This window comes from Tiliqua scincoides, chromosome 3 (assembly GCF_035046505.1).
Source record: "Tiliqua scincoides isolate rTilSci1 chromosome 3, rTilSci1.hap2, whole genome shotgun sequence".
In the NCBI taxonomy this organism is placed as follows: Eukaryota; Metazoa; Chordata; class Lepidosauria; order Squamata; family Scincidae; genus Tiliqua; species Tiliqua scincoides.
The window spans coordinates 85,471,033-85,543,121 of NC_089823.1; the positions used below are offsets into that span (position 1 = coordinate 85,471,033).

The 72,089-nt window shown below is 43.6% G+C and overlaps 2 protein-coding genes across 3 annotated transcripts in view; both read left to right on the top strand.

Moving 5' to 3' along the window:
* The first annotated feature begins 33,307 nt into the window (after window positions 1-33,307).
* Window positions 33,308-57,747, top strand: LOC136643998 (arylsulfatase H-like). 2 transcript variants are annotated; one of them, XM_066619454.1, is made up of 11 exons: window positions 33,308-33,702; window positions 41,492-41,562; window positions 43,424-43,573; window positions 43,868-43,989; window positions 44,263-44,385; window positions 46,417-46,840; window positions 49,511-49,647; window positions 51,051-51,185; window positions 53,916-54,078; window positions 55,575-55,696; window positions 57,253-57,747. In XM_066619454.1, the coding sequence occupies exons 2-11, from the start codon at window positions 41,528-41,530 to the stop codon at window positions 57,609-57,611; spliced, it is 1,770 nt and encodes a 589-aa protein (XP_066475551.1). In that variant the 5' UTR covers window positions 33,308-33,702; window positions 41,492-41,527; the 3' UTR covers window positions 57,612-57,747. The 2 variants fall into 2 exon arrangements, with proteins under 2 accessions (XP_066475551.1, XP_066475552.1); XM_066619455.1 differs by lacking the exon at window positions 51,051-51,185.
* An 11,798-nt stretch (window positions 57,748-69,545) lies between these two features.
* The window catches only part of LOC136645069 (arylsulfatase H-like), a 15,705-nt gene continuing 13,161 nt past the window's right edge, over window positions 69,546-72,089 (top strand). The window contains exons 1-2 of the mRNA XM_066621319.1: window positions 69,546-69,643; window positions 70,587-70,724. Coding sequence (XP_066477416.1) covers window positions 69,546-69,643; window positions 70,587-70,724 — 236 coding nt within the window. The remainder of the gene's footprint in view (window positions 69,644-70,586; window positions 70,725-72,089) is intronic.

Sequence of the window (72,089 nt, forward strand, 5' to 3'; positions counted from 1 at the left end):
TTGCATCTGGCCTTCTGACATAGCCCATTTCTAAAATCAGGAGGTTGCGCATACACATCATGGCTTGTAACCCGTAATGGATTTTTCCTCCAGAAACTTGTCCAATCCCCTTTTAAAGGTGTCCAGGCCAGATGCCATCACCACATCCTGTGGCAAGGACATAGCCCATTTCTAAAATCAGGAGGTTGCGCATACACATCATGGCTTGTAACCCGTAATGGATTTTTCCTCCAGAAACTTGTCCAATCCCCTTTTAAAGGTGTCCAGGCCAGATGCCATCACCACATCCTGTGGCAAGGAGTTCCACAGACCGACCACACGCTGAGTAAAGAAATATTTTCTCTTGTCTGTTCTAACTCTCCCAACACTCAATTTTAGTGGATGTCCCCTGGTCCTGGTGTTCAAAGGATGTTTCATTTAAGTTAGTCTTCTCTCTTTAGTCATCCACCCCCATAGGATACTTCTCTATTTTTATTCTGCACATTTTCTTTGCTGTGACCCAGTCGTGACCTTACTTCCATGATCATCTCTGCTCTGCTTATCTTCACTAAATTTCTGCCTAGCCATAGTAATTTTCTCCCTGGAGAAATTGACCATCTGGAGTCCTAGGGGGACCTCTTGATGGACCTTTTTTCCATTGCCCATTTACACTTGCCCAAGTGCTTCTCTGAAGGCATGACTCCTTTATGCATATTCTTCTCCAGCACATATTATAAACATCTGAAAAACTGTCATGATAATGCTCTGTTTTGACAGCAAATTCCATTTGACAATGGCCTGTGACACACACTGATGGGCATAAAATGCAAATGAAATCTTTACATGCTGTATTTTTTCATTTGCATGTCTTGTTGAAGTAGCCAATTTTGTTTGCAACATCATTTTCGATGGGATGGGATGACCAATGAAACCTGACAATTTCAAAACATTTTCCCTTCCTCTGGCTATGTACTACCAAGTTCCATACAGCTCTGAAAACTGCTACTGTGCAACAGAAGGATGTCTACTTCAGTTTTATTTGACAAGTAAACATCTCTGCATATTCCAAATCCTTCATTCCAAAGTTGAAATTCATCCTTGACATTAATTTGTGTAAACAGGTCACCCAAAGGCAAAAGTATTGTTTCTTGAAGAGTAGCACTTTGGCTTGAGAAGAAGAAAGAACTTTAGGGATTTTTTTCCAGGCATTAAGCCACTTTTGAGTTGATTCATGGCCTGGTGGTGCTTGTCAATAATGTAGCTTCTGGGCTTTGCATGTTGTGGCTGAACAGAGGAAGCTTGGCATCAATGGAGCAGAGACATGGACAGGAAAGTTGTTACCAACACTATTGAACACACACACACACACACACACACAATCATATGCAGGGACCCAGTGTATTGACCAATGGCAAGACTATGCAATTCAGGGTGAAAGATGACTGTGCAGGTGCACAAAAGTTTACTGAAAGTGCTCAATAACCAAAACAGGGGGTTTGACCTGGGACTGACTATACTAACACACCCTGTCTTACAGGGCAGATTCTATCACTAACATTGATACATAATGGAGATCCAAAGAAGCAGGAGAGAGAAAGAGGAGAGAGGAACTCCTTAGAAGAGTACCTGAGTTTTCTTTCAACTGCAAATTATCATCTGCAAAAGCTTTTTTCCCTCCAGCAGGACCAACTTCTGGGTTTGAAGCCCCGCTGGAAAAAAACAAAACTGCCAGGAAATATAAGCACCCCTTCCCAATAATTTATTCTACCTTGCAAGTTTCCTTCATAACCTCTGACCCCAACACAAGGGAATCACAGAGCTAGAACCTGGATGTCTCCTCCTTAATACAGTATCTAGTTTGGCCTTTAATGGCTTTGACTTGCTCAGACATTATGTCAGATGAGCTGGCTCCCTTGCTGCATGATTAGGGATGATTATGGACATGTTCCTGACATGCTTTTTTGGGTTGAAATCAGGAGGGAGTTGCCTAAACAAATGCAATTGAAATACTAGTTTTACAGCCCAATCCTACTCAAATCCCTCCCACCGATGCGGTCCAATGGAGAGTATGCTGTATCCATGGGAGGAGGGCAATTGGAAAGGTCTCCTCGAGGAAACATTTTCTCCCTTACCCCTAGAAAAGTCTCCACCACTGCCATGGGACTCCTTGGATCTACACCTGCTGAATCCAAGACATAAAGGAAACAGACACGAATAAGGTATTGCTGCACATGAGTGCCACTGATACCTCCCTCATACCACCATTCTCCCTGCCCCCCGTTTCACCCCTTCCCACCTCATTCTGCCCCAACCATAGTTGCACCCTTGTAAGTCTGGCAGCATGCCTCCAGCATTGCTGCCCAGTGTGGCAGCGCACCTAAAATGGTCGCCACTAGAAGTCATTTTATGACAGTGGAACTGTGTTCTGCTGTTGCCAAGCCTTCTGCACACTGGCCCAATCCATGGTAGAATTGGGTCATTAAACTAGTATGCAGACTGTGTGTAAAGGGGACAATTCAAAGATGGCATCCCTCTCCACTTGCTTAGAAGGAGTACTGGGGCGGGGACAGTTGTGCACATCCTTAAACATATGATGAGGGCACCAACTCAAAGCTGTCATCGAAGCCAGCCCTTATGAGCAAAATTAGTGCTCCCATTAGGCTACATAACCATGATAGCAGTTTTATATAGACAATCACAACAGCTAGCTTTAGCTATTGCAGGCCATAACATTTCCATATGTTCAAGCTGGACTTGGGACAAAAATGCTTTTCAAAATGCTAAGGTACCAATAGTCATGATTTTTCATCGAAAATAAGCTTCATTTCAACAACCAGGACTCAAATGTCTGGGAACTACATTACAGATATGACGGCATCATCTATAATTTCTGGATCCAATTTTAACAATGCCTCATTAATGGAATTTTAGAACCAGAGGATGGATGTGTCATTGAATCATCTGTTCTTAGGATGCTTTATAATTATCTTGATCCAAAGCACTGAATTAAAAATCTGCAATGACCTTGGTTAGTAAGACATTAAATCAAACTGCTCCTGGTAAGGCTGTACCTTTTCTGCAACACATAAAGGTAGAGAAGTTCTCTCTGAGTCTGATCTGGCATAACTAACCATATATTTTTCTCTCTCACTACTTCAGGTCACTCAGAGGCTAAAATTATCTCTTAACCCAACTGCTCAACACCCTCCTAAATCCTTTCTCCCTCACATTCTTTTCTTAGTATGGCAGAGATCCTAAGTGCATTTATTTGTGCCATTTAATTTTGTAGGATTTACTTCCAAGAACATGAGTTTAAGTTCACGGAAGAGGATTACAATCAGAGAGATTCCCCACTCCATACCCCAGCAACTATAATTCTGTATTTAGACCTCTGCAACATCTACCATAACTAATGATGAAATAAAATGCTCTACTATTGAGTTATTACCAACAATGCCTATCTTGGTCTCCTTCCTAGGACCCCTTCCTAATCCGAAGGGTTCCACTCATTTAACTTTTGTTGAATTTTAGAAGTGGATATTTTTATAGCATCTTCCCCTGGATCTACATCTCTGGGAATTCTTTATTTGCTATGCTAACCAAAGTCAACTTTCCTCTGAGCTGAACACCCATCTAGCCGGAAAGCTAGGATGTTGTTGAGACAGTCATAAATGTGCTGGAGCTTATTTTTGCAAGACTTCTGCATGTTTAAAATTCCCTTCCTGGGCAACTAGGATAACAATTAACACAGTCAAGAAGGGCTACTAAATCATTCTCCTCAGTCTAATCTGCTAGAGAGCTTCCAGTTTTGGTCACCAAGGATTCTGTTTTTCATTGTACTTCTTACAACACAAATAATAACACTTAACTTTAGTGAAAGGCTGTTGTTTTTTTTTAACCAGAGTTGCTACCTCTGTTATCCTCATCAGGTCTTTCAGTTAAACAGTGGATTGCTTGACTATAGTAATGGTGATAACACTTCAGTACATTGACTAAGAAGGAAACACCACTGAATTCAGTGGGATGTACTTTTGAATAAGAGAAGACTGCAGGACTCATTTCATATGGTCATTTTTACAGATCGACATCAATTTTTCCTTTGGGCAAAATTGTGGCATGTTTTCCTTCCCTACATGTGCACAAAGCTGTTCTGTGTTCATTTTGGGTCTGCAATTTACAAATATCACAGCAGATTAATAAAACCCAAACTAATATCAATAAATATAACTATCCTACAAAACAGCACCATTTTTATATGTGAACATCAAGATAAATCTTCTAAATTCAATGCCTCCCCAAAAAAACCAAGTAAACCTCAAAGAGGGGGGAATTTTGGGCCGTTTCATGACTGAAAATCCTCTGCCACTTGTAGCTGTCAATCTAACTTCCCAAGGTGGCAAAACACATTGATCATGCAGAAGCCTGTGAAGGGGATCATGTGGAAGTAGATGATTCTGTAAGTAGACAGATCCCATGCTATTTGGGGTTTTAAAGATCAGAATCAACTGAGCTGAGCTGAGCTCACAAAGGAACAACCAAGATTTTTTAGACTCAAAGAAATACAGTAGGCATCTCTGTACTGGTTTCAGATAATAACCAGGCTACTGGGTTGCAAACTCTTTTACTTTGTTTTTAGCAAGAGCATAACATGCAGGTGAAGCCTTTAATCCTTTTATCTCCTGGTCAGGAGATTGAACATTCCTGTATGTCAAGTTGCTGTTAAAAGCCCAGATGCCAACAGCTAGCAAACCTAACTGGTTGCTGAGTAATTAACAGATCAATTCTATCAAATACCACCGCCACTCCCCACCATTGTTGCCATGCCACCGAAGACCACATTGCATCTTGGGTGGGGGGGGGGAGTCCTGGATATCTCCTCTAGTTAAGGAAATATTTGTTTCCTCCACTGCCTGCATCGTTCTACTCTGACCTGCGCCAGCAACATAGCTGGCACAAGTTCAAACAGACCTGGTAAGGAGGATCAAGACCAAGAAGGGGGATAGGATATTAGTGGTGCCACAGCTGCCAGAATTACTCCCCAGACCTTGATCTGTGCTCCTCCCTGCCCCAATATCCTCTCCATTCTTTCCCCTCCCTGTCCCATTCAGCTCATCCGCACCTCCTTCTCACCTCCCACACTGACTTACCAGCACTGAGGGATGTGGACAGACTGCTGCTGTGTTGCCGCAGCAGCTGTTAATTGTTTTCGGTGACGGCCCAGCTGCATAAAATAGCATGTCACATTTTGCAACAGCAGTAAAGGACCTCATGCTGCCAGAACACAAAATGAGGCCCTCGTAGGATTGGGCTGTGTGCAGCAGCCAAAGTTGGGCTATGAGGCAGGCATCAACTTACAGGTGGCACTTGTCCCATTCAAAGCTCTATAGCAGGGGTGTCCAAATTTTTTTGCAGGAGGGCCACATCATCTCTCTGACACTAAGTCTGGGGCCCGTAAAAAAAGAATTAATGTACATATCAAAATTGGAATAAATTTACATAAATGAATATATTAGAGATGGAACTAATATGAAAGAATGAAAGTCTTGCAATAGCTCAAGGCCTAGCACAAAGCAAGGCCAGCCTTTGCTTTGCTGCCACTGCTGTATCACAGATGTGAAACAGCATGCAGTGGAGAAGCCCTTGTCCCACAGCTCACGTGAGAGGTTGAACTGTTGGCTGTCATGCTGACAGCAGTTCTGTCAGGCCAGCATGGGCTCCAGCAAGTCTCCGATGGGCCAGAGACTCATTGAAGACTGAGGGCACCCCGCAGGCCGGATTGGGAGTCCTCAAGGATTGCAAGTGGCCCCAGGGCCGGGGTTTGGGCACCCCTGCTCTACAGCATCAAAAACGTACACAGATACTGTGCCTCCTGCTCTACTGCTCCAGTGGGCTCCTTGTCGTACATCTATCTCATGTGCTGTAGCAAGTGGGACTCTAGTTTGGCCATCCAATGGGATGGCGGGGCAGGCAGCAAAGTGAGATCAGCTACAGTTTTCTTCGGTGCTGAACTTTCGAAGACACAGATACAATCTCCAGGTTAATCTGATACTGCCAAGGCCAATTTCCAAATCTTATTCAAAATTTCATGTTTGATTGCCTTTCATTTTGGACAGATATTTGCCTCGGTTTTCCCTAATACAGGGATGTCTATATTTAGGAAGTGTGAACAAAATCACCTTGTGCTGGTTAAATGAAGCATTGAATGAGTTCATAGTTGCCTGTATCATCTAAAAATAACCTTTGTGCAGAAACATCTCTAAAATATTTCAGAAAATGAGTTATCTTTGTAAAAACTGCAAGGCTTTAATATATGTCGAGATTTACTACTGAAATTATTGAAGTGTGAACTCCCATCACTTCAGTTCTGAACCAGCTTGGCTGTCAGTGTTCTTGGCAAGCATTAAGCAAAACCTCCTCTGTTTCCTCAGATACAGGAAGCTGGACTAGATGGGCCTATGGCCTGATCCAGTGGGGCTGTTCTTATGTTCTTATGTTCTTATGTTCCTGAAAGTTCTCTCCAAGATGTGATGTTGAGGTCTGCATGCTGGTGGTGTTCATTATCACACTGTGTACAGGGAACTATAGTTTAATTTGATGTTACATATATAACTGAAATTCTGGTAAACACAAAGATCACAAAGCCAAGGCTCAGATATTCCCCAGGTTTATTTATAGGTGATAGCCATAGGCAGAGGAAACAAGCCTCATCCTTCAGATAAGTCTAGCTCCATATTGGATTGATTACTCAAGCTCGAAAGGAAGCAAACTGAGAAAGTTGCTTAGGGGCATAAGTGCCAGTTTACCCTACTCTCAGATGCAGGTGAACGATAGATGGGAGAAGGGTGCATATGCATTGATGGATGGATATATAAAGGATGGACGGATGGAAGTCTGAGCCATGCCTCCCGGATAGGGGACTTGGGTTTATTTCATTTCATTAGATAAGGGGCTCTAGGAGACAACAGGCAGTAAAAGTGGAACATATTTCTGAGCATGCTTAGGATTGCACTCTAATATATATTTTACATTTATTTGGGATTTTTTTAGCCTTACTTTTCAATGTTTACACATTTGTATAAAAGTTAGGGATGATGAAATACAGTACTTCATTTAAAGATGTAACGGGCAGCCCAGTCCTAAACTGTGCTGGTGCAATGGGGCCGCATGGCCTCTTCAGTATCCAGCGCCACATTGAAGCAGACTGGAGGCCTCCTTGTGGTAAGCAAACATTTGTTCCCTTGTTCTGAGTAATGCCCCAGCTTGCCCTATGGAACTGCTCAGATCTGCACCTGCTAAATAGCAGGTGCAAGTCCGAGCAGCCCCGTGATAGGGTGTCCAGGCCCAGGACAGGGGTTAGGTTATGGTGGACTGATCCATGAATATCACCCCCTCCTGAACCCAATCCGCCCCATTCCACCTTTCCCCTGCCCAGACAAGCCTCCTCCCAGCCTCCATTTTACCTTTCCGCTACACCTCTGCCACCCGGCACTCCACGCGCATCTGACAGCATCCTGATCTACAGGGTGCAACATTGGCAGGGTGGCACAGGCCTCCCTGTGTGTGACTTACACAGTGCTACTTACTCACCAGTACCCAGTGCTACTTATTCGCTGGGTGTCACAAGGTGCCTAATGGCACATTTGCAACACCTTCCACCAGACCCCACCACAATAAGATCTTCACTCTCAATACATTTCGAAGCAGAAATGAACAGCAGAAAACACCACAATGAAAACAAATATAGAAACAGATTAAAGAAACATATCTTATATTCTGCTGCGTATGAACCAATAGAAGGAACCTGCACTAGTTCATAGGGGAAATTTTCATACTGTGCCTGGATGACATTAACCGTGATCACTTCTATTCAACAATTCTGTCTAGGAAGGGACATTTTCAGAATGGGGAAATGATGGCAGGAGATGCACAGCCGACATTTGCATTTCACTGTAGCCCAAAGGACTTCTGAGTAGTGTGTTTGGTTGAAGAAAATAGTCCACATGAGCAATGATGTGGGGGTTGGAGGGGGGTTTAGGACTTGGCCACCACTTCAGTTCCGATCTCAATTGCAGCCCATTCCATGCACTTTTTTAATAGAAAAAAAAGCTTCCATTGGCCTTCAATGCAAGTTTCCCCCCCATTAAAAATAGTGTATGAGGGGCAGAAAGGATTGGAACCACATCAGGGATTAAGTATTAAAGCTGCAGTTTGGGGCCATTTTGTTAGTTCCCTCTATATAATTTCTTTCAACAAAATATGGAGGTGTTATTTAAGTGTTTAGGGTCACATCAAATTTGACCCTTACTTTTTATAGCAAACAGATTTTTCATAAATGAACCATTAATAACCACAACAGCAGAGACAGACTGTGAAAAGTTAATTCATGGGTGTGCATTGTCAATGCTAGATATGTTGTTAAATGAAGCAAACAACTATATCCATAAAGGAACAAGGAAATGAGAAGAGCCAATGTAATCCCCACTAATACTGGTAATAAAATGTGCCTTTGAATGTAACCAAATGGCTGGAGCCACATTGCTTTTCCACTGGAACAAATTCCTAGTAAAATTTAAAACAGCCCACGTGTCTATATGTGCCTTTCCATCCTTTTCTTAATTTTCAACAATTGCTATTTCTATAATTGCCACTGGAAAAATGTAATGAAATTATCTGACACGCAAAATTACATTTAAACAAATGCAACTATTTTATTTATTCTATGGCCAAAGCTGCCATCCAATGCACACTATACACTGACTGTGACTTACTTCAGAGTAAAAATACTGTACATCAGGGATGTGCCAGAGCTACAGTGCTGAGACTCGGATCCCCCTTGACTAGAGTCGCCCATGACTCATAATGGCGATCAACACGACTTTTCCAGAGCTATTTTTTGACTCTGCATCTTTTTGAAAAGCAAGTCAAGCCCCTGAAGCAGCGGGGGGGGGGGGGGAGAAAGAAAGCACACACACAAAACAAAGTCGCAAGCACACATAGAAGCCAGTCTTGACTCAAGTCCATTTGAGTGTTTCCATTTTTAGAGTAAAACCCCTGAGTCGTAAGTCACTTCTGGGTTCAAAAATATGTGTAACCCGAGTCAGTATGATTGCAAAAAACACATATTTTCACAACTTGAGTTCAAGCTATCTGGGTTTTGGCCCCTTCCTGCTGTACATAGGGTCAAACTAAGTAAGTAATTGATTGATCCTGGGTTTCTTCTCCTTGTCCAATCCCATTGCTTCTCTCTCCTGAGTCTCTAGTTTCAAGCTGGTTTTTCATTCCAGATACCAGGGCAAGGGGGAGGCTGCCAGCAGTTATAAGGCAATATTCAGTTAATCAGTCAATATTCAGTCAATTCAGAGAGCCTGTCTTTGGGGTGCATAACAACAGTGAGCCTTGCGTAGGGCCAGCCTCTTGGGTGACCCCAAAAAAACAGAACCCATAAAAATTTTACAAAGTTTTAATTTTAAATTCCTACAAAGGTCCAGTAAATTTCAAGAAACTTTTCCTTGGTTGACCAAGACATATTGGGGAAGATTATTGTTCCAATATTTCATGCACAAAATCGACTTGTATACCCTGAAAGAAAAAAGAAGAAAAATTAAAATTAACAGTTTTATTCAAAGATTTGTGGGTTCTGTTTTTTGGGGGGTCACCCTGTACTTCCTTTCAGTTTCAGTTTCAATACAGGAAGCAGTTGCCATATTAGGAAGGAAAAGGCACCATTCTAAAAGTAGATTTCCCCTTTTCTTTCAAACAGGTCTTGTTTCTAGATTGAAAGACCAGAGGGCCTGCGCTGTGTACAGAGCAAGTTTCAGGCAGCCAGAGGCTTGCCTTTCCCCTTTTCCAACTTTTCCCCTTGCCCCAGGAGAGCCACTGCCATCCCAGGGAGAGCCACTGCACCACAGGAGATGGCACAAATCCAAGCAGCCCAGGACTATCCTGGGCTGCCTGGGAGCGGGGTTAGAATCCAGCATAACTGCTGAATCCTGGCCCCACCTCCTGCTCCTTGCCTGCCCGCCCCTGGGAACACTTGCAGCCCACTCTCCCCCCACTCCAAAACGCCTTCCTCCTGCCTCCTTCCTGCCCTCCCCATGCCCCCCTAGACCCTTGCACTGGCTGAGTTCAGCTGACGCAAACTCACTGTCCCTGGAGCTCATGTCAGTGCAGGGAGGCCAACGCACATCTGTGCGCTGGCCTTTCTTCCCCCAGAGTGGCACAAAAGTGCTTGGCAGCATTTTTGCCACACTTCTGGGCCAGCACAAGGAACTTGTGTTGGCCCAGGGCACAATCTGGATTGCAACCACAGTTGGTGTAAAAAGGTAGGCCTGGCCTAGCAGGCTTCTATCTTCAAATTTGTCAGCAGTGTCCCTCCCTCTTACCAAGGAGTTACGTTCAAATACGAGTCCCTTCCCTCCAGGGAGCACTAAATGCTAGTCATGTCAGCCCCTCAACCCTCTTTTATTCTCACAAAAACTATGTGGGAAGAAACCACATCCCACATTTATACATTTTTCTTTCTAAACCTGTTGTGCATATCACTACCTGCTTTGCTGAAATTAATACTACCGTGAAGATGTGCACGCAAGCACAATGCTATATGTTTTGTGCTGGCTGTTGATCACTTTGCTGGATGTTAATTCCTGACCAAAACAGTTTCACTGTTTCACCAAAACAATTTCACTGTTCAAAACAGTTTCACTGTTGCTGAACATAGACAAGACCGTCTGTTTTCTGCTCATCGCAGATCTGCTAAGTGTCGTCAAAAGACTTACCAAAACATCAATACTGTGATGGCCATAAGAGAGAGAACTTTCTTCTTTAGAATATTTATAGATGGCTTTGCAGTGGATGAGTTCTCAAAGAAGTGTGCGTTGCAAGCAATGAAAAGATGGTTTCCTGCCCCCCTCCCCCCAAAAGGCTCACAATCTAAAATGAAGGACAAGGGAGACACCAGCAACAGCCGCTAGTAAGGATGCTGTGCTAGGCACTGCAGAGGAATGTGGAAAAACAGAGAAGGGAAATACGACTGTTGTCACCTTTGTGTAAATGCAGTCATACAGGCTTTTGATTTATCAACAGCTCCAGCTTTGGGTTTCACTTCTCCCCTTCTGTTTCCAATTATTAAGGTTCTGAAGATTGGCAAGGAGTGTCAGCACTGCTTCAGCACAGCTAGGATTTTATCGGGTTTTCCATTATAAGGCCTATTTGCAGAAGCTTACATTGTCACTTAGTGGAAATAAAATCTTCTGGTGGAATGAAATTTGGAGTTCACATTCTTACATCCCAATCCTACAGGCCACTTAAGGCAGCAGAACTCCAGGTCCGCCACTGTAAGTGCTGTTGTGATGTCACAAAAGGCGCCTATTTCAAACAGCAGTGCTTCGGCTGCTGCTTTGTGCTTTGGGGGTGCTGGCACAAATGGCTGGAGGCTCTGCAGGTACAGCAATTGGGGGGGGGGAGAAATGGGAAAGAGATGGGGCAGGGAGGAGGGCAAATCAGGACCTGGAAGGAAGTGTCACTGATACCCTATACCCTTTCCCAGCCTTGATTCCCCAACTCTGAAATAGCTAGCACAGGTCCGAGTAGACCCAGCAGGCCGGCACGGGCTTATCCTAGAGCAAGGAAACAAACATTTCCTTATCCCTTGGAGTTCTCCAGGGCCCACAACTCCCCCACAGGATATAGCACATCAGCCCAGCTGCATCACCACAAGGGGAGTTACATAGAATTGGGCTGCCCAATAACACCACATTTCCACCACACATGACAGGAATCGCCTGTCCCTGTCTAGCATTTTCAACAGTTTGAATCACAAAACCTCAGAGAAGACTTTTTCACACACTCCCCATAAAACACATGCAACATACTTTTGAGGAACCTGCTCAGCCTGCTTCTTCTCGAGCCTGGCCTTTCTCAGACGTTCTGTTGGGCACCTTTTTCTCTAGTCTTGGAACTAGCTTTGCATCCTTTGATAGAAGGAATACATAGAAGTGCCTAATGCCATGGGGATCTCCACCGTATCTGCCCTCCTTTCTGTGCCACTTTCTGCTTCGTTCCATCCCATTTTAGTCAAAATCAAAGGATATGTTGCTCCCCAGATGCCATGTTGGTTTGGCAGGAGATCACGGAATGACTGATGCAGTGGCGTAGCTAAGGGGGTGCAGGGGGTAGCAGCTGCACCGGGCATCAAGCTTTAGGGGGGCAACAAGCTGAGCTTGACACTAGTGACCAAAATTGTGAAAATCTTGATATATACAATTAATACCATCATGTTATATATCACTGGAAAGGGAATTTAATGTAGAATGCAATGAAACAAACTCCATTGGAATATCTGTATTCTATCAAAAGTTACCAGAAAATGAAAACACAATTGCCTTATAGAACAAAAAGTGGATTTTCTTAACTCAGAACTGACCTATGAGACTGATTGTTGTTCAAGAGGTGCCCCTCTTATATTTAGCAGGAGAAGAATAACCATCCCTCTTCAACCAGCACAGTGTCTCGAACCTATCAGGGGCACACTTTTTATTTATTTACTTAATTAATTTGATTTTGTCAGGGGGGGGGGCTATAAAACTTCTTTGACCCCAGGTAGCAGATAGATTCCTTTTCACTTTTGAAAAAGCCCGGGCATGACGTCACTTACGGTTGTGACATCACTTCTGGGGCAACATTTTGAGCTTGGCACCAGGCTACATGATCATTAGCTATGCCACTGGACTGAAGTACAGCAAAATCTGCATATTATACTAACCATTGTTAGAGGAATTAAAAGAAACAAACTAAAGTGTTTTAGCTGTTTTCATATTTTCATGCTTTATTGTTTAATTAGAGTCATGACCTGATTGACTAGGATATTGGTTAGTGTTCTCAACTGTGTGCTGGTAATTATTTCTGAATTATATAGCTAAAACCAATTAAATAACTCCCTGCTCATCTCCAGTAAATAATTGCTTGCATTCATAAAATAAATTCACTCATTCATTCAGTAATATGTTTTTGTCATTCGGATTCATGCTTTGTTGCCTCATTCAAAGATGTCTGTTCAAGAAATGGGCACAGTAATTGAGAAGGCCTCAATCTGTTCCAATTTCCTCCATTATTCAAACGTCAACTGGAGGGCACTATTGAAAGGGATCACTGGATTGTCTATAGGGCAGTGTTTGTGGGTCGGGAGCCAGCCAATTTCAGGTGGCTCCCCATTCATTCCAATCTTTTATTTTTAATATATTAGACTTGATGCTACCATGGTATGCGACTGCTTGATGATGTCACTTTTGGCCATTACGTCACTCCCAGTTTAATGACATCACTTCCGGTGGGTCCTGACAGATTCTCATTCTAAAAAGTGGGTCCTGATGCTAAATGTGTGAGAAGCACTGCTATAGGTAAAATCACTGCACTACCTCTTTGTGAAAGAAAGTGACTACATTTTGTTCTGATGAATTCATGGCATGCTCATTAAATTATAATTCTTCCAAACTTTTAGTGTATTTGAGGTAATGGAATTTGGATTTCCCAGAAGTTTTACTGGGATATGATCCAACATATGTGGCCTCATTAATGGTGACTTTATACCAAGGTAACTCAAGAGAAAACAAATACATCTGGATTTCACATAGGGTTACCATAAGGCAGCAAGAGGAAATGCATTGAACTTCCCCAATGCCACCTTTTTTGTGTCTGCCAGAACCCTTAATAGCACAATACAACCTGAAGAACATAAGGTGGTGCTACACTCAAATATAGGCAGTAAATCACTTAGTATTATTCTCAATAAATTCCATCTGGTTATGATCTAATGAGAACCACATTGAAGGCACATTTTTTTCATGATTGTCATGTAGACACACTCAAGTAAGCAACACTTCCAAGTTTATTTACACTGTTTTGTGGCAGACAGCAATCCACATACCATTTATTTTGGCGTGGTCCTGGAATAGTCCTATCAACTTCAATCCAAATTCAGTGAGACTAATGAAGAGTGAGTGGGTGGTAGATCAACTAGTCTTAAAGAAATATGTCTGCAGCATGGATCCCACATGAAACCTCTGTAAGAGCACAAAGCACATTCTGTTGAAGTCGATGGGATACTTCCTGATCAGAACTGTGGCTTTGGATGGCATCTTAGATGGTGCTGGTGAAGCTGACCCCTGTTGAGGTTTATGAACAGGAGTTACATATGCTATATTACTAGGGTGACTTATGATTAGCAATGCCACTCACAGCACAAACCTATGCAGGCCTACTCGGAAGTAATTTCTTCTGTGTTCAGTGGAACTTATCCAGGTAAGCATGTATAGGATTGCAGGTTCATGGCCTGATCCTGTGAGGCCTTAAAGTGGTGGATCTCATAATTCACCACAGCAAAGCCTGGGTTGCTGGTGCGAATGTCACACTGTCGTAGTGCACACTGGGACTACTACAAACAGCCGGAGGCTCCATGCACACAACAACAGCTTGCAGAAGCTGGAGCAAGTATGTCAATGGGGGACAGGATGATTGTGGGCACTCTGGGGAGTGAATCAGGCTGGGCCAGGGAAGGTTCAGGAATGGGAGCGAATGATCTTCCCATTCTGGACCTGCCCCCAGGAGTCTTGGATTTAAGCCAGCTAAAAAGCTGGTGTAGGTTCATGGAGACCCATTGGAGGCCAGGTAGCCTATAGGGAGGAAAGTAAAAAATATTGTTACTTACCTCTCCTGGGTCATCTGGTCACCCCTCAGCATAGCATGAAGCACACACTCTGTTGGTGGTGCTGTGTGCTATTCCCTGGCAGAGGACAATATTGGCCTGTTATGACAGTTGGGCTGGAATGGCAAAGTTGAAGTTTACGGCACCGCAAGCCCATTAGAAGCTAAACCTTAGCTCACACTAACATTTGGGTCTGAACATTTGACTTTAGCTCATAATGGGCTCAACTTAATGCCAGACCTCCCTGGATGTTTCTCAGCGCCAGAATTTCTTTATTCCAAACTTGTGGTGTGAAAGAATCATGTCATGTCAGGCTTCTAGCAGTGGAGGCAGGGCTGATGCCTGAGTCCGCATGCCAAATGCTGCTTGCCCTTATCTGATAATGTGTCAGCCTCTGCTTCTCCTACTCTCCAACGTTCTAGCTCAGCACTGTCCTCTCTGCCACTTTTCCTTTCTGTTCCCCTCTTCCTTTTCCGATCCAGGGTGTGGAAAGCGCAGTGGAAGCAAGCGGAAGGACAGAGATGGACGCTCCCCACCAGTCTGCTCTCTGAAATGACAACTTCAGTTGGCCTCCTGGAAGGACCAGCTTTGGGTGCAGATCCCAATCTTAAGATCTCAGTTCCCACTGGCAAGTCTGAAAACTATAGCTTTCAGTTCTTCCTGGCTCATGGACCAGATCTACACCTCAGCATGCTTGGAAGGTAGATCACCCATTTCCTACGGTCATATGGTTCCTACTTTTCTTCAGTTCTAGTGGCAGTTGTAGCAGCCAGTGCACCATCAGGGGATAGGTGGAGAGTGTTATAGACACCCAATCCAGGATCTCATCCCAGCAACCTGGTGCCAGCATTGCATACATGGGTGGCTTCAAAGCAGGAATAAAACCACAGTACTCTCTGGTAGGTATGTTAACAATTTCAACATACAGTCGCTTTTAAAGGTATTGATTTACCTTTAAATTTACCTTTACAGCACACAATTTGCATGGCTAACTATGCTCAAATATATAATCTTGTTCTGAAGGAACAATCAGTTCTGTAGGAATCACTTTGCTTTAGTCAGAATCCAGTATGATGTACTGTGTTTTGAAAACCTCTGGATGAATGTCATTGATGCTAATGGAATGGATTGAGGAATGCAGGAGAAGTGGGGAAAATGATATCTTTCAGTGGGCCAGGGACTAGGTCTGAGGAAACCAACAGTCCCATTTTCTCACAGCTTTCTGCATTTTTAGGCAGAAAAGTAATCTAAGTTTTTCAAATACAAAACCACATGCTACCTATGAGATCTCAAATATATGCATTTAATTCTCCCCCTCATCCTGCCACTCTTTCCTAGTGATTTTAAGTATGCACTGGAATTTGAAACTATTCCGTATTATCATTTTGTTTAGTGCTGTTACACTGAACTATTTTTTGTGTGGGGGGGGGAGGAATGTTGTTGTAAGGGCTGGAACAATTTGACTGTGGTTTTCCTACAACCCTGGAGCAATTTGTCATGTCACTAGCTGCAAAGCCAAATTGTGTGTTGTGAAACGCTAGTAATATCTGACAGGCCTGATCTCAATGCGAATAATCATTTCTGAAGTGTTCATGGTAATACCATCATTAATTAATAATAGTAGTAATAACAACTGGGTAGGTGGTACTTGTTAGCCTGGGAAGGCAGCTCATCTAAGAGAAGGAAAACTCTGATCTCAAACCTCCACTGCCTTGTGGCCATATCCAGTTATGGAAAAGGCTTCAGCAGTCAACCTCGAGGAAAAATCCAGCGCTGGAGTCCCTGAGGCGGTTCGCGGCTGTACATGGTCACATTCTGGCAATTCCTGCAATGCAGCTGGAACCAACCGTATTGGCTTCTGCCTTTCCATTGGACCATTTCAGTGACGTAGAGAAGCGGGATTTGCTGCATAAATAACAGTCTATCCTCCATATCTACTTTACCCAGGCCTCAAGCACTGAAGAAGACACACTAGATGCCACACTTGACAGTGTTCCAGAACCACCATTCAGAGCAGTTCTGTTCCAGACCCACCATAGTCTTCCGAGACTGAAAGATGCCAACTGCTAGCAATAATAATTCCAAAGAATGTATCATTTTCTTCTACTTATTTCCATGTGTTGATGGTTTCAGGTTACATCAGTCTAATTTAAAACTGTTTACTCAATTACTTTACAGTGTGGTCTATTCCTTCCCCTCATTGGAGATATCAGTCTTTCAAATTAGCTCAGTTTTGAAATAAGGGTATATTTAAATCTTCCTTTTAACAGAATATACATTAATTACAGCTGAGCTTAATGACACCTTTGTATCTTTCTTAAGATCCATGAAAGCTATTTGTATACTGAACACACCCAAGAGACATCATAATATTGAGGCTTTGGGAGCTGAAAAGGAGACATGGATAATGCACCACAGGTTGTGGCTTGGTTTGAATACAAATCACCATTGTTATGAACTGCGATTGCTTGACTGGTGCCTGGCATCAAGACATATAGTGCCTGTGATTGCATGTTCAGGGCATAGGACCAATAAAATAAAATAATTTAGGAAAATCACCACAGGAAACACATGAGCTAGCATGACTGAGAGTAATGATAAAGTTTTCTTACAGCCATGATGAAGCAGTTATGAAAAAAGGCCCTGATCATATAGTCACATACGTCACATTTTAAGCTGTTTGTGCCCAATGTTGCATATACACAACAGGGATCAAATGTGTACACCTGTGGGCTGGGCAGAAATGGGTTAAGGCTGCAATCTTATACACACTTAGCTGGGAGTACGTCCCACTGAAATCAACAGTACTTAAAGAAGAGAGTAGACTTCTGAGTAGACGTGTATAAGATTGTACTTTGAGTGTTAGCAAACACCATGAACACAACTATCACATTTCCTTCACTGAAGTGGTATTTGTGTTAGAATCACTGGCATTGCTAGGGGGGTGCAGGCCGCACCAAGTGATGTGCTGGGGGTGTGACGCACCCTGGGGGGAGGACATGCTAACTTCGCGGCATTTGCAGCTACCCCCATCGTGCCATACTCTGTTGGATCCGGAATGTCCAGTGGAGTGCAGGGCAAAAAACAGAATTGCAATAGCTCCTTTCCTTCCAAGGTTATGGCCAAAAAACCAGAAAGAAAAATGCATTGAGCCTTATGGAAAGTGAAAGTGAGCTGTATCACGCGTTTACTCGAGAGCAGGCATACTTGCCATAGTCTGTTGGAAAGGGCAGGCTGAGAGGAATCCAACAACACCAGAATGGTCCCGATCCAATGAATGCAACCCCCCAAAACACGAGAAGGAGGTCCCTCCCTCCCAGCTGCGAGTCTATTGAAATGAAGCCACGTGGCTGCATTTACTCACAAGTAAGCGAACTTGCCTTAGTCCCTCAGAAAGGGCAGGCAGAAAGGACTCCAACAATGTCAGAATGGTCCTCATCCAATGAATGCAGCCCCAAAAAACACCCGAGAAGCAGGTCCCTGCCTCCCAGCTGCCCTATTGAGCCCTAGGTCACATTTACCCGCGAGCAGGCAGAAGAGCCTTGGCTAGTGGTCAGGCCAGGCAAAGGGGAATGTGAGGACACTAGAAGGGTCCTGATCCAATGGAGCTACAGGCAGGCAGACTACACAGGAAGTCCCATTGACCACTATGGGACTTACTTCAGAGTAGACATGCATAGGCTTGGGCTCACAGGCTGCAATTCTACCCACACTTTCCCGAGAGTAAGTCCCATTGACTACAATAGGACTTACTTCAGAATAGATTCACTTTGTGGAACAGGACTGGCTCCCCCTTATTTAATGATTTCATTTATTTTAATTTAATTATTTATAATTATTTATTTTAATTTGCTTGATGATGTCACTTCTGGCCATGACATCACTTCCAATGGGTCCTGGACAGATTGCCATTCTAAAAAGTGGGTCCCAGTGCTAAAAGTTTGAGAACTGCTGCAATAAGGTGTTAGTAAGTTGACACGGTGTGTGTGCCTCTACAAGTTTTCAAAATCACTAAGATCAGAGTGTGGAGGAATAATACCATCATGTTATATATCAATCAGTGTGTCAGTGAGTTGGCATTGGGGGCAGACAGTGAGCAGAACTGAGCAGGGAAGGGGAGGAATGAGGAAGTTTCTGGGCAGGGAGGGAGGTGGAACAGAGGGTCAGTTTAACTAAACTGCAGGGTGGCTGGCCACTGATGCAGTCCAAGGGGGGTGCTGCTGTGGCAGCTTGGCCAGGCAAGCCAGTGAACAAGCCTCTCATTCTACTAAACCACAGAGAGCATGGGTGCAGATGTAGTCCTCAGAAGAAGCTAGATGGCAATTGGACCAGGCAGCACAACAAAAAGGGTTGGATATCAGCAGGCCAATCAAAGGAGGCTTGCTCTTATTTCTTTTCCTGCAGAATGAATCACTTGTGTCATAAAATCAGGGAAGGCAGCTGCAAATTGGAGACTTTCTAGAAGAATAGCCTCAGGGAATAGTCCAGCAATCCACCATACCCCCACTGTCACTAGATAGCATAGCACATGATGACATCAACAGAAATGTACTATGCTATGGCATTATATCATAAAACCACATCTAAACTGTCTCTGTTCAGCAATCTTTGGCCTGCACTGGGTCCAGTTGGTTCGTGTTCTTACCAGCAAGTGCCCAAAATATGATTATGGCCAAGAGTGTGAGGCGGCTGGGCCTGGAGGCAGGGGCTGATCTAGTGTTTGTGTTTGGCGGGGGGGGGCAAGGGCAGGTCAGAGCCCAGGCTGGTAGATCTAGGCTCCCAGGTGAGCTTTGACTTCTGTGGCCAAGGTGTGCTGAACAGGTAGACCTGGGCTCCTGCCTGGACTTGGAGCCCAGATTGACCTGCCAGGTAGACTTGGGTTCCCATTCCAACTCTGCCCTCTGGAGCCGCCTCTTCCAGGTGGATAGACCTGGGCTCCCAGCTGTGCTTGGGCTGTGCACGCATGACCCATCCAGTGGGGGTTCCCCAGGCACCCAACTTCATTCCCCATCCCAGCAGGCACCCGTCCCTGCTGGTGGAACAGTTTGGGGGGACCACACAGCCATGGCCCTCTTGGATCTACCTCCGCCTGTAGGAGGCCAAAGATCACCAAATGGAGACTCAGGCAGCGTGGTGTTGCCTCTTCTGAGGGTGACATCTGGAGTGGCCTGCACCACTGCACCTCCGTAGGAATGTTACTGCTGTTATCTATATGGTGGGATTTATGCTTTATATACTGTATATACTGTACATTATACAATTATGAATTAGTACATAAGATATTTGTGCATGTGATAATTAATTCTAATAATAATAATAATAATAATAATAATAATAATAATAATAATAATAATAATAACTTTATTTCTACCCCGCCTTTCTCCCCAAAGGGACTCAAGGCGGCTTACAACATATTCAAAACAATTTAAAAAACAAATAAAAACATATTAACACATACTAAAAACAGCAGTCAGAGTAAAAATAGGTAAAAAGAGCATAGAGCAGCAGCAAGTCATAAAAGAATCAGGCCTGTAAAAAAATATTAAAAGATGTTAAAAAGATGTTAAAAGGCCACGAACTCAGAAGGCCTGTTTAAACAGAAGGGTCTTCAGGCCTTGCCGAAAGGTCTCAAGAGAGGGAGCCATTCTTAAGTCAAGGGGAAGGGAGTTCCATAGCGTTGGTGCCACTACTGAGAAGGCCCTATTTCTTGCAGCCGCCCCACGTACCTCCCTAGGCGGCGGCACTTGTAAAAAGGCCTTCTCTGATGACCTGAGAGGGCGAGCCGGATTGTACGGGAGCAGGCGATCTCTAAGATACCCTGGTCCAGAGCAGTATAGGGCTTTAAAGGTCAATACCAGCACCTTGAATTGGGCCCGGAAACGAATGGGCAGCCAGTGCAGCCGCTGGAGAAGCGGACTGACAGGGTCGAACCGCCTACCTCCAGTAACCACACGGGCCGCCGCATTCTGCACTAGTTGCAGTTTCCGAACCGTCTTCAAGGGCAGCCCCACATAGAGTGCGTTACAGTAATCTAATCTCGATGTCACCGAGGCATGGATCACCGTGGCCAGGTCTGCACGATCCAAGTACGGCCGCAGCTGGCGCACCAGCCGAAGCTGAGCAAAGGCCCCCCTTGCCACAGCCGCCACCTGGGAATCCAGGAGCAGCTGCGAGTCCAGGTGGACCCCCAAGCTGCGGACCTGCTCCTTCAGAGGGAGTGCAACCCCATTCAGCGCAAGCCGATAGTCCAGCACCTGCATCAAGGATTTCCTAACCAGGAGAGCCTCTGTCTTATCCGGATTTAATTTCAGCTTGTTAGCCCCCATCCAGATCCTCACTGCCTCCAGACAGCACTCCAGGTCCTCAACCTATTAAGAGTTTGAGATTTTATTCAAATTGCAAACTATGGTTCATATTGTGGTATCTCAAAGTTGTTTGTTTAATGCCTTGTGTCTTTGTATTGCTCCCAACAACCTAAAGCAAATATATCCAGATTCCACATAACAAATAAGTAATGCAACTGGGCATTTATTGCGTCTAAAATTTGATCCATCTAGAAATGCCCTCTCAGTATTCAGAAGTCTCAGAATTCTTTTGTACATTTCAACACTTACATACTTTCCAGAATTAACAGAGAATGAATTATCAAGTGACTAGTATATTTTGATCCCACAACCTTTCATATGGGGTGACTTACTGCTGGACAGCTCAATTTCATCCCACCTTCTGCAGGAAGTGAATGAAGCCATTTGGCACATAAATTAGCTGAGCTGGGAATTTAGTATCCCTTAATGAACATTTCCATTTAATGTTACCAGAAAAATACACCAAGGAATCTAACAGCTTCATCATCCTTGGGGTTGCAAAGTATGGTATGTGCATTAGCTAAGGTCACTGATTAATTCAGTCTCCAACTAAATAAAACTAGTTGCAGGAATCAGAACCAACGATAGTTGTGTGCTAATACAGTGGTGCCTCGCAAGACAAAATTAATTCGTTCTGTGAGTCGTTTCGTTGTGCGAAATTTTCGTGTACTTGCAAAACCTTTTTTGAGCTCCTTAGTCATTAACCTTACAATGAAAACTCACTACTTTTTCTCAGTTAATACAGCCAGACATTTGAGTCAACACCTCCACTGAAACTAGCAGCCTTATCCTAGCCGGTTGCCCGTGCCATGATACAGTGGTGCCAAAACAGCTGCCACTGTATCCCACGTGGGCAGGGAGGCAGCTGGAGATCACCTCGAGGTAAGGGAACATTAGTTTCCTCACCCTGTGTTGCACTCCAGAAGCTGCTATGGGTCTGCCCAAATCACAGCTATATTGCTGGAGCAGAACCAAGTAGCCCCATGTAGGCCATGCAGGCCCAGGAACAGGCATTAGAATGCAGTGGAGGTCTCCTCCTCCATCCTGCCCAGCCTCCTGTGCCTGAACCGCCGTCCCCCCTGCCCTTCCTGTTCCATTATGCCCTCTCCCCTGCTTCTATTCTGGCTGGCATTGGAAATACCCTGGTCGGTGAGCAGAGCTCCAGCACTGATGCAGGCCTGCCAGTGCATGTGGCCACAACATGCTTTATGGCACCGCATGTGCGACTGTCCTACCAACAGGAGCGGGCATCAGATTGGGCTGTTAATTTATTACTGTTTGGTGTAAATAGACCCCAATGCTGATATAGAATTTGTATCTATAAAGTATGTGAATACACAAAAAAAACTCAATAAAGAGAGCGGTATGGGATAAAAACAACTGGAAAGAGTTCAGCTAGGGAGTCAAAAAGAAGGTTTGGCATCCATTTTGCCAATCTTATCCAACTTTCCAGCGTCGGTGCAACCACAATGCAGCCCTGAGATAATAGAACAAACTTTTCCTTACCTTGAGGAGGCCTCCATGATTGCCTCCCCACCACAGGAAGTATTACATGCCCCATTGGCACTGCTGCACCAGCATTGCAAAGTTGAATAGGACTGGATTCTAAATTGCACACCCTAACTCCCATTTTCCCCGTGATTGGTACAGACTCCCATTTAAAGATATGTTTCTGCAGTCTTTATGTGTAGCTGGCCTTTAGAACACTAATTTCCACTTTATGCTGAGGAACTACATGGGCCCTCATATAGGATATGAAATTATCTAGCTTTTGTAGAGAGTTGGGAAGCGATCACTGGAAAATCTGTTGCCTATAAGTGCTGGTGATGGAATTTGTGACTTCTCAGGTCCCCTGCTTTGCTACATTTTCCTAACTGCTCCATAAAGAATAGCTGTGGGCCCTGATATATTGATTTTGAATCCTACTTTGGAAAAATTGTCTTTGAAGCCTGGGAGCTACAATTAAACTGATTTTTAAAAAAATACATTGACCAAATGCCTTTCCAGTTATATACAGGAGTGGAGATATTTAATTCTCCCCCTCCCCCGCTCCATTCTTCTAGAGTTTTTAACTTTAAGGAGTATTTAATTTAGGCTGGCCATCTTTCTTTCCTACTCATATTACAAACAGACACCCTTTTCAGTTCAGACTTTATTTTTCCCCTCTAGGAATTTATTTCCACTGAAAATCATGGCTTTCTTAACAGCATATGGATGAAAGCAATTGTGACATTGGAGCTTAATATTTATGTCGCTATCTAAGATTGAAACCTTCTCTCATTGAAGTTAACAGAAGCAGCATGTGCTCAACCCAGGCCTTTGATTAAGCTGCCTCATAAAAACAGTTTGAAGCATGATGATTTAAGCATTCAAGTCCTGGAATGTTATGATGCATAAACAGGGAATTAGTGGAGAATATATAGCTATCAGGCTGCCAGAGGATTCGGTAATTATTACTGAGGCACACCGAGCCCTAAACTGTCATGATAATTATCCCGCTCAATTCCCACCTTTGTCATTAATTTTCTTCAGAAATCAACAACTTGGATGAGAATCTGCATGAAAAATAAAGGTGACACAGATGTATATGAACTGCCTCCTACAACATCAATCAAACATTATAGTGAGCTTTTTGGGTCCGACTGCATAATTTATTTATTTATTTACAAAAAAATTTTATTCCCAAGCAAGTATTGAGTGTTGGGCGGGTTAGGACAGACAAAAGAAAATATTTCTTTACTCAGCGTGTGGTCGGTCTGTGGAACTCCTTGCCACAGGATGTGGTGCTGGCATCTAGCCTAGACGCCTTTAAAAGGGGATTGGACAGGTTTCTGGAGGAAAAATCCATTACGGGCTACAAGCCATGATTTGTATGTGCAACCTCCTGATTTTAGAAATGGGCTATGTCCGAATGCCAGATGCAAGGGAGGGCACCAGGATGAGGTCTCTTGTTATCTTGTGTGCTCCCTGGGGCATTTGGTGGGCCGCTGTGAGATACAGGAAGCTGGACTAGATGGGCCTATGGCCTGATCCAGTGGGGCTGTTCTTATGTTCTTAAGTATAGTTTAGGATTGCAACACAGATTCTCTCCCTTTTGCTCTCTCTCACTCTCTCACACACACATACCACTACCATTCAGTAAGAGAAACTGTGACTGGTGACTTCCATCAGAAACAGGAAATACCTTGCTAATAACATTAGCTCACCTTTTTTGTCGCAGTTCACCTTTTTTGTCTCTCCAGAGGCATGTCTGCAATTACCTGTCACTCTGGAAAGTGAAGTAAATTATTAATGTAGAACGTCTATGCCGACAGCAAAGCAGGGCTAGGGCAGTAACAGCACATTCCTGTGTGGTGCTAACACAACTCACAGCATCTCACGAAAGCCTTAACTAATGCAGTGAAGTCCCTGTTTCTGTAGTATAGTTGGAATGCACGGGGATCATTTTACACGCAAAGGACTTTACTAAGTGCAAGAACTGGGGTTTGATTCCACTACTCACTGATTTAGTTTTAGTGAAAGAGCTTTTTCTTATTGTCTTCACAATAATTAATTACAGAATACCAATAACCATGACTTTGATATGTATGGAACAAATCAACAGTGGAGAAGCACTGGAGTTGAAAGGGAGGAAATAGCCTGTACCAGAATGTGTGATCACATTTTCCATTTTTGTGCTCTGCAGGATAATAAACATTTATGTCGTGTTTTCTCCATGTGCAGAATGCTTCAGATGTATTGGCCTGATGTTGTCCTGACAACAAACCTTTACTGTTCTCATATTCCAATTAAGGCTGAGGGAGTGGCTTGCCTAGGGCCACTGAGTGAACTCCTGGTAGAGGCAAGATTCAAACTGGGACAGTCCTGAGCCACAGGTTATGGGTCAACTCTTGGACCAATCTCAGTAGCTATCACCTTAATAGCAGTTTGCTCTGCAGCAAGGTGATGCTGCCAAATGCCCAGGTCAAAAATTTTCCACTGCCTCCCTATTACATGCCTACAGCATTGGTTCCCCCAGTGTATACACTCTTTTTTTTTTCCTACTGACACCGCTAAAAAAACAAGTTGATTGCAGGTTTCTAAAGCACTACATCACCCTCCAAAAGCTGTGGGTTGATAGAACAACAAGATCGATAAGATCCTGCTACCTTCTGGTCTGACTCCAGTCTGTTCCCAGAATGAAAGGCTACTGTTGCCATCTCTGCATAGGACACAGCTGAGAGATGTGGAGGTAGGTGAGAATGGATTTAAAGTTGCCAGCAACAGAGGAGACAGATTTTCACACAGTGAGTCAGGATTTCCCTGTGCAGCTAAGGAAGTTGTCTGGGCACGATACTGCCACCGAGAGAGAAATTTTGCAGTTGTCAGCCGTACCCTAGAAGTGGGTCGTGAAGATGATGAATTTGTTTTGTTTTTGAAATAATATGAAGGAAGCTATAGACTGCAGGGCTTGTTGACAAACTGGAAGGTTAAAAAAAAGAGTGATGATCTTGGCTGTATGATTGATAAGTGAAACAGAGGAAATGGAGCTTCTTGAGACAGATTACAAGGTCGACTCCATATAAAAAGCTGTGCCTCTTTTTGCTATATCTGGATGCAAGGACGTCCAGCTGTTCAAAGTAGAACACGACGAGTCTGATACATACTCTCTATGGTGCCACTTCAAGCCCAGATTCTATTAAGTAGTTCTGGACACCAAGTCAATGAATTGAGGGCTGTACTATGTGAATCTGCAAAACTGAAGCTTGCTCTTCTTTTAATCTTCACCTTTTTGCTTGCTACAGTATGGTATCTCTCCACCCTCTAGTGGTGAATATCTATCTTAGTGGAAAACGTGCATTATTAGACAAGCCATATTTCTCAATCTTCCTTCTCGTCTATGAAGAAAATTAATAATAATCAAGCTGATCGGTAATGTCTGTCTTTGTGGAAATCAGGTAATTGGGCCCTGTTTGGATATCTGGAATTTTCTCATGGATGAAAAGGAAGATTGGAAAGCATAGTTCTATAAGGATATGCTTCCAATATGAGACATATAAAGTATTAACCACTAGGGGGTGGAGAAATACCATAATACGGTACTGTGACAAGCAGCAAGGTAAAAATTCCAATGAGAGCAAGTTTTAGTTTGCCATGCACACCCACCTAGGACAGCATTCCGTTATCTTCATTGATTTTGCTTGTGGTATCCCTTAACAGATTCAATAGAGCGCGGGCAGGCACTTGATCTGAAGGCAGGATGGGGACAGTAAGCCCCAGAGCCAGTTGTTCGGGAGGACGCTGGAATGGACTTCTTTTAAAGACAAACAGAAGAGTTGCAAGCCAAGAAGGATGTAGTGGGAAACTGTGTCTTATCCCCCGGGCCCGTTTCCCCCCTCCGTCCACCCTCTTCCCTGCCTCCACAGTGCCCTCCTGCCATCCTCTCTCACCCCCTGCGCCACCCCATGCAACAGTTACTGTGCCAGTTGGTGCGGGGATTGGAGCCGGCACTGGCAGGCCAGCGCACATTGTTCTGCCAACAGTGCTGGCTCTTGAATTGGTAGAAATGTGCCTTATGACATGATTGCAACACGTTAGAGCCAGTGCAGGAAGCCTGCTCTGGTGCAGTTCCATGTTAGGATTGGGCTGAAAGTGAGATTAACTTCTTTTTCCCCCAGGATATGTGACGGGGCGGGGGGGGGGGGAATCATGTATACAAGATTTTTTGAAGCTTGACCAGAATGCTTTGAAAACATGGCCTATATGCTAAAGTTGTAGTGTATTTACTGTCCATTTTGGGCAGAGAGATTCTGGGAAAACAGTTTGTTTTCAATGGGAAAACACTGGCATCCATTGACGTTGGCATATGAAGCTGGAGGTATTGGTGATTGGTATCAGAGTCCACATTGTCCTTCTTCTAGTCTGGGGACATAACTAGGAATGGAAAGAAAAATAAAGAAAAAGGGTGGTGAAGATACATTCATAACAACACCCTTCAGCAGTCATCTTGAATGGATGAAAATAAGTAGTCAGTTTCCAACTTCTGTTTATTCTTTTTGAGGAGGTACCTCTTCTATGTTGCCTAAACTACACCAGTAGAAGCCAAAGAGAAGAATGGGGGAAACCAAATCTGCAGGCAGGGCTGGCTTTTAGGAAATTGGGGAGATTTCGCCCAATTGGGCCCCGTGCATGGTGGGGGCCCTGCATTATCCTTCCGTCCACCAATGCTTCCAATAGGACAGAAAATGGGTCACTGCAGAAGCAGTTCCTGCCCACTGCTGCTTCCAGTTTGCCTGAAATGGGTGCCATGCAGGCGGTAGCATACACGCCTTGCTGTTTTCCCTGCCCTCACAGCTCTCGGTGCCATCCTCTCCCCATATCACTCTGGAGCAGATTGCTGTAGAGAAGAACAGCAACAGGCGAGAGTTGAGGAGTGCTATGGGCTGAGCAGGTGCTCCTTCCTCCCTTCAGCTGACCACCCAGGCCAGTCAGGGCCTCTGGGAGGAATTTTATCTGGGAGTGCAAAGCTTCTTTTGGGCCCCTTTGCAAAGGGGAAGGGGTGAAACGGAGTGGGGGAGGGTGGTGATGGGCAAGCAGAATAGGGGCAAGGAGGGGCGAAGCAGGGTGAGGGGATGGTAGAGATCACTGGAAAAGTCTTTGGAGCCCAGGTCTACCCACCCATGTGGCATCAGTAGTGTCCCCAGCATCCCCAGTCATGGTAGTGTCCCCAGTCTGAGTAGAAAGGAAAATGTCAGATCCCAGGAAATTTCTGGGCCCCCTCCTTTGGCTCCTGGGCCCTCCTTTTGACCCTGGGCCTGGGTACATATTACCCCCTTTACCCCCTCTCCTAGGCCCTGTCTGCAGTAAAGGTACAGGAGTCCTATTCTGTACTAAAGGTACAAGAGTCCTATCCACTTGCACAGAAGTAACAGAATTTTTTCTTGGTCTGGTTCCATTCAAGCTAAAAAAAATTAGAAGAGAGAGCCTTTCAAAATTAGTAGGGGGCCCCGCAATTGTTTCTAATTGGGCCCTGCAGCTCCGAAGGCTGGGGAAGTGTTGGACTATGGGACATATACTGGACATACAGTACTAGATTTTAATAAGGATACAAATGTCAACATATCCCATTGTATGGCATGATACAGTGAGGGAAAATTCTAGAAGCAGTCCTATATATTATTTTTTCCTTCAAATACTATTTTTAAAAAGGGGGGATTGCCTGCATTAGATTGCCAAAAGGAGCAGTCACTTGTCTCACATTTCTGGCTGTGAAATTGCATATTCCATCCCCCAAGCTCCCTTCTCAAAATAGGAACAAGCTGTGAAAGGGAGGCAGTCACACTCAAGTAACATTCACAGAAACACTCAGCAATGAAGTCTTAGACAAATGAGCACCATCTTGACATCTTCGCTCAGCCAGAACAATGGAGCCAATTGTCTGTCAAGATTCAGAGTAGCTGTGCTCAAGTATTCATTTCAACAACACATTCCAATGAGAACTCGTAGATTCTTTCCCTCCTCTGACATCCTTTACTGGTGCAAACACATAGCTACATGTACCTGACAGCAGCGCAAAACAGAACATAAGAAATCACTTCGGGAACTCGTTACTGATGTGACTGGGATGAGAATGCAGCATAGGAGTCTCACTGATCACAATAAGAGACTAAACACCATGTCATCCCTTCAGAAAGTAACTTAAATTTCTGCATCAGTTCTCCACTGATCTTGTCAGGTATCATCCTTGCCTAGTTTCGACATGAGTTTTTCTCCTCCTTTTGCATTGCCAGCAACAGATAAGATGCAGAGGGCCTGAAATGCTTGAGATGCAATTATTTCCTTTTCTGTATTGAGGGAAACATCCAGAGAACCACTAGAGGGTGCAAGTATCTCTTGAAAAAAATGAAATGATGCAGAACCAAGTTTACCAGGTCTTTTTAAGCAAAGCAGTATCTGAACTCTTACAAAATTTAAATCATGGTTGGCAGACCCCCTATCTTTAAGATGTGCGATTTTGTGGAATGCATTGCCAAAACTTGGGGTGAAATGTATGTTTAAGTGTTGACTGTCATGGGAATTGCAGCCAGCGGTAGGTGGCAGTTTGCAGAGAGCCTGTGCTGACTTTGTCTGTGTCAGCACATAAGTGAGGTAGTCAGAGGCATAATGCCCTGTCCCGGAACCCAGGACAGTTGTGATGTAAATTCCGGGTTCTACCTGGAGGATGGAGCACTCACTGCGACAGTTTCACACACCCCATTCCTTCTCCTGTGGAGGCTCCCAATTCAAGGAGAAGGAATGGGGGGGCGGGTGCAAAGCCACCAGCACCATCTCCGTAACTAGGGTGGAACTTGAGGGGCAGTCATGTGGCCCCCCTTTGGTGTAGCGCCCGGGGCAGGTGCCCATCAGGCTCCACCCTAGTTATGCCTCTAGAGGTAGTTATGTATATAATCATGAGTTGTTGTCAGACTGAATCAGTATTTGAGCATGCAGTAACCCATATTTATAACCTACAGTAGCTCACAGATTATATTCCTTATCATTTCAAAAGCCGATGATAGCACCATCACATCAATAGGACTGATGAAGAACAGACACAGACTAACTGTGCATTATGGCTGAAAAGACTGCAGGCGGGTTCTGAGTTAGATGAGGTACAGGTTAATCATAATAATGTATTTCATATGATCGGTCAAGTCTTCCTGTGATCAACCTTATCACGGCTGCCTTGCCCCTGAACCAAGAATGCTTGCTTTGGAGGAAACGGGTTCGAGAAAGAGGTGGAAAGCAAGTTTGCAGGGCCAGTTGCCAGCTGCCGATATATGGATGACAGCAATCTCTACCTATCTTTTCCATAGGGCAGCCCAATCCTAACCAGGTTGCCCATCCCATGGTACAGTGGCACCAAAATGGCCACTGCTATATCCTGTGGGGCCATGGAGGCAGCCAGAGACCTCCTCGGGGTTAAAGAACATTGGCTCCCTTACCCCATGTAGGGCCCTAGCAGCCCCTATGAGTCTACTTGGATCTGAGCCAGCTCAATCGCTGGCACAGAATTGAATAAATCCATGTCGGGCTTTGAGTTACAGGAGGCAGGATAGGATCCGGCAGCAGCCTCTGCGGCCATCCCCACAGTGGCATTACTAGGGTTTTTGTTACCCAGTGTGGGAAGCCAGCTTGTCATCCCTAAGATGGACCTCTTCCCAGCCAGTGGGTGGGGCAACGGCCCAGGCAGTGGGTGTGGTGGTGTACCATTACTGTGCCCCACTGGCTTATTAGCTATAATTTTTGATAGACTAGAGGTATTTCAACAAGGTGTGTTTCATTGCATTCTGCATGAAATTACACATTGATTGATATACAACGATGGTATTATTCAAAAATGCCAAGATTTAAAAAATTTTGGTGAGTAGTGCTGTAATAACCCCCCCATGTGCATCACCTGGTGCAACCTGCACTCCCTGCACCATCTAGTGACACCTCTGCATACCCACCCCCCTCCAGGGTCTGAACCACTCTCCCGCCCATATTCCCCCTGTCCAGTTTTGCCCCTCCCTGCCTTCCCCCCAACCTCCTATGGCACTGGAACACCTCCCTGCCCCTTGGCAGGGAACTTACCACTGTTAGCTCCCAGCCGTCATCCAACTAGCCCAGAGGCCCAGTGCACATTTTAGTGTTTGAGACCAGTTCTGGATGTCCAGCTTTTTCTGGAGCTAGCCAAGCAAGCTGGGTCTTGAGTCACACTATAACATGCATTAGAAATAATAAGGTTTATTGATTTAGAGAAGAGGACGTGATTATAAGCAAAAGGCAGAAACTCCTAAATGTACAGGCTTTCAAATTATGAACATACAACTTTCAATGGGCTTGATGAGGGTTTTGAAGGCGGCACAGCCATGAGGACCTCAGCAAAACAAACAATGGAAGCCGCTTGGAGACAACTAAAACAGCTCAAAAACCAAAATAGTGAACACTTTCTATGGCAATGAGCAAACACAACAGCTTAGTTACATTGGATGGCACTGAAAATCTGGGGATTCCTGGTGGCAGAAGGGAGGGAGAAGATGAAGGAAGCAGTCAGCGTGGTCAAGGCCGAGTGGGCACAGGGAGAGCTAAGATTTGAGAGGTGCACAGCACCATTAATACATTGATTAATTAATATCAGGAAAAGTGGGGCCTGAATGGAGCCTACTCCAACAACGGAATAACAAAACACAGCCATGTTTTACCACTAGCAAGTAAGAAAGGAGGGAGGGAGACTTAAAGCTGAGTTTGATCAAGGCCCATGACAGCTGCCATCTACCCTCTCAAGAAAGCAAAGAGAAAATCTTATAGTCTAAAACTCATAATTGAATTATGATTAATGTGATGAAAAATTAAGGCCAACGGAGCATTCTTATGACAGCATCCATCTGTGTGGACAGCTAAGAATCATACTTTTGCCCACAGGCAAGTCTTTGGAATTAGTGAACTAGAAATAAAGAAGAGAACATTATCAACCCTGTCATGTCTGGGAAATATAGACTGGAGAAGAAATATGAAGGCTTGATGAAAACAGCAGAACATGGAGAATCAGTGACATCCACAACTACAGCCAGCCCCTGCAAGCTTTTCATTAAAAATGACCACAAAATATAAAATACTCTATGGTAGGTATACTGTAAATACATTTTTAACATATTTCACATGTTCATTACCAATAACACTGAAGTGAACTTAAGTATTCAACAATAATTACATATCCCTAGAGCCTAACCTGTATGCCGATGCATATAAATGTAAATGCATTTGGTGAAAGAATGGATTTATATATACAGGTGATACATTGGTGAAATAAAGCTTACAAACAACATCCCTTCAATAAGCCAGACAGCAGCAGACAGACTCCAGTCTGGCAGGTTCTGGAGTCCACTTTTCAGTTCCTTGCCCCCTGGTGAAATCCAAAGGGCATTGATCTTCATTTGGAGACTATATACCAACATGCAAAGCAAATTCTAGAAGCCTTGAGAGCAGAGTCACTGAGAGGCATTTTATCAGGCGGTACAAAGTTTCTTTTGGACCCCTTTCTTTCTCCCTGCAAATGTGAATTTGGTTCCCGGAACTCCTGCACTCCCCCTCTCAGAGACCCTGCTTGAGAGTTTGCATCTCATATAAAAACCTGCTTCTGCAGCTTCTATTCATTTTTGTTACACAGCTTTACCATCTGGACCTAGCGTTGCCATTATCAAAATGATACAGAATGGGGCGGGTTAAGGATGAGCTGAATGAGGTGATGACAGAATAGGGAGGAGGGTGGATCAGGACCAGGAAGGGGGTGGTTTCAGTGGCAGTGGTGCACACTAAAACTGAATATCCTTCTCAGCCACAATCCACCTTCCCAGGTCCATGCGGGAAGGATGTTAAAGAGTTAGCAGTTAAAGAGATTTAAGGAATCATCCAGTATATTCTCCCCTATTGCTGCTGAATAAAATACAGGCAAAGATCTAAAGAGGAAAAGCAAAATAGTCTTTTCATGGAAACCAAAGAACTAGGGCCAATTCACTGGTTCATCACTGCTCATTGTTCTCACTGTTGGAGCACAGTTCACTACTTCACTGCCTGCACTTATACAATTATCATCGACTTCCGGTTTTGTAATATGGGGAGCATAAGCAATGCATGCCTACTCAGAAGTAACTTACATTATACTCAGTGAGGCCTACTCCCCCAAAAAATGGGTGTAAGGATTGCAACCTGGGTCACCTGGTGGTATATAATTCCATGCACTGGTGAACAGATTCTTATACAGAGGAGTACAAAATAATGTTCCCAGGATCCTCACTTTGGTTAGGAGTTTGAGATCATGCCAGAGCTCCCTCCCATTTTCTTTCCACTTTATTCTTTAACTATGATGTAGCATTGTCTCTGAATTCATGCTAACAAGCAAAGCCCCCCTCCCATAACCATGGTTTGAAGCCGGTTTGGCTAGTAGGAATCTTGTTAGCATCATTGGTGCCAGGGCAGACAGAATGCTTAACCATGAAAGGAAATAAAGCCAGTGTATCCATAGGCAGCACTTCTCTCACACACAAACACAAAAATCCTTTTTGAAATTTGTCTATCAATGAAGTAAGCTCTCCTTTCTTTAACTCCAGCAGAAATGCTGTTTAGTTTCCTTTAAGAAAAAAGAGAGCATTAGTAAGAATCATCTGCACATGGGCAAGTGGTTCTTTTAGTAAGACTCAGGAACCTTTTCTACAGCCCTTTCCCGGAAACCAGGGAGTAGCCATTCAATCACTGAGCCAGGCCTCTAATGAAAGACCTACTGTTCTCTGATCAGTCCCACATGTGCAGCTAAATGTTAACACTGTGCTGATATCAAAGAGAGGTACCGTATGGGGGAAGGGGGAGTCTGTAGTATGTATCCAGCACTGACAGCAAGTGGCAGAGAGCTGCCTGTGAGGTTGCCAGCTTAATTGTTATGCTGTAGAGTTAGACTTTCTTCCAAAGGAAACTGCTCGGCAGTGCGCGTGAGCAGATGGGACAGATATGATGACTTCCCCTCCAGCAGAAATGGATGAGAGATGTACTCTGACAAGCTAGGAACATTTTCAAGTCTACTCCGAACTCAAGCTCCTCCTTCCTACAACAGTTGTAGCCTCTCCAAGCTGCAGTAAAACCCTTACAGGTTACAGTAAGCTACAGGTACTGTAGAATCATTTGCTTTCTGATCAAATATAGTAACCTTACTGGGGGAAGTCGGTAGTGTATTGGCTAGCCTTTAAAAGTGCATGGGTACACTGAGTTCAACATAACTGAGCATGCTTTATGAAAACATCTCTTGGAGATCTGTACAGGAAGAGATTGTACAGATAGGGTTTTAACATGCAGACTTTTAATATTGTACAAAAATATGAGAAGAGTAATGACTTGAGCACATGGAACTCGATATTTGAAAGCTTCCAAGAAAAACATGCTATCAAAATGTTGCGTAGTCTCTGACTGCAGTTATGCAGTCAGACAAATTGCAAATATGTTCTGGGGAGTGTGCCGTCCATTCATCTGGAGAAAGCAAATGTGGAAGTCTGTATTGTTACTGAAAGCAATGTGGATTTTAAAATATCCATACACTTTGCCTGCAACTACATATGTTCGTATGCTCGGTATATGATCACAAGTGTGGCAACCTGAAAAAGAAATGAGATGTCTCAGGAATGTGGTGGTCCATTGGAGCCTTGTGGCCCACTGTAGGAGAGGGGAAGAAATAACTTTTACAGCCAGAAACTTCAGGAGAAATGCTGCCACTAGGAGGAAGAATTAGTAACCCCAAATCTAGGGAAAGCTATCTGCCGTAAGCCTAAAAGGCCACAGTTCCCTTAGCATAGAAGTTGGATGCTATAGAGCAGGGGTACACTTGCTTAATGTAAGAGCCACATACTATAAACTTCAGATGTTTGAGAGCTGCAATAGTTAAGAAGCATTTAAATTCTTAAATATATTTACTCACCATGAACATGGTGAACTCTCAGTTTATACCTGGTAAATAATTATAAAGTTTGAAAATTTCTTATTTACCTTTTTTAAATTAATTGTGATGCAAAAAGCAGTTAAGCCAGAATATTTCCGAGAGCCACACATGTATATTTGGCCGCATGCGTCTGGCAAGCCACAGTTTGACCATCCCTGCTACAGAGCATTCCAGGATGCCAACTGCCCAAGCTAATCCCACTTCCTCTGCATTTACATTTGCCCTCAACAGTAGAAGCTCTGATCCGCAGTAAGCTGTGGCAGGAACAAACCCTATGCTCTAAATAGCGTGTAAGAAAGAGTTTATTTTTCAGAAATTACAAACAAAAAGGGAAAAGGGTATTGGTACAAATGTATAAAAACGAATGGTTGGCAACCTTCAGTCTCGAAAGACTATGGTATAAGCCTACAGCATCCGGTATTCCCAAGCAATCTCCCATCCAAGTACTAACCAGACCTGACCCTGCTTAGCTTCCGAGATCAGACAAGATTGAGCATGTGCAGGGTAACAGTAAAAACAGACACTTGCAAAATTGTAAAAACAGTCCTGTAGTTAAAGGGAATAGTGCATCAGGATTTTAATATCTTCAATAAATAAACTCTAATGAGACTCAAGCTGCAATCATATTTGCACTTACCTGGGAGTAAATCCCATGGAATCAGTAGGACTTAGACATGCATAGGCTTCTGCTCTCAGCCATTGATGTAGGTTTTGCATGCTAAGACTGTAACAGGGTCACATATAATCCAGTCTCTGTGACTTTAATATCAACTTCTAGTTGAAAGTGGCAGTGATGTTGATATCGACAAAAGAGCCATAGGAATCTGTACACATAACTGAATGGTTTGGGACAGATTTTAAGGCTGCAGTATCAGAACAAATGGTTGAAAAACCTGTTTAGTTTCCTGAGATGAGGATGCTTGGCTTCTGTTGTTGGTCCTGAAGTTAGGAAAAAGGCAAGAAAAAGCATGAACATGTGGCAAAAGTATTTTTAGACCAATGTCATGAATGAGTCACAAAGTGGAAATGTAAATGAAAAACTGACTGGTTTCAAAACATCATCAACTTTAATTAATGAAAACTCATCAACTGAACTCTCAGAAGCTAAGCAGTGTCAGGCCTGGTTAGTACTTGGATGGGAGACCGCCTGGGAATACCGGGTGCTGTAGGCTTATACCATAGTCTTTCGAGACTGAAGGTTGCCAACCATCAACTGAACTTTATATTTTTTTCTGTCTTGATACTACTCAGGAAGTCAATGAATTATCCTGGGTGGGCGGATGTTCCTTTTTGTTTGTTTTTATGACTTCCTTGGTAATAAATGGAGGATGTTTTCTTAAATCTCTGTGCTTGGGTTTCTTCTGTATGCCTGCCAGAAAAACTGGAAAGCCACTTAAGTCTTCCAACTGCAGCCACAGAGTAGACACACTGCAGTCACAGACTATAATATGATAGTCTGAATGTGGCAATCCCAAAGTCTCTCTGACTTCATCAAGATTTGTTCGCTCAAGAATTTGTTCTGCTATACAACTCTATAGGAAGAAACCTCTTTCCACCATCAGTGTATATATAGTAGTAACTTGTTGTCTTTAGTCATTAACATCTTGTGCACTTTAAGATTCAGGGTCATGCAATTCCCTGCTTCTTTCTGCAGAATGAATGAAGGCATTGTTGCCTGCTTTTATCTGCTCTGAGTGCCTTGTGGATACAGATAGTTATCAATTTAATTAATCAATTGTTTGTGGGCTTCTGACTGGTCTGAATTCCAGATTGCCTTTCAACCTCATCACCCTTTGGTTGACCCAGGACAGAGCATGATACATACTGAGATTCATTCTTTTTGACACTATCCCAGCCTGTCATTCTTGGATAAGAGGCAACTTTTTGGTCAAAGGTTAAATATATTGCTATAATCTCTCACAGCTGCATGGACTGAAAATGCAGTATTAAGCTTTTCTTGTCACTTTACAGACTTCGTCCTCTCAATCTCTCGTTGTGACCAAATAATTCTCATAAAGTGAGAGATTTATGTCCAGAGTAGAACTGGGTAGTAGGATGCAGGGTGAATTCCTGCATAACCCTTGGATCACTTGTGACCCTTGTATCACAAATGGAGAACCAATTGTGATCTTGACATGGTACCTTATCAATTTGCTCTGAGCAAAGGGTTCTGAAAACTCTGGTTTTTGGAGGAAGGGAATGCTGTTCAATGATAGATCACATCTTTTTCATGCCTAAGATTAAGTTAAAGTCCCTAAGTCCCCAGTTAAAGAAATCTTGGCTAGTAAGACTGAGAAAGCCTCTGACCGAGACTTTAGAGAGCTGCTATCAGCTGGCACACTAGCAGAAAGTATCTTCAAATGTTCATTTATGACTTATACAGTCTTAAGTAATCACAGTTCACATCAATTATAAGCATAACACCAGTAGTTTGAGATCATGATAAAACTAAGAAGAAAAAATTATCCAGAGCAGACAGGGATAGGCACTGAATTAAAACAAGTCCTGTACACCAGTGCAACTGTGCATAATGTGCAAGACAAAGAGGAAGAATTGATAGGTAGCAGGCGGACATTGCAGGGTTGGCAGCACATACTTTATTATTGAGAAATTTGTCACTCAAGACTATTCCTCAGAATAAGTTCTTCTTAACATGTGGGAAACTGTGTGAAAAGCTTCCCCCCCCCACCCCCCGCCTGCTTAGATCATTGTGTGGATGGTCTCAGTGCTAGTGACATCTTTGAAGCAGCATTCTCCATGAGGACCACCATGTAAGAACATTTGGTGGCCACAAGGATAAAGCAAACTAGAATAATGGTCCCTATTGAAAAAACCACTGCCATCCGTGGAGTTAGGTGAATGAACAATGAACAAATAGAACACAATAGGTCTGTGACCCAGCTTTTTATATATTTTATACAATTACCATAGGGGAGCACAGAGGCTATTGTTGAGTGAACTCATCAAGGACCTTTCTTTTGTGTCCTTATGGCCCTTGATTGCTCCTCCCTGGATTGAAATGGGTGCCTCCACTTTTCTGCACCCCACCAACGCATCAAACTCTTGAGCTACTCTGGAGGCAAGGGCCTCAATTAACATACAATTGGTAAGATTTTGGCCATGGCATTAGTGAAGGAAACAAAACTGGATTTTCCAAAGGGGGGGGGAGGCAAAGCATCTCTTAAGCTAGAGTGGGAGTTTGTGATTACTCTGATGAACTGAAATTGTGGCCTTCCTTGAGGCCTGTGGGATCTGAGGCCTCTGCCATCAGCCCAGCTCAAGTGCCACAGGATGGACCTAGGTCATGCTCTCCTGGAATGCACTCAGTACTATGTACACATGCTGACAAATGTGCCATGCATCAATAAAAAGAACTCAGCAGGCAACATACATATGTTTAGGCCTGCAGCCTTAGTCCCATCGCCATAAGCACACTTTGTATTCTATTCACTGTGCCCTAGATATGTTTCTATAACGGAGGCATTCCTGGAAAGGGGGCAAAGTTCTTGAGGCACTGGGACTCCCGTATAAAGTGGCCTCCCCCTCAGCTTCTGTGCCATTCTGGAAGGAGAGAACAAAGCGGAGGAGATGCTTCCGCTTTGCTTTCACAGCCATGTCTGCTTCAAAAGCCGAAGGAGAGGGGCCACTTTACATGTGCCTGAAGAAACCTACTGCTTCCTCCCCCTGGAACATCTTGATGCTTAACCCATTTCTGCCCAGCCCACAGGTGTACACATTTGTTCCCTGTTGTGTATATGCAATGTTGGGCAGAAATGGCTTAAACGTATTACAATCCAGTCCTATAGAGGTCCTACAGCAGCAGATCTTGTGATAAGTTCACTCATGATAACTTCATAAGTCCTTATGGCTTTTTTAATGCCATAAGTGTGCTTCAGGGCCACTGGGGCAAACAGCCAGAGGGCTCACACATGCACCAATGGCTCCTAGATGCCGTGCCTATGCAAGTAGTTTGATGGCTGGCTGGGTTGTGGGCAATTCAGGGGAGGAATAGGGCAGGGAGCAAGAGGGAGTGAAGCTTGGTGGCAGCAACACATGCAGGGATGCTATCCCCCTTTGCTGGCCTGGACCTGCCCACTGAGGCTTCTCATGCTAGGTATAGTTGGTATAGGCCTGAGAGGACCCACTGATAGCCAGGTGACCTATGAAGACATAAATAAAAAGTATTTTTACTTACCACTCCCAGGCCATCTAGTCACACCCCAACAATAGCATGTACTGTGCTCAATTGACTGATAGGGGATAGGACTGGGCTGTAAATTTATTTATATCTATCAACTTTCAGATCAATAAAGTATTACTTGAATTTTTTCCCCTATTTGGATATTTGGATATTTCCCTATCCCTATTTGGTGTAAGACAGCCAAATATATTAGTAACAGTTATCTTCAACAGCATATCAAACTCTGGAGGAAATGATAAAAGCTTTCCCTCCCACAGAAACAGCTATGATAGTTACGTGGACTAAATTCAGTGCTCGAAGACAGAAGCAGCAGAAGAGGCTTCAGGTGTACATGCCATTGTACAACTCCAATCTTAGGTACCCATACTTTAGAAGCAAGTTTCCACTGAAACTATAGGGACCAAATTGTAGGTAAACATGTATAGGACTGAGTTGTATGTAGGGTTGCCAGTCCTCCAGGATCAGCCTGGAATCTCCAGGAATCTGGATCAATCTCCTGAAATTACGCCTGGAGATTTCAGAGAATTACGTGACATAAATCATGGCAAGTTCTTTGACTCCTCCCACCCTACCCTTCTTGCAGTCTGAGATTAGCAGGTTGCCCTTTGAGAGACGGGTAGAAATTTTTTGTTGCTAGCCCGATTGGCCTTTGGCTGACAGTTTTTTTGCCTACCTGTATGGCATTTTATTGGCCTGAGCTTTAGGTTAGATTTTAGTTAGACACTTTAGTTAGGAATTGGTGGGCTAGGCAGGCAGAAATTTATTTCTGTGTCCATTCTGAGCTGGCAAAGCTTGTAGGTGAGTCAGTAGAGGCAAGCTGTAGAGGCAATCTGATTTCCAGATGCAGGGGAGGGCACCGGTTTGCAGGTTGTGTCTGTTGTCTTGTGTGCTCCCTCAGGCATTTGGTGGGCCACTGTGAGATGCAGGAAGCTGAACTAGATGGGCGCTTTTGGCCTGATCCAGCGGGGCTCTTCTTATGTTCTTATGCTCAGTACTGCTCAGACAATACTTGTTCAGGTTGGTGAGGCTCTCTGGCAAGCCTACAGGTTGGAACATGCAAAGGCCCTTGAGGCTTGGCCTAACAGGTGTGCACTTTCCAGCTACCTCACCCTGCAGGGTTTGGAGGTGAGAGTGCTAAACCAGTTTTGACAGGATTGGCCTTGAGCCAGATGGTTCGCCCAGTTATTCCTGGGGGAGATAACAGCTAGGCAGAAATGGACCTGCCCTGCTATGCATCCTGGGGCAAAGGTCCACAATGTCGCCCTCCTCCCCGCTTACCAGCGCCATGGAGCCTCCAGCAACATTGAAACAGACTGGGAAAGTGTTCTGAGGCTTCTCTGCGGTCTTAAATCTTACTTTCGGGAAACCACATGGTCTGGAGCACTCAGGGCATTTGTCCCCCTGTCCTCTCTCCAGTTCCTGCAGCTAGGACTGTTTCCCCCCATTTAGAAGTCCGTTCACTTTGGGGGTTGTAGTTGGCTACCCTGCTGCAGTTATCATGTTGAATTAATAAAGTGACCCAGTTTTGAAGCCCAAGCCTTTGTCTCATGTCTCTGTTTAACAAGTGCCCTGATAAAGGATCATGTGGGAAAGAAAAAAAAAAATCTCCAAGAGTAGCTCCAGACAGGATTAGCAACCTTAATTGCAAGGATACTGAAGTTTAAAAACCAACAGCTTCAGAAAGGAAAGGTTTTGCAATGCAAAACTGAAATAGAGCAACAGAATACCTGCTGTGGAAAGTCCCCCAAAAATGTGGTAACAAAAATGTCCTCTTATAGATCTAAGGAGTTGAGTAACTATTTGCATATCTACAAGTCTCCACAATGTTGATGGACTTGCTGGCAAGAATCTTGCCTGGTACAGAATAACTTTTACAGGGCAATAATAGATTAAGTGATGATTGTACTGTCATGTAAGTATCTCTAAACTTGAAAAGAAATGTAGTCTCTGAACAGGGAGTGAGACAGCTGAATATTTTAAGTGGGAAGTCCATATACGCAGTGGTGAAAGAACAAGACTTTCTTCATTTCTGTTCTGCTCATTTCTTCTTTTCCAACAAAGGAGGTAGCATGAAAAGAGCATACTGATGCAGCGGACAGCCAGGCTTGCAGACAGATGTTGTGGGGGGTAAGCTTGTATGCAACTTGCAATACAGGTCCAGCCTATATATACACAGATTTTTTATACACAGATTTGACTCAACACGAATGGCCACTGCAAATGAGAAGAAATGTGCTGATCCCTGAAGGGGAAAATGCACCCCTTTAAAATCAGTTTAAAAAACTGAACAGTCCTTTAACAATAGTCTCCTTAATATGAGAGAGAGAGAGAGAGAGAGAGAGAGAGAGAGAGAGGGCAGCTGGCTGACAATCCATCAGTCCTTCTCTCCCCAGGCGACCCTTCCCTTCCCCCTGAGCATGTGAAAAAAGGTGATCACTTTGCATTGGTGAAGGGAGGGACTGAGTGAGGCGCTTGGAGGAGGACTGATTGATGGATTGTCTTCTTAATGACTCTTATCTTACATCACAAAGGTCAGCAAGGCTGTTTTTAAAGCAAAGAAACTTTGTTTTTTAAACTGATTTGCTATAGTGCTTTTTTTTGTCATCCACGTGAGTGCTTAGACTGGAACCCACACGAATAATGAGCCTCAACCTGTATGTTGTTTTCTTTCAAATATTAATGTGGAAAGCTTGAATGTCTGTAGCATGTCATTGTTCACAATTATCCAGATTTTCCTGAGCCTTACCTCTTCTTTTTTGTTCCAGATTCTCCCTTGGTGTCCTTCTGTATCTTGGCAGTCGATGAAAGAGGTCATGGTGCGCCCCACACATTACTGGTAAAGTGTTCACTTGAACAAGTCACCGGTTCTTATTTTTTTATAAGGGTTCCAAATTATGTTTCTGGAAGCATATGACTTTCAGCAGCTAATATAATGGGAAAATATGAAGAGTCTACTTCTGCGTGGTTGCCTTTTCAGGCATATCTTGAAAGAGGCTTAACTTTGGTACAGATAATAATTTGGATTTCAACGAGCACAGAAACCAATGAAAAAAGTTCCACTAATGCACACTGAGTTTCACAGTCTTGGAATAGCAACAAATACTGCAGCTACAGAAAAGCAGTTTATGACCTGTCAATAGTGATATTTAGGGCAGTATAAAAATAAAGTGGAGGTTTTTGTGGAAACTCTTGAAAGGATGTGTTGCTGCACAGGCCGCTATTTTCCTTCCAATTTTCCTTTAAAATGTATCTCGCACCAAGTGCTCTATAAACTGTTTGGAACTTCCATAGAAGAGCTGCAGGGAGAGAACTTTCCAGGAAGTCAAGCATAGATCTAAATGGTATATAGATAACCTGAGCAGCTGCACTGACTTTGATATAGTCATCTTGGTCAGCTGTCCTGTGTGTGCATTTTTAGGAAGAGAGGCAGGAGATAAATTTGAGTGTAAAATAAAACATGCTTCTGTGTAATTGGTGTCGGATCACAAACAAATACAAGCATAGTGTATTTGCACTATGTACAAGCACGATCCTTTTATCCCAGCCATATGAGGCTAAAGGCACAGTCCTAACCAACTTTCCAGCACTGGAATTGCTGTGCCAGTGGCGCATGTGCTGCATCCTGCAGGTGGGGGCAGTCACGGAGGCCTCCTCTAGCTATGGCAATGTTTGTTCCCTTACCCATAAGTTGCATTGTCCTTATGTCAGTGCTGGAAAGTGGGTTAGGATTGCGCCCTAAGTTCTGCACTCCATTGTATTCAGTTCAGTTTCACATTCACGGGAGCCGTAAAATCTTTTTTAAAAAATGCTTCTACCTCAGTAGATTGCTCATCAGGATCCTTTCCCTCCCAGCTGCCAACCAGGATTGCTCCCAGATTGCAGAAGGATCCTGGGAGCAACCCCATTGGCTGCTGCGCAACTTGCATATCATTAAGAAAACTGAGTCACAATGCAACAAGATTTTCTAATTAGTCTTCTAGGGCGCTGCACTTTATGGCCATCACAAAATGTGGAATGCAGTAGAGTGCAGCCTGGCTGCTGCTGTAAATAGTGACCAGTGGTGGCAATAGTGGCCAGGCAAAAGCAGCCTCCTTGGAAGCCCTGACATCATTGTTAGCACAAGGGGCAGGTGGTGGGCGGAACAGGGCAGGGACTAAGATGGGGATTGGAGCGTGTCAAGGGAGGGAAGGGGGCAGTAATCAGTAGCAGCAGCTCTGCTGATATCCTATTCCCCTTCCTGGCCTTGATTCACCTACCTGGGTCCAACTGGACTTGCACTAGCAAAATCACTGCCACAGGTCCAAGTAGAACCATCAGGGCAGTGGGGGCTTAACCCAGAGAAGACCTCCGGGACTGCCTCTTCACCCCACGCACCCCTGCAAGATGCAGTGCATGCTGTGGTGGTGCAGCTACATCTGCAGAGGGAGGATTTCAATAGAATTGGGTTGTTGTCTCTCCCTGTTTAAAGCCGTCTGAACCACTACTACGTTTTTGTGGTTTCATGGTCTTTAATAACCCTGCAAGGGTAACGTTTCTGTAAAGTATGAATATGATGAATTATAGCAAACTCAATATGTACAACATCTGCCGTTCAAACAGCCAATTTTTCTTCATTACATTTTCAATCTTTTTGTTTTATAACTGAATGAAGGTATTGCTGTCACCTTTATAAGTTACATTGTTTTTTGTCCTTCTAGGAGTTCTGCAGGCATGCTTCTAGCTTTGTACGTCTTGCTGCAGCCACCTGAACTGCAAGGTTTGGTGAGCTCCAAGCCCAACGTTGTCATCTTCTTAGCTGATGACCTTGGAATTGGCGATTTAGGCTGTTATGGAAACAACACAGTCAGGTAAGAATTAGGAGCATGACAATAAGACATTTCTCACTTCTCTTCTAGGCCTTTTATTGGCAAACATGTTTATCCTTCCATTCTTCATGTGCATGAAATAGCCCAGAATGTTTGTAGGGTAAGTCTATAAGCGTGAGCACAGTGAAGTAAAAAAAACAAAAACCATTCTTGCACACGTTTGGGCTCTATAAATACAACATAGTTTTATGCTACAAACCAAGACATTTTGACAAGTGTGTCACTGTCTAGTTTCAGCCACTCCACTGAAACATGTTGTGCTGATGTTCTCTTTAGGACTCCTAATATAGATCGGCTTGCAAAGGAAGGAGTTAAACTCACTCAGCACATTGCTGCAGCTCCAGTTTGCACGCCAAGCCGAGCAGCTTTCTTAACCGGAAGATACCCAATCCGCTCAGGTATTTTATAATGACAAGTCTTAAGCAGAAACCCATCCTCCTTGTGTAAATCTGCTCCTAACGGAATAGTGGTGTATTGAATATCCTTTCGTAGGGTGAAGTTTGAACAAGATAAAGAAGGGAAGAAATTTTTTTCAATTCCATGAATCTTATTGAGACAACTGAGAATATTACAGAGTTGTTACTTACCAGTCTTGCACTGGTGATAGAGAGAATTTTCAGCTGTTAGCTATACTATTTGTTCTCAGCGTATACATACACTTTGTATCTCAGGGATGGATGAATCAAATAGTTATCGTGTGCTTCAATGGCTGGCTGGTTCAGGTGGCCTCCCTCCTAATGAAACTACGTTTGTCAAGATACTGAAGGAGCAAGGCTATACCACTGGATTAATAGGTAGGTGGGCTTCTAGGTAGGATTTGGATGAATGGTGATGATATGCTTCTTCCTCATATTTGGAGTGTGGACAATAGGTAATTCAAGAATATATTTAAGCTGCAGCAGAACTGAATATAACATCCAGGTTATATTCTGCTTGGTAAGAAGCACACTTCTGATGAGGATTGTCAAATACAGCCAAGCACTGTCTGTTTGACAAACAAGATGTTTCAGTGGTAGGAGCACTTTCATCCATCAAGCTGCTTTTTCATGTCTGGAATGTGGACCAATAGGCTTTGAAGAGAGATACTTGGTCTCTCCTGTTTATCTTCAATGACCTCTATATGTCACACAGCCCAATCCCATTGAAATTCCCCTGTGCCAATGTAGCGGGGCCAGTATGGCTGGTTGTGTATCCCATGGGGGAATTTTGCAGTCTGCAGGTCTCCTCAAGGTAAGGGGACATCCATCTCCTTGTCCTGGGAAAAGCTTCAGCTGCTTTCCTCCTGGTCTACTCGGATCTGCACCTGCTAAATTACTTGTGCAAGTCTGAATAGATCCATGTCAGTGGATCTTGCCCAGGAAGGGGTGATAGTAGTATATGGCATGTGCCAGTGCTGTCAATCCTGTGCCCCTCCTGGTACCCAATCCGCCCATCCCCTATGCTTTCCCCTGCCCAGTTAACCCTTCCCTGTCTTCCCCTACCCTTCTGCTGGTTGGCATGGAGCTTATCTGCTCCATCACATGTGGAGGCCTGTAGTGGTGCCTGTAGGACAGCGCAGGCATTCCTCCCAGCACCACTAACTCCTATGCTGTCTCAAAGTGCTTTAAGGTGCTTTTGGAGCATGTGCTTCACCGGCGCAGGAGGAGTTTACGATTGTACCAATAGTGATGTAGAGGAAGAGTGGTCATTCAGGAAGAGGAGTGCCTTGTGTATCCTCTCAGAATGAATGTCTGCATGGAACTGTCCTGTAGCAGTGATTCTTTGGGAGCAACCAGAACCCAGGGGTCAGGTTGCTGGATTTAGGTGCAAGAGCAGAAGCAAATGAATGGTCAGACAGAAAATCAAGAGACAGCAGACAGATTGAGGGTTGAGAATGCAGAGAGAGACAAGCCGCTTGTACGAGCTTTCTCACTGCCTTTTATTGAACATTGCAACATCAGTTACATTCCATTCCTAGATAGTGTGCCACATTAGAATCTCATACAGGGGTGAGAACAATGGGTGCTTCTTCACAGAGTGCTGTATCAGCAATTGTCACACTTCGGCCTGAGAACTAGCACCCCCTTCGGTGTGCCATAACGGGGGGAGATTTGCCTGCATTGCCATGTCATCAAGGCTTTCTGTGTGCTTCTGCTTAAGCAGCACTAAAACACCACACTGTCCCTCTTCTTAGCATACCTGTACTTATGAACTGGAGATTTACGATTTCCTCAGAACAATGTTTAGTTTTTTTTGTACTGGTGTTCTTGGGTCATGCACTTCTGCCGCTTTCATGATTGCTACAGTCTGCATTAGGGACCCTGTGTAGGCTTGAAAAACCTGGCATGCATGGGACTTGGAGGAGCAATAAGCGGAGGGGGTCAGGTGCACGCCAGATGTATATTTGCATCTCTCTCAAAACAAAGAGAAAACCCAACAGGCATTCATTTGGACGTATAGTAGTTGGGTCCATATTTAAAACTGGTTGCTTATTGTTTTTTGCAATCAGATAGACACACTGTGAATTACCCATGTAGGGGTAGTTTGATCTCTATCAGGAAGTGGAAGGTAAGTCTTTTTCAGTCAAGGTCCTCTAAGGATAAACATTTTGAAAAACAAAGTGGGAAGGGGCCACAGCGTGCATGCAGAAGCTCCCATTCGCAGAAGGAATTTCTGTCAATGGTGCATCAGTGCACCAAAGAATCTGGATGTGCCTGTTCCATGCATTGATTAGTTTCACCTGAAATAAAAACATTATTTGCAATGTCTGAGAAATTTAGAAGCCCAACCTTGTGCCCTTGGCAAGCAATATCACTACTTACCTTTTTCTAATTCTGTCTTTGAAGGGAAATGGCATCTAGGTGTGAATTGTGAAAATCGAAATGATCACTGCCACCACCCCTTACAGCATGGATTTGATTATTTCTATGGGATGCCTTTCTCGATGTTTGGTGACTGTCAAATAACTGAACCTCCAGAACAGGATTTGCCCACAAGGTACAAGCTCTGGTCTTTCACCAAGCTGATTGCCCTTGCTGTGTTCACACTTGTTGCAGCAAGGCTGACTCATCTGGTGCCTGTCAGTTGGAAAATCATCTTCTCCATTGCTTTGTTTGGCTTCTCCTTCTTCATTTCCTGGTTCTCAAGTTTTGGATTCATCAGATTTTGGAACTGCATCCTGATGAAAAACTATGAAATTACACAACAACCAATGAAGGTGGAGAGAGCTGCGACCCTTATGCTGAGAGAAGCCATTTCCTTTATTGAAAGGTAACATGAGATCATTGTAAAAATCATTTGTTTCAAGCGTGTGTGAGAAGTAGGGAATGAAGCACCCACACTGATTAAGAAATATCTGACAACGCCCTGAAACTATGCCTTGAACAGTGGCGTAGCTAGCGAGGGGTGGGGGGGTGGTCCGCCCCAGGTACCAGCATTTGTGACACCACAAATGAGCCAACATCGCTAACATCTCGGAGGTGATGAGTAACCCCATCATGCTATATACCGTTGGATGCGGAATTTCCTGCAGAATGCAATGCAAAAACTCGGAGTAAAATATCTTCTTCCCTTCAAATGTTACGGCCAAAAACCTGGAAACCAAAAAAATGCATGGAGCCCTATGGAAAGTGAAACTAAGCCATATTGTGCGTTTACTCATGAGTAGGTGAACGTTCCATAGTCCATCAGAAAGGACAGGCTGAGAGGAATCCAAGGACATCAGAATGGTTCCTATCCAATGAAAGCAGCCCCCAAAAAACACCCAAGTAGGAAGTCTCTCCCTCTAAGCAGATGAATGTATTGAACCCTATGGAAAGTGAAAGTAAGCCACATGGTCGTGTTTACTCGCGAGTAAGCAAATGTACTTTGGCTCCTGGTCAAGTCAGGCAAAGGGGAATACAAGGTCCCCATCTGATAGAAGTGAAGCTGAACAAATGCTCCAGAAGGCAGTACCCCCCCCCCAAAAGAATAAACCAGAGGCTTGAGCTGGTAAGGTGGGCATTGGGGAGGGCTGAAAATCTCACTGATTTATCTGTGGGGGGGGGTGTTATTGTGGGCAGGTTACAGAGTAATTCACTTGGTGAAATAGGGCTGGCTTCCCCTTATTTAATTATCTGTTTTTCTTTCACTTAATTATTTTATTTTGCTTGATGATGTCACTTCCAGCTATAACATCACTTCCGGTGGGTCCTGAACAAATTTTCATTCTAAAAAGTAGGTTCCAGTGTTAAAAGTTTGAGAACCACTGCCTTAATTCAAAACAGGCCAATAAGACGTCGGGGGGGGGGGCGGGGGTGACACCCTGGTGCAGAATTTCTCAAACTGTAGGTCAGGACCCACTAGGTGGGTCGTGAGCCAATTTCAGGTGGGTCCCCATCCATTTCAATATTTTATTTTTACTATATTAGACTTGATGCTACCATGGTATGTGACTGCATTTGGGGAAATGTTGCAGACATGTACTTTTAACAAGCTACTATGTATATTCTTTTAACAATGATAGTAAATGGGATTTACCCCTGGGTAAGTGTGAGTAGGATTGCAGGCTAGGATTGTTAAAAATTTTCCTGCTTTATGCTGTCACTTCTGACCATGACATCACTTCTGGTGGGTCCTGGCAGATTCTCATTCTAAAAAGTGGGTCCCCATGCTAAGTGTGTGAGAACCACTGCCAAAGTTCTGGTAATCATGGCCTTTACGAATAATACCATCATGTTATATACCATTTGATGCAGAATTTCATCCATTGCTTGTGATGAAATATTCACTGCATATATTTTCTGGCCATTATTATTATCCATTTCATGTCATGACTATTGCTATCAGTCTTGCCTACCTCACAGGGTTGTTGTGTAGACAAAATAAAAGGAGGAACCATGTACACCACCCTGAGCTCCTTAGAGGAAGGGTGGTATAAAATGTGAATCAATCAATTAATTAATATAATTAATAATTAATTAATAATAATTACATAATTACATAATTAATTAGTTATGTCGTATGGGGTGACAAAAATTTATGGACCCCGGGTGTCAAATAATCTAGCTACGCCTCTGGCCTTGAACAGTAATGAAACTCCCTCCTGATGGATTTAAAAACTATGTCTTCCCTTGCAGCTTTTCAGCAAGGGCTAAAACATATCTTGTTTTGTCTGGGCTTTAACTGAAGGTTTTCTAGAGCAGGGCCTTCTGTGCCTGTACAATAGAGATCACTCGCTGCTCTGTTTTTTCGGCTGATGCTATTACTGTTGTTTCTCCCGGCTATGTTATTATACAGCTAGTCTTGATTGTTTTATATATTGTAACTTCTTTTAATCTTTTATTGTTTTTAAATACCAGCCAGGAGAAGTAAGTAACACAAATGTAGACTTACCTTCTCCACCACTCCCTGGTCCTCTTCTGGCCTACTTGGATCTATGCCAGCTATTTTGAAGGGGGTGTGGCAGGCCTAGGATGGGCATTCCAGACTTGGAGGCTACCAGTGCCACCAAGATGCACCACGGCCCAGCCCAATCCCTGCCTTGATCCGTCCCTACCTCCACCATGATGGCATTTGCACTGGCGGCTGCACTCCACAGACCATCAGGCAGCCACAATGGAAGACCATACGGTACACTGACAGACCTTGGGATCCTCCAGTGTACCACATGGATAGGACTGGGCTGTTAGGCACTTCTGTTGCTTATAAAGGACATCAAATTTTATGGTTCCAGAGATAAGCATACTTTGAAAGTATGTTCAAAGATTATAAAAACAAAGGAAAGCATACTAGGCCTTGACAGCAATGGCACACAAGTTTGCTGATATCAGCAGAGAATTAACTGTTATCATTATGGATTCTTCACAAGGCATTAAAATGAATATTGGAAAAGCTGTCTAGGAACAGATGCATTTTATAAAGGAATTTTTTTGCAACTCTTTTTTTGTTTGTTTGTTTTAGAAACAAGCATGGACCATTCTTCCTCCTGGTTTCCTTCTTGCATGTTCACACACCTCTGGTTACCACAGAAAATTTCATTGGGAAAAGCAGCCATGGCTTGTATGGTGACAATGTAGAAGAGATGGACTGGATGGTAGGTAAGTAGGTCCAAACAAAGGCAATGGTTATTTGCAGCAGCATCAAATGGAAGTTCCTTGAAAAAATTGACTAGGCATCACTCTTTCTGTTAAGTTGCTCACTTCCTGGCTGCTTTTGTATTTCTGTTTCACCCACACATGCCCTCTAATAATGCCCCTATAGCACTCGTTGCAACATGACTGCTCCCTGTCATATACAGAATTTAGGATGCAATGTTAGACCCAATCAAGAGCAACTTTGCATTGACATAGAAAACTCTACTACACACAACATCCAGGCTTTGGGTGATAAATGATACTAGATGTTATATGAACACAAAGATAGGCAGGAAGTGGCCATGTAATATGTAGAATATCACTTAAACAGGCCCAGATAGCAAATATTTCCAGCAGCTCATACTTGTCACTATGTGGGTCAAAAACATGGCACACATAGTGTCAATTTCACGCTCATCCCGTACCGTCACCAATTTTGTCTCTGATAGCACTCTGCTTCCTGATTTCACTAGGTGAAATTTTTTACCTCATTGAAGACTTTAACTATCTCATTATGTCAGAAATACTATGGTTCCAGGAAGCCTATGTTCCCACCTTCCATTCAAACTTTCACCATACTGCTTCATTGTGCTATCTCCATTCATTCCAGTGGAGCCTGTGCCCAGCCTGAGCGGCAACCTTATGAAAAAATAATAATAATAATAACTTTATTTTTACCCCACCTTTCTCCCCGAAGGGACTCAAGGCAGCTTACAACAGGTTAAAACAGATTAAAAACATAATTTAAAAACAGATAAAAGCATATTAACATATGCTTTAACATATTGAAATCAGTGGGCTTTACTCCCAAGTAAATGTGGTTATGATTGGGGTGCTGGAATTTTGTGCCATGTGACTGTAAAAGCACCACGCAGCATAAATAATTAGTGGAAACTATTTAAAGTTGGATGGAATTGCATATGTAACTGCTTGTCAGGCATATAGAAGCAATAAATATTTGGTCAAACATACAAAAGCAATAAATCCTGGGAAAGCGCCAATTCAGTACACTAACTGCTTGCAGTTGGGAAGCACAAAGTAGGAATTTTGCACTCTATATACTGATTGTTTTGTGAGTGTAAAATGAAAAACAGCCTTTCAGGTAAGGAAAAGTTTCTGTCTGAAGCAGTGAGTGTAGTCATGGCTGTACCTTCCTTGGGATTTCATTTAAAACTTTGAAAAATAAAAAAAAATCATAAAAACAAAACATTAACCATTTTAACAGCAAATGATGATCTCGGTTGAAACAAGTGGCTAAGTACAGTAGGACAACAATATTACTCGTGTGAATAAAAATGCTCAGGATACAACAGGATGCTGTAGGGTAGAGTTCTCTTATGTTTAGCTGGGTTGCTGTTGATCTACAGGAAAAATTTTGGATACTCTTGACAACGGACACTTGACAAACAGCACACTGACATACTTCACCTCCGACCATGGTGGACACTTAGAGGCTCGAAAAGGAAATGCTCAGCTAGGTGGTTGGAATGGCATATACAAAGGTGAGAATTCTGATTTTCCTCTGGAGTCTTTCCTAAAGTGCTTTCAGTAGTATATTGCAGTCGGATGCTCATCGGATGCTATATTAAATACCTGGAACATCAAAAACTAGGTTGACTAAAACAAAATGCTGACACATGCATTGTTTAAGAACATAAGAACAGCCCCACTGGATCAGGCCATAGGCCCATCTAGTCCAGCTTCCTGTATCTCACAGCGGCCCACCAAATGCCCCAGGGAGCACACCAGATAACAAGAGACCTCATCCTGGTGCCCTCCCCTGCATCTGGAATTCTGACATAACCCATTTTTAAAATTAGCAGGTTGCGCATACACATCATGGCTTGTACCCCATAATGGATTTTTCCTCCAGAAACTTGTCCAATCCCCTTTTAAAGGCATCTAGGCTAGACGCCAGCACCACATCCTGTGGCAAGGAGTTCCACAGACCGACCACACGCTGAGTAAAGAAATATTTTCTTTTGTCTGTCCTAACCCGCCCAACACTCAATTTTATTGGATGTCCCCTGGTTCTGGTATTATGTGAGAGTGTAAAGAGCATCTCCCTATCCACTCTGTCCATCCCCTGCATAATTTTGTATGTCTCAATCATGTTCCCCCTCAAGCGTCTCTTTTCTAGGCTGAAGAGGCCCAAACGCCATAGCCTTTCCTCATAAGGAAGGTGCCCCAGCCCCGTAATCATCTTAGTCGTTCTCTTTTGCACCTTTTTCCATTTCCATTCCATTTCCATGTCTTTTTTGAGATGCGGCGACCAGAACTGGACACAATACTCCAGGTGTGGCCTTACCATCGATTTGTACAACGGCATTATAATACTAGCCGTTTTGTTCTCAATACCCTTCCTAATGATCCCAAGCATAGAATTGGCCTTCTTCACTGCTGCCGCACATTGGGTCGACACTTTCATCGACCTGTCCACCACCACCCCAAGATCTCTCTCCTGATCTGTCACAGACAGCTCAGAACCCATCAGCCTATATCTAAAGTTTTGATTTTTTGCCTCAATGTGCATGATTTTACACTTACTGACATTGAAGCGCATCTGCCATTTTGCTGCCCATTCTGCCAGTCTGGAGAGATCCTTCTGGAGCTCCTCACAATCACTTCTGGTCTTTACCACTCGGAAAAGTTTGCTGTCGTCTGCAAACTTAGCCACTTCACTGCTCAGCCCTGTCTCCAGGTCATTTATGAAGAGGTTGAAAAGCACCGGTCCCAGGACAGATCCTTGGGGCACACCGCTTTTCACCTCTCTCCATTGTGAAAATTGCCCATTGACACCCACTCTCTGCTTCCTGGCCTCCAACCAGTTCTCAATCCACGAGAGGACCTGTCCTCTAATTCCCTGACTGTGGAGTTTTTTCAGTAGCCTTTGGTGAGGGACCATGTCAAACGCCTTCTGAAAGTCCAGATATATAATGTCCACGGGTTCTCCCGCATCCACATGCCTGTTGACCTTTTCAAAGAATTCTATAAGGTTTGTGAGGCAAGACTTACCCTTACAGAAGCCATGCTGATTCTCCCTCAGCAAAGCCTGTTCATGTATGTGTTTTGAGATCCTATCTTTGATGAGGCATTCCACCATCTTACCCGGTATGGATGTTAGGCTGACCGGCCTATAGTTTCCCGGGTCCCCCCTCTTTCCCTTTTTAAAAATAGGCGTGATATTTGCTATCCTCCAATCTTCTGGCACCATGGCCGTTTTGAGGGACAAGTTGCATACCTTAGTCAAGAGAGCTGCAACTTCATTCTTCAATTCCTTAATAACTCTTGGGTGGATGCCATCAGGGCCCGGTGACTTATTGATCTTTAATTTATCAATGAGGTCTGAAACATCTTCTCTTTTAACCTCTATCTGACTTAACTCCTCGGTTAGGAGGGGCCGTTCGGGCAGCGATATCTGCCGAGGTCTTCTGCCGTGAAGACAGATGCAAAGAACTCATTTAATTTCTCTGCCATCTCTAAGTCTCCTTTTATCTCCCCTTTTCCTCCCTCACCATCCAGAGGGCCAACCGCTTCTCTGGCGGGTTTTCTGCTTCTAACATATTTGAAGAAGCTTTTATTATTCCCCTTAATGTTGCTGGCCATGCATTCCTCATAGTCTCGCTTGGCCTCCAGTATCACCTTCTTACATTTCTTAAATGTAAGAAATAAGAGGATCCAAAGGGGGCTCCATAATAGATAAAGATCAAAATGACCTGTGCAAGAGTGGTTTTGTTTTAGACAAAATCAGGAATTGTAATGGGGGAAATCGAGTTTTAAAATATGGTACTTGAGGAAAAAATAGCTAGTTATGTCAACCTGCTCCAGATAAAACACAGCAATTACTTTCTCCATATATAAAATATTCCTCTAGGAGCCACTTGACTAGATATTAAAACATGAACTGAAGCTGGGTTCATGTTTCACATTTTTGTTCCACCCTTCCTCTAAGGAGTTCAGAGTGGTATACATAGTTCATTCCCTATTTTTGTCTTCACAACAACCCTGTGAGTTGGGTCAGGTTGAGAGATGGTGACTGTCCCATCGTTACCCAAGAAGTTTCATGGCAGAGCAGGAATTTGAACCTGGATCTTTCAGGTCTAACACCAGAATCACTATACCACCTGAACTGTAATGTTTCTAACTCTACATCTAATATGCCAACAGAACATTGGAAGAAAATACATTGAGCTTGTTCTTTTTTTCTAAACTGGTGTATGACTTAATTCTAGGCGGAAAAGCCATGGCAGGCTGGGAAGGAGGAATCCGAGTCCCTGGATTGTTTAGATGGACAGGAATGCTACCCGAGGGCAAGATTATTGATGAACCAACAAGTCTAATGGACATTTATCCAACGCTGGTTCACTTGGCTGGTGGAACGTTACCGCAGGATAGGTATGGTTGCTGTGGAGGTAGATTCGGACAACCATTTCCTGAATTGGGCTGAAATTCTGTACTCATTTTCCTGGGAGTAAACATCACTGAACACAATGGGATTTACTCATGAGTAGAAATGCACAGGACTGTGCTCTTGGTATCTTAAGAATTTCTCGAATCTGGCTGTATGAGCCTGGTTATATTTATTTTATTTTGTAAGGATAGCTTTCTATGACAACCAAAGCAACAAGTGCAGTCCAGAATGCATGAAAAACTTCATTCCAATAGTCTTGCAAATAGGAACCACTTTGTGTGTTAGCAAGCCAGCTTTCCTCTCCCTGTACAAATGGGAGCAAACTTATCTGAAATTGAGGATTGTGTATCATGGTGGAGAGCAGATATTTGAGCATCTTCCTTGCAATATAGATATACATGCTTTGTTCTTTCATGAGTATGGTCCGCTTCAGAGGAAAGGTAATGGATGGAAGTAGTGACTGGAGAGGGCCTTCTCAAGCATCACACTCCTGTTAGGAATGTTCACCTGGCATTGTATCTTTTGGTGCCAATCTATAGGAACTTTGGTGCCAGTATATCTGCAGATTTTGTCGTAAGCTGCTATTGTATGTTTGTTGATTTTATTATTTACTTTGTTTTTCTTTTTATTATGAAGTGAGGTGCCCTACAAATATTTAAATTGAAAGACAGCATATAAAGATAGTAAAAAAAATTAATTACATGAAGTAGCCCATCAGCTGAATGAACCACAGTTCCCTAAATATGAGATATAATTTTGAGGAGTGTGAGAAAATTTAAAATAAATGCAGAAAAAGGAGGACTTAATGGAAAAAGAAAATTAATACTACATGAAAGCTTCCTGAGTGTGGTGTTTAGTGTTTGTTTGTTTGTTTTTAAATTGCGCCCATTCTTCAAGCTAAAACTAATTTAGAGCTTTATCACACACTGTTGCAGAAAACTTAGAGTAACACCAGTGTTTCCTTCAGCAATCAAATTCATAATGTGCAGACCTCATATATACATCAGGGAAACCTGATTGTGCCAAGAATCCCAGACACATGTTCACAAGTGTACGATGCCCAAACATTGCCTTTGTGTCATGGAAATGCCATGGAAATACCTGCAGCAATTTTAAGATTTGGGACTGCCCATAATAAATAAACAATTTTGAATTCTTGGGGTCATGGAGAGTTGTCTAGCTTTGGAAAAGAAGATGCTCCCAGCTTTCATGACCATGATGTTTTTAACTATTGTTAAAATAGTTATGTTTTTAACTATTGTTTTAACATTGTTTTTTAATAATTTGTCAGTTAAAGATTCCTTGAGGATTGAGAATTTGAGGGTATAACTAAAAATATACTCCTCTGAGTTTTCTCACACATCTGTCAAATCTATTGCATTTAGTGGTAGTATGTTACAATATAAAGCTGTTGCCTCTTGTTATCGAATTCTAGATAGAGTTAACTGCACAGGATCTGACTGTCATTCTGTCACTTCAGGGTCATTGATGGCTGGAATTTGATGCCTTTGCTGTGGGGATCAGTTCAGCACTCGGAGCATGAATTCATGTTTCACTATTGTGGGATGCATTTACATGCAGTGCGCTGGCACCAGAAGGATAGTAAGTATATTTTTAAAAAAGACCCACATCCTATAACTTTTCTGTTAGAGAAAAACCCATAACACAATAGTTTCACCCAGTTTTCTGAGAGTGTGGTGTAATAGAGTATTCAGTTTGAACTAAGGAACAAGTTCAAATCCCAACTCGTTCATGAGGGGTGACCCTAGATTGCTCATTGAATTGTGAGTGAGGATAATATTCGATAATCCCATATAAGCAACTTTGAGTTTTTTTGAAAGAAAGATGGGATGCCAATGTAAAGAATAAATACATAATTTGGAGAACGGTGAACAACTTCAAACTGAAGAAGGAATACTCACCTCTGGATAGCGCATGTTTAGAGCTTATTTTTGACTGATGCTTCAGCATTAGACATTGAGATTTTCTCTTTCTTAGCTCAGCTCTAATTTAGAAGATTGTAACCCAACTATTACCCTTTGTCCCAGACGCCTTGTTTTATTTTGATTTCATTGTTTATCATGCCTTTGTTTTCTTGTACAACAGCAGGCTGGAAGCTTAATAAGAGCAAATCTGCTGGTGGAGGCAAGCTCCAACCTGTCACTTGATATGGCTGCCTGGGGCATCTACCCAGGAGCAGATATTCTTACAACTAAACAGACCTTCCTGCCATTTCAAGCAGCATTCTTACAATGACATGCTTAAAGGAACCGTACTGGGCAGTGCAAGGAGCTTTCATACCTCTTCAGTATACCCAGTATGAAACCTAGAAGAGATGCTTAATCTAGACAACATCAGGATGCAGGCTTGCATAGAATCAGCTGTTTCTGGGCTGTGAAAAACAGCTGGCCTGTTCTAGCTGGCCTGGATGTAATCTTGGAAGACTAAATTGTGACTTTGGCCACAATCTTAACCCAACTTTCTAACACTGACATAAGGGCAATGCAGCTCCTAGGTAACGGAACAAACATTGCCTTACCTTGAGGAGGCCTCCATAACTGTCCCCGCAACTGCAGGATACAGCACATGCTCCACTGCCACAGCTAGGCCAGTGCTGGAAAGTTGGTTAGAATTGCACCCTTAGATATGTACCACGGCATTGGAAGGACCAATCACAATGCCAAACAAGTCAACTCAGCTGGTCTAAGATATTAATGCTCCTTTGTTTAGCCTTGAGTTTGGTGGATTTCTTCACTCTGCAGTGAAGAAATGTGGGAAACCCGAGGCAAGGGAGAACTTTGCAGTCTTGTTCAAGTTAAGAAAGGGAATGATGGAGAAAGGTGAAACTTCTCTGTGGATGGAGCTGTATTGCTCCTCCTCAGGCACTTCCATTGTGCTAGCTAGAGAATGACGAATCTGCAGAAGCAGAGATCAAGCACACAATTTAAAAAAAGATTATAGGGCTGCAACAGAAAAGTATCATAACAAGATCACTCGCTTTGGTTGCCAAGCATAGGATGGCACTGTTGCTATGTTGATGAAAGCCAGTATAGGTTGGTTGTAACCATAAGAGCATAAGAGTGGAGTTACTGGCTACAAACTCATGCAATTTTTCATAGTTTGCATCTATGTTAATCATATGGATTATTTCTCACCAGGTGGAAATGTGTGGAAGGCGCACTACGTCACACCAATTTTTAAACCAGAGGGATCTGGAGGCTGTTATGAAACTAGATTTTGCCCATGTTCTGGAGAAGGTGTAAGACATCACGATCCTCCTTTGCTATTTGATCTATCCAGAGACCCATCAGAGGCCACGCCTCTGTCACCGGACACGGAGCCGCTGTTCCACACAGTCCTAAAGAGAATAGATGAAGCTGTGGAGGAACATCGGAGGACTCTCGGGCCTGTCCCACAGCAGCTCTCTCTCTACAACATTGTGTGGAAACCTTGGCTGCAGCCATGCTGTGGGACATTCCCATTCTGTCGGTGTGACAAAGAAAAGGACAATATGTAAAATGGACAACAGTTTCAGAGTTGATGTGTTGGATGAATTCAGTCCCTTTGACCAAGCCATTGGGGGAATATATGAATCTTTTTGGAACAAAACCTACTGGTTCCTCCATTCCCCCCCCCCCCAAGATAAAAGAAATAAATATCAACTTGCAATTGGGGTTGATCACTGGGAAAAAATGTTGTCTTATGTTTTAATTATTCTTATAATTGTCCTAATTATTTTACAAAGGCAGTAAGCAGGGTTGCCGGTTTACCAAAAATGACACCATCTCCAAAGCTTCTTTCTTTTTTTCTCAGATGGACAGGGGTAATGTTAATCTTAGTGCATTCCAGGATCATGCTGACCTTTGCCCCTTTACGCTCGCTTCTATTCTGGCATCAAGAGTTTCCCACCCAATAGTGACATCCACAAGCCCTGACTCAGAAGTCTCGATTTCCCTGTCAGTCTGAAAACAAAGTTATAAATTGATTCATTCATCCTGTTCTACTGAAGCATGCTTTTCACTTCAATGAAATTCCTTCAATAGTTTGTTCCTATCTACTATGAACAGCAAAAATTAGGAAGTTCATATCAAATTTCACTTGCAACATAAATTCAGTATAACAAGCCTGTTTCACATCCCTTTTGTGGGGAAGATGGAAAGAGTCAGTCTAACCTACAGGAAAATGCCAACTTTTCTCAAATCCAATGATAGAGTCCAGCATAAGAAACAGAACGCACCCAAGAAAAATCTTTCAATATTCTAATAGGCATCCATCGTATCTTATCACCCTTCACTGATAACCCCTTTCAGGGTCAAGGGAGGGGCTGTCAGAGTTTGTACCACGATCCAGGCAGTAGCATCTAATGGGACATGGTCATGTCTGTGCAGAACCCCTATCCCAGACTTTCACAGCAAGGGCCTAGAAGCATCTGATTGATGTGCACTTAGCTTGCCTGGAGATCACCCTGAGCTTGAAAACACTGCCCTCTTGTGTCAAAGGAATTATCTCCATTTTCCCCACTGTGATGGTTTGAGGATTTTCTGTGGTCTTTTCCCCATTCATTCCCTTTCTTGGGCTGCTGTGAATATTTGAAATAGTTTCCTATATCACATCCAGACTTTTAAAAGATTACATCAGCTGGGGAAAAAGATTCATTGCTACCAGATGACTTTTTAATGATTTTCAGCTCAACCCCATGCATATTTACTCAAATAAATCCCCAATGGGGATTCAATGGAACTCCCAAATAAATTACCATGGTACAGCAGTCTCACTGCATGCAACAGAAGACTGTAGTTACTAGAATCCTAATCTTACCCGTCCCCAAGTACAAGCTGAGAAGAAATTCATGCATCTATTATTTATAGTCAAATGTGTGCCAGAGTTTATAGATTGGTGCTTGCTGCTGAAGAAAAAGCTGCAAACTATCATATTGAGAGGAGGAAAGGCTCTCTCTGCTAACATGCACATATAATTGAAAAATGTCTCTTCTATATGTTTTCAGCAGTTTAGAATTTTCCTTCATTCCTGTCCTGGAATGTATTGTGTTGATGGGAGGATTTTAACTTTTCTCTAATATTTTCTCAGCTTTGCTGTTGTAGCTTTAAATAGTACACTAGCCATGGACCCAGATTTTCAGATAGGGATCTTTCAACCTTACAGCATTTTCAAGCAAGAGAAGGAATGCCTGAAGGGGATCTTCCCTCTGTTTCAAAGATAAATATACTTAATATTACTGAGCATACGCATATGAAATATAGCACGCTCAGTAGCAGCAACTGAAGCCCAAGCCCTTTTCTTGCCCAGAATGAAGTAATATGGAAAACCAAACACACTCCTCTTTAAAATCTCCGAAATATTGAAATATAGAAAATCCATTGCAGAAAATTAGCATCTTTGTATTTGGGTTCATGGTAGAATGGTCAGTGTGCTGTGTGCACCAAAATGAACTTCTGCAGCAGCTGGGTCCCTGAGCTTCTCCTTCATGGTTATCAGATCCACAAGCCAAAGAGCTACTGGAGCAGGCCAGTTTCCTCCCAGCTTTGACTCTGTGTTAAGGAGGGTCATGGATGCATTCCTGGGTCCAGTGTGTATGGCTTGCAGCAGCAGTTGCCACTGCATGCCCATGGTTGTGCCCCCAGCATCATGTGCAGGCAGTGAGTTCAAGTGAGATAGGAAAATGTCAGATCCCAGGAACTTTCTGGGCCCCCTCCTTTGACTCCTGGGCCCCCTTTCTGACCCTGGGCCTGAGTACAAATTACCCCCCTCTCCTAGGCCCTGCATATGTTCATTCACACCTGAATAAAAACTATGGAGGGAAAAATGCAGTTGTCTTTGCTATGAAAACTCTACCCTGGTACACAAGAGCAACTCCAGAAAAAAGCACTCCAGGGTGGGGGGGGGTTCAGGGGTTGCTAGGTGGGACATTGATCAAGGGCTCACGTGGTTGGGCCAACCAGTGTGCCATCAGCAGGGTTAGTGCAGGGCTTTGCTGCTGGGGCAATGTGAGCACTAATGAGTAGTGTGCCTTGCGCAAGTAGCACTGGAGACAAGTGCTGAAGGCACATCAGGGTTGGAAGCCTCTGTGCAATCACTGGAGGGCTCCAACTGGAGGGTAACTGCAACAAAAGATGTAATAGGGTAGGTAGCTTGCAATCTCCCTGGGGTGGGAGTCAAGAACGGGATCCAGAAGGGGTGGTAAAAGAAAGTCTTCATTTGGGCCTCTGTGGCCGCCAGTTCAACAGTAGCTCTCACAGGCACTGGTGTAGCTAGAGGGGGGTGGCACACTAAGTTTTGCAGGGAGCCTCCCTGCAGAGTGCAAGTAGCCCCTCCCCTTTGGAGCCATGGGGGGAAACTTAGGGGAGGGGCGGGGAAGGAGCCGCTTGAATGCTGCAGGGAAGTTCCCTGCAAAACCTAGTGTGCCACCCCCCTCTAGCTACGCCAGTGCTCACAGGCACAGCAGCATACCAGTTCTCAATTCTCTAAGGCCTCCCCAACGAAGCCTGTGCAACAACAGACCCAGGTCTCGCTTTGCTTCTGCTCTACCATCAAGAATGTTTCACTGCAGTTCCTCCATCAGTCCTGCACAGTCCTGCCCTAAGGCTGTAACTCTCTGCCTCCCTTCACATTCCCTCCTTTCTACAACTTCACCACCCTTGAACACTCCTCCACCCTTTCCACATCACAGCATGGGTTGTTGGGTAGTCCCATTACACTGGTCCCAGCACTGTCAGAGAAATGAAAGGGTGGCAAAGACCATGATTAGGGGAGCAATGCTATCTTTCAATGTGCTGCCACTAAAAATTGATGGAGTGGATGAATTAATGGGAAATATTTTGAGAGGCTGCCTACTAATCTTTGAAGTCATCCCTTCAATTTCCCATATATTTTGGTTACACTTTAGGGCAAAGACTATTTTACCTATATGTACTTCTGCCAAGTTGGGGCGTATCTGCTCGTTACCTAGCAATCCTATCTATTTGCATTCCTAGGTGTTTACGCCTAAGCAGCTCTGTGAGAATACAATTTTGCCTTTAAATGAAGTCAAACAGCTTCTTCTATTCTGTGTTTTTCCATGCTTTAGTCAGACTTTTAAAATGATTCTTTCTTTGTTTATATTATACTGGGCTATCCACTGACTTTACAGTCTAGGGCAGGGGTGTCCAAACTTTTTGGCAAGACGGCCACATCATCTCTCTGACACTGTGCCGGGGGCCGGGGGAAAAAAGAATTAATTTACATTTAAAATTTGAATAAATTTACATAAGTTTACATTAATTAATATACTAGAGGTGGAACTTATATGAATGAATGAAGGTCTTGCAATAGCTCAAGGCCTATAAAAGGTATCACACAAGGCAAGGCTGGCCTTTGCTGCCGATACTGCATCACAGATGTGAATCAGCAAGCAGTGGAGGGAGCCCTCATCCCACAGCTAACGTGAGAGGTCAAACAGTCGCCAAACAGTCACCTTCATGCTGAGAGCAGTTATGTCGGGCCAGTGTGGGCTCCAGCAAATTTCCAGAGGGCCAGAGGCTTATTGGAGACTGGGGTGTCCCTGAGGGCCACATTGGGAGTCCTCGAGGGCCGCAAGTGGCCCCAGGGCCAGGGTTTGGGCACCCCTGGTCTAGGGTCAAGGGTCACCGTGCCTCAAGACCAAGGAAATTTGTGGCTGATCTGTTGTTTCCATATTCTCATTACAGTCCTTGGTCTTGTTTTTTCCTCAGTGAACAATAAAGTTATGTAAAATAATGAACTGTTTTCCAATTATATAAATAGCTAAAATTGCCATTCTTAAAAAACTGGGTTGTTAGCCCCTTTTCTGGTTCTGTTCTATCTTTGCAGCTGTTGAGAGAGATGAATGCACTTGGACTGGCACTCCAAGTTCGGCAGCTGAGGTCTGGCCAAGGAATAATAATTCCCATTACATGGACTGTGAGACCACTGGGCTCCAATCCTATGAGCATTTATCGGGGAATAAGCCTCTTCACTATAATGGGATTTACTTCTGAGGAGATATGCATAGGATTGGGCTGTGTATCCTCTGTATTAGCACTCAAATGTGCTGGCAGCAGGTAGGTGAGGATATATGGGTAGGATTTCCATTCAAGACTGTCGTCATCTGGCACCAGCACAGAAATGCCAATAAAATTAAAAGAGGGAGGTGTATTGGGCTGTAAACCCGTGAGGCCAGGGGGGTCAAGCAGATGGAAGTGTGGAGAAAGTTTTGAATCCTCCTCTCTCCCTCACTTGTCCTTTGTTGTGCTTTGCAGAGCCATTTTGTTGAGTCTGCCTGAGGCTCAGGACTTTCGTAGCATGTGGGTCAAATGCATTTGTTTTGTGACATTTGAAGGATGGCTGTTTTCGCACGGCTGAACAATTGTGATGAATATGCCCCACAGCTCATTTCTGTGACAGCTCCTAGAACCTGTTTACCATATTTCAGATATAAAAATGCCCTTCCAAAGTTACCAAAAGAGATGAATGGCCAGCCTAAGGAAAAAATGCAGACCCCCAACTTTTTTTTGAAACATATGAAGCAGCCCTGGAAGTACAGCTCCAAGTGTTGCACTTCCTTTGACTATCATTATAATAATCTGTTGATGGTAAGCTAAAAGAGACCCCCTTACCTTTTAGGTCTTTTCTCTCCATCACTAACTTTTTATTAGCAAATCACTTTGCTAATTTTTAACTTCAGGTTCTGTCCAGATAAATGGTTATCTTTTGTTTTATTGCTCAATGCCTGTAAAACGAGTGCAGCTCTGAACCTGAAAACACATGCGTTGGTAGCTTATAAACGAGATCAGGAGCCTCCAAACCTTTCAATACAAAGGCCACATACTTTACACAATTTGTGGGTAAAAAAAGACTCAATTTTATAAATGAATGAATGAAATTGAAATGAATGAAGAAGTTTTACTTTTTTGTAATCAGCATGATACGATTCAGAACAAAAAAGAAATGTGAAAATTACAAAAAAAAAGCTGTTATTAAACTGATAAATTATATATAATTAGTAAAAATGTCAAACATTAGCAAATCCTTCTACCAAAAAAAAACCCCTGCTGGCCAGATAAAATATTGTGGCAGGTCGGATGTGGCCCCTGGGCTGTCGTTTGAATACCCCTGAGCTAGATCAGTGATTACCAAACTTTTTTGATTGGCAGTTCCCTTGACCTACTGGCTGCAGCTTCCCATTAGGGCTACAATCCTATATATACTATGTAGGGTGGTGGGTTTATCACAAGGATTCCATGGTTCCCCAAGGAGCCACAGCTCACAGTTCGGGAACCACTGAGCTAGATGATGCTCATAAGCTTATCATCAAACTGTTTAAAATTAGCTAAACATTTTATCAATATGAAATGAGAATAGTAGGTTCCCAAACAGCTTTGATCAATCTGACTTTCTTTCATGTTATGTTACTTGTCCTCATTTTGACTTGTACCTTCTGGATTAACCAGTAGGCTTTGTAAACTATGAACTATTTAAACTATGAATCAAGACTCACAATAACCCATTTTTGCCCAGCCCACATGTGTACACATTTGGTCCCTGTTGCATATATACAATGTTGCATATATACAATGTTGGGCAGAAATGGCTTAAAGCAGGGTAGTATGCTTGTTTCAATATATTGCTTTCTACTTTTGACTCTGTTACCACACTTAGGCCCCCATTCTAACCAACTTCCCAGCACTGACACAACTGTGCCTGTGGGGCATGTGCTGCATCCTGCAGTTGGGGGGCAGCCAGGGGGGGCCTCCTAAAGATAAGGGAATGTTTGTTCCCTTACTTCGGAGCTGGAAAGTTGGTTAGGATTACATCCTTATATTTCTCCTCTGACTATAACCACTCTTTTAATAAGTGTATATAATTAGTATATTCCACAAATCCTGCTCTTTGAGATACATGATTACTAATTTACCTGTGATGAATCACATAGTAGAATGGATGAAGCGGATTATCTGGATCCTTTTCAATCTGGTTTCAGGCCGGGCTTTGGGACGGAAACTGCCTTGGTCGCCTTGGTGGATGACCTACGCCGGGGACTGGACAGGGGGAGTGCGTCCCTGTTGGTCCTGCTGGACCTCTCGGCGGCTTTCGATACCATCGACCATGGTATCCTCCTGGGCTGATTGGCCGAGCTGGGAGTTGGAGGCAATGTTTTGCGGTGGTTCCGTTCCTACTTGGAAGGTCGGTCCCAGATGGTGGTGCTGGGGGATGCCTGTTCGACACCCTGGCCATTGAGGTGCGGGGTGCCGCAGGGTTCAATTCTGTCCCCCATGCTATTTAATATCTACATGAAACCGCTGGGTGAGGTCATCCGGGGGTTTGGAGTGGGGTGTCATCAATACGCTGATGACACCCAGCTTTATCTCTCCTTTCCTCCAGACTCCAGGGTGGCGGTTGAGGGCCTGGAGCGCTGTCTGGAAGCAGTGAGGATCTGGATGGGGGCTAACAAGCTGAAATTAAATCCGGATAAGACAGAGGCTCTCCTGGTTCGGAAATCCTCGATGCAGGTGCTGGATTATCGGCTTGCTCTGAATGGGGTTGCACTCCCTCTGAAGGAGCAGGTCCGCAGCTTGGGGGTCCACCTGGACTCGCAGCTGCTCCTGGATTCCCAGGTGGCGACTGTGGCTAGGGGGGCCTTTGCTCAGCTTCGGCTGGTGTGCCAGCTGCGTCCATACTTGGATCGTGCGGACCTGGCCACGGTGATCCATGCTACGGTGACATCGAGGTTAGATTATTGAAACGCGCTTTATGTGGGGCTGCCCCTGAAGGCAGTTCGGAAACTGCAATTAGTGCAGAATGCGGCGGCCCGTGTGGTCACTGGAGCTAGGCGGTTTGACTCTCTCAGCCCGCTTCTCCGGGGGCTGCATTGGCTGCCCATTCGTTTCCGGGCCCAATTCAAGGTGCTGGTTTTGACCTTTAAAGCCCTATACTGCTCTGGGCCAGGTTATCTTAGAGATCGCCTACTTCCGCACAATCCGGCTTGTCCTCTCAGGTCATCAGAGAAGGCCTTTTTACAAGTGCCGCCACCCAAGGAGGTTCGTGGGGCGGCGGCAAGAAATAGGGCCTTCTCAGTAGTGGCACCAATGTTATGGAACTCCCTTCCCCTTGACTTGAGAATGGCTCCCTCTCTTGAGACCTTTCAGCGAGGCCTGAAGACCTTGTTGTTTAACCAAGCCTTCTGACTTTATAGCCTTTTAAACATCTTTTATACATCTTTTAGTTGCTTTTTTACAGGCCCAATTCCTCTAAGAACTGCTGTTTTATGCTCTTTTATTCTGACTTTTATCTGACTACTGTTTTTATGGGTTCTGCTAATGTGTTTTTTAATATGTTTTTATCTGTTGTGAAATTATGTTTTAATCTGTTTTATATGTTGTTAGCCGCCCTGGGTCCCTTTGGGGAGAAGGGCGGGATAAAAATAAAGTTTTATTATTATTATTATTATTATTAGTTGAGTGTTGTTACTGAGTTGCTGTGCAGGACCAGGCGCTCTTCTCTTAAGTTGTTGTGGAATCTAACTATAGTCTCTTGAATCAGGGAAAATCAAACCGCCCAGCCCTAATGAAGGCATTATGGTCATTCTGCAAAATCTGACTGCAATTAAATAAGAATCTAAAGCAGCAGTGTGACTCTTTCACTGGAGACAGCACACACATCCACAACAGCCTGTATCTTAACCAGCCCCAAACCTTTTCCCACATACACCCAGTATTTATATCTTTTTAACACCAGCATAAACAAGTATGGACTTAATCAGTGACTCATTATACAATTAGTAATAAGAAACATTCAGGTCACTTTGACCCTCTGGTGTCTGTAGATTCTTTTCCCATTTCTGTCTAATTTTTATCCTTACCTTCCTAAAAGTTCATGTTGACCTTTCAGAGTTAAAAACCACATATCCTGCCAAATGTGCTTTGCGTCATATTATTATTATTAACTTTATTTTTACCCCGCCTTTCTCCCCGAAGGGACTCAATATATTGAGTCATATATTTGGCTAGGTTCCTTACTTATTAAACAAAGAAATAGTTTCTTCAGGGCCCAATCCTATTGAAGAGTAGCACTGGTGCAGCAACTGTTGCACCAGCACTGGATGTTGTAAAAGTGCCATAAAGCACTCTTTATGACACTGAGCAGAACCAGCGGGAAGGCATGCACCATCCTGGTGGCGCTGGATCCAGTGGAACAGCCACTGGTGCAGGTGAGTACTGAGCCAAGTGGCGGCGGTGGGGGGTGGTGAAATAGAGGCAGTGGTGTTTTGGGGTGGGAGAAGGGTGGGGAGGGGATGGTTCAGATGCAGGAGGAAGTGATTAGCTGGCGCAGATTCAAGTAGTCCTATTGAGCAAGTTTGGACTCTACTTTGGGTAAGGTAACAAATAGTCCCTTTCCCTGAGCAAACCTTCAGCCTGCTCAATTTCAGCACTGGATATGACATGGAACGGTGCAGCCCCACTGCACCAGCACTGAAAAGGATTGGGCTGCCCGTTTCTTACAGTATTCGCTGTTCAGTGTTTTGAATATACTGTAACTGGACTGTTTAGTGTTGTTAATATGTGACTATGTAGAGTAATCATAACTGAATTAGAAACTTTCTGAATTATGATCTATCAAACATATTACTTAATTTATTGGGTACAGCAGTAAAGGAAACTGCTATAAAGATCAATGGCATAGACAAGCAAAGGTGATCGCTATAAAGTCTGTGCAATGGACTTTGTACCCTGGCATTCATGAGTTTATATCAGTTTTTAACGACAATGATGTAACTAAGCCAGCAATCTATTTGGCAAGCAGCTAAGCAAGTAGTGGGTGGAGAACTGGGAAGGGAGTTGTCAAAAAGGATAAAACCAAAGGCTGCTCTAACTATATCACTTAAGAGCTAGAAGAACTGGCATGACGAGCAAATTGAAGAGAGGACTCTCTAGGTAAGGATTGGTCTTGGTTGCTAGTTTTATTTACTTATTCATTTAATGCATTTTACCCCTTCTTTTCTCCCAATGGGCATGCAAATCAACTTATAGAAACATATAAAAATATATAAGAATAATTCATTAACAATTGAAACATGTCTAAAAACATCTAGATAATTTTAAGAAATTATCTCTTTTATAAATAGCAACAAATGGCAGTTATTATTGGTTTCTCAGTGGTGTCTTGGCTTTTGCAGAAATGTCTAGGATACTGGAGCAAAAATTTCCAACTGCATGTATATACTGATAGGGTCTGAGCTGCTGCTGACTAACCAGCAGTGAATAGCTCAATGGAAATGTTGACCCAGGATGCAGCATCAGGGAGGAAAGCATATTCCATGCAGTGGCGTCACTGTGTGTGGGATGCCTGCGCATCACCCCATGTAGTGGGCGAGGCAGTGTCCCAGGTGGGTGTGGTGATGTGCCATCGCCCTGCCCCCACCATTTTTTTGTCTGTACCTTTTGTTATAACACAGATATTTCAATGTGGTTTGTTTCATTGCATTCTGCATGAAATTATGCATTGATTGATATATAACATGATGGGATTATTCCTCCAAACTCTGATTTTAGTTATTTTGAAAACTTGTAGAGTCTCTCTCTCTCTCTCACACACACACACACACACTCACACACACACACACACACACACACACACACACACACATCAACTTACTAGCAACTTATTGCAGCAGTTCTCAAACTTTTAACACTAGGACCCACTTTTTAGAATGACAGTCTGTCCAGGACCCATTGGAAGTGATGTCATGGCCAGAAGTGACATCATCAAGCAAATTAAAATAAATAATTATAAATAATTAAATTAAAATAAAAGAAATAGTTGAATAAGGGGGAGCCAGTCCTGTTCCACCATGTGAATCTACTCCGAAGTAAGTGCTATTGTGGTCAATGGGGCTTACTCTCAGGAAAGTGTGGGTAGGATTGCAGCCTGTGAGCTCAAGCCTATGCATGTCTACTCTGAAGTAAGTCCCATAATGGTCAATAGAGCTTACTCTGTAGCCTGCCTGCAATAACAACCCCCCAAAAAGAATCAGTGAGATTTCCAGCCCTCCCCAGTGCCCAGTTTATAGTTCTTCTGTTTCAAGCATATCAATACAAAGACCCACCTGGCTTTACAAGTGCAAAATAGAAAACATTCCTCTTACCTGTTGAAGCCTTTTTTTGTCCTTTTTAGTGGGGGGGGGCTGCCTTCTGGAGCAGCTCCATCAGATCGGGACCATTCTGGTGGCCTAGCATTCCCCTTTGCCTGGCCTGAACACCAGCCAAGTCACATCTGCCTACTCACAAGTAAATGCGACATGAGGCTGCTTCATTTTCCTTAGGGCTCCACAGACTCGCAGCTGGGAGGGGGAACCTCCTTCTCTGTGTTTTTGGGGGCTGCACTCATTGGATGAGGACCATTCTGACGTCCTTAGAGCCTCTCAGCCTGCCCCGACTAAGGCAAGTCCACCTACTCACGAGTAAATGCAGCCACGTGGCTTGTTTTGAGCTCAGGCTTGCAGCTGGGAGTTTCTTGAGTGTTTTGGGGGGGCTGCATTCACTGGATCGGGACCATTCTGGTGTCGTTGGATTCCTCTCAGCCTGCCCTTTCCAATGGACTATGGCAAGTATGCCTAGTCACGAGTAAACGTGCAATACGGCTCACTTTCACTTTCCATAGGGCTCCATGCATTTTTATTTTTTCTTCTGGTTTTTTGGCCATAACTTTTGAAGGAAAGGAGCTATTGCAATTCTGTGTTCTGCACTACACTCCGCTGGCCATTCTGCATCCAACAGTGTATGGCATGATGTGGTCACTCCTAATGCCGCAATTTTAGCGCATCCTCCCCCAGGGTGCATCACCCCCTGGCATATCATCCGGTGCGGCCCACACCCGCCGCACCCTCCTAGCGATGCCAGTGATTCCATGCAAGACATTCCATGCAAGAAATTAGGGAAGGGATTGAGAATGAGATGTTAATATCATATTGCCCCTTTATAGAATAGTGTAGCCTTTGGGGGGGGGAATACTGTGCCCCATTCTGGTCCTTATACCTCAAGAAGGATATTGTAGGGCTGAAAAAGGAGCAGAAGAGGCCTCTCAAAACAATCAGCGGGCTTGACAAATTCTTTATGTGGTACAGCCACAATGTTTGAGGTTTTTTAGTTTAAAAAAAAAAAGGAAATTGAGCAAGGATGCTATTGAGACCTATAAAATTACACATGGATTGGAGAGAGTAGAGATAAGTTTTTCTACCTCTTCGACAAGAGGGATAGAACCAGGGAAAATTCAATTTTACTGATTGACAGGGTATTTAGGATGGGAAAAAAGGATGTATTGTACTTCTTCGCACCTCACATAATTAGTCCGTGAACTTCATTGCCAAAATGTGTAGTGGTGGCCATTAGCTTAAATACCTTTAAAAGGACAGGAGATGCATTCCTGGAGAATAGGTCTATCCATGGCTATTAGTCATGATAGTATCCAACAGCAGTATGTCTCTGAATACCCGTCCCAGAGGAACAATGGTGGGAAAGAAGTCTTCATTCTCTGCTGCTTGTGAATTTGGTTTCACAGAGGTGGGCCACTGGAAAGCAGAATCCTGGATGGGCCTTTGGCCAATAGGATTGGGTGGCCTGTTGTAGTTTATTCCTCTTAATAGCAAACTTTATGTTAGCTTGCATTACAAAATGCAACAGAATGATGAAGCACAAAAAGATGTTTTTCTTTTCCCCCCTTGGTCCTAAGAATTAGAAATAGGATGGATTTCACAGGATGGATTTTCACTTCTCCTGACCACAACTGTGTGTGAGCTGCACAAGCAACTGTAATAGGCGAGTTAGCCAGCAGTTCCCAGACTTTGGCTGTGGCAATGTCTCTTCTGGTAGCCTTGAAGATGGGGTACAAAGACCCAAGATTTCAGAGATGGTTCAACACATTAGTTTGGATTCAGGGATGCCATTTAAAATGGTTTCTTGGTGACAAAGTCTTCCACTCTCTTTATGAAAAAGCATCTTGTCATAACCAGTTGTTCCATATAACCTGGCCCATCCCGTCAGGACATTAGAGAAGCCCTCTTACAAGTGCCACCGCCCAGGGAGGTGCATCAGGTGGCTGCAAGAAACAGGGCCTTCTCAGTAGTGGCACCAACGTTATGGAACTCCCTCCCTATAAAGATTGATTGATTGATGAAAACCAAGACTAATGCAGAGTTAGGGTATTTTTGTACAATCATTTCTGCTATGGAAAAAACATCAAGGGCAGGGTTTTTCTTTTGCCTTGTTTTGTTTTCCGAATGGATCTTATTGTCAGATTTGTATTTTAAAATGATCTGAATGAAAGTTGTGTATGTGCACATGCTGTGAAAGGTGGTGTCCTTCCCTAGAAAATGTCAGCATAGCAAATTGAGAGAGGAAAGTCCCCATATGATGTGTAAATCACAGCAAAAAGTTCACCCTTAGCAACTTCTCATCTATCTGATGGTTGGCTGTTGTTCATTTAGATGCAGTCTAGCTGTTCTGCTAGCATCCTTCTTTTCCCAATCATGTGGGCTAAGCGTGTCAAGACCCAACATTTTGCTGATCGTGGCGGATGATATTGGCTATGGTGATTTGGGCTGCTTCGGTAATGATTCTATCAGGTACGTGTCACTAATAAGTCAGGTCTATGTCACAATCTCCAAAGGAGGAAGCAAAGAAACACATATATCTATGGGAAATGTGTGAAGATCACAATAAGAAAACTGAACTGAAGCTGATGAAATTCAAAATAAACAAATAATTTAAAAAGATCCCATTGTAATAGTGAGGGTCAAAGATGCCACTGAAATGAAATGTGCACAGATAATATTGTATGTTCTCATGGTGGCCAAAAGGGCAAAGGGCATTTGCACAGATGAATCTTAAATTATATTTGGAATGCGAATATGAAATCCCCACTGGAATGTAATTTGATGTACATGTAAAGACTCCACAGAAGAGTATAAATGCCTCCCAATTGCTTTCCTTTCTCATTAGTAACAATATAATGCTAATATAAATAGTGTGTGTGAGGATCAAATAAGCCTCACATATAACAAATCTTTTTGTTTACTTTTGCCATTAGATCTTTGCGCAACCTGTTGGACTTCGCCACCTAGTGGTAGCAACACTTTATATTGCCTAAAGATCTGATTTGCAGAGCTAGATCTGCCAGCCAAGAGTCTATTCAATTGTTTTTAAAGGAAATCACATTTCTGTCTAATGTCACTGAATTTTTTTTACATAACACTACTTAATGACTTCATAAAATCTGAAATTACTGGTGTTGATTATTCATAATTTCCTAGTTGTATTAGTTGATGATATAAAGCTTGTCTTTGTTACAACTACAACCTGTAACATTGTCTAGTGTAGCAACAGACCGCTCCAGCCCCATGCCTGGGGCAAAGGTCCGTGATAGCATCCCCCTCCCGCAGGCTACTGCCACCCCCCTGCACAGAAATCCCCCCTCCCCACTCACCTGAGGCTCATGCAACCTCCACCTGTGTCGGAGAAACCTCTGTGAGGTTCCCTGACACTATAAACTGTGCTTCTGGAAAACCAGAAGCACAGTTTCCACCTCCATCAGGCGTCTCAGAGAGGCTTCTGCAGCCTCGTACCTGGGGCTTTTGCTCCCTAATGGTAGGTCTGCAACTGATCTAACGGCCAAAGAAAGATTGCATATTATCTTGGTTGCTTCCTCATTTGCAGTTTAATATGGAATTGCCATCCTTCATTCACTCACTTTTTTCCAGAGCCAGCCAATTAATGAGACCCTCTGAAGCAATTACATCCAGCAGCATATGGTGAAGTGCTTGCCACTACCCAGGGCCTAGGAGAGGGGGGTAAATTTGTACCCGGGCCCAGGGTCAGAAAGGGGGCCCAGGAACCAAAGGAGGGGGCCCAGATAGTTCTTGAGATATTATGAACTCACCCAATCTCACTGCCTGCGCATGATGCTGGAGGCACAACCTCAGGCATGAAGT

Excerpts from the sequence above, each read along its gene's own strand:
- LOC136643998 (XM_066619454.1), top strand. The coding sequence starts at position 41,528 with ATGAAAGAGGTCATGGTGCGCCCCACACATTACTG. Across the intron at positions 43,574-43,867 it reads TATGGAAACAACACAGTCAG|GACTCCTAATATAGATCGGC; the intron begins GTAAGAATTAGG and ends TGTTCTCTTTAG. Across the intron at positions 55,697-57,252 it reads GCGCTGGCACCAGAAGGATA|GTGGAAATGTGTGGAAGGCG; the intron begins GTAAGTATATTT and ends ATTTCTCACCAG.